This window comes from Telopea speciosissima, chromosome 3, assembly GCF_018873765.1.
Source record: "Telopea speciosissima isolate NSW1024214 ecotype Mountain lineage chromosome 3, Tspe_v1, whole genome shotgun sequence".
Lineage (NCBI taxonomy): Eukaryota > Viridiplantae > Streptophyta > Magnoliopsida > Proteales > Proteaceae > Telopea > Telopea speciosissima.
Genome location: NC_057918.1, coordinates 65256052 through 65328140, shown reverse-complemented (window position 1 = coordinate 65328140; position 72089 = coordinate 65256052). Strand labels below are relative to the sequence as shown.

General features: G+C 43.1%; 2 protein-coding genes, 1 long non-coding RNA gene and 1 other non-coding gene across 4 annotated transcripts; 1 reads left to right on the top strand and 3 right to left on the bottom strand.

Annotated features, from left to right (window-relative positions):
- Positions 1-7027: 7027 nt before the first annotated feature.
- Positions 7028-8350, bottom strand: LOC122654005 (glycine-rich cell wall structural protein-like). Its single transcript, XM_043847979.1, has 4 exons — positions 8036-8350; positions 7938-7963; positions 7688-7907; positions 7028-7321 (listed from the first exon to the last, which is right to left on the bottom strand). Exons 1-4 carry the CDS (start codon positions 8337-8339, stop codon positions 7071-7073), a joined length of 801 nt encoding a protein of 266 aa, XP_043703914.1. The 5' UTR covers positions 8340-8350; the 3' UTR covers positions 7028-7070.
- A 35412-nt stretch (positions 8351-43762) lies between these two features.
- Positions 43763-44141, bottom strand: LOC122656960. The gene is made up of 2 exons (XR_006332195.1): positions 44092-44141; positions 43763-44013 (listed from the first exon to the last, which is right to left on the bottom strand). It is a non-coding gene; the product is annotated as an uncharacterized LOC122656960 (long non-coding RNA).
- A 2435-nt stretch (positions 44142-46576) lies between these two features.
- Positions 46577-46649, bottom strand: TRNAK-CUU. The gene has a single exon. It is a non-coding gene; the product is annotated as a tRNA-Lys (tRNA).
- Positions 46650-67413: 20764 nt separating this feature from the next.
- On the top strand, positions 67414-68299 carry LOC122656313. The gene has a single exon (XM_043850796.1). The coding sequence runs from the start codon at positions 67691-67693 to the stop codon at positions 68186-68188; it is 498 nt and encodes a 165-aa protein (XP_043706731.1). The 5' UTR covers positions 67414-67690; the 3' UTR covers positions 68189-68299.
- The last annotated feature ends 3790 nt before the right edge of the window (positions 68300-72089 follow it).

The following is a 72089-nucleotide window of genomic DNA, read 5'->3' as shown; positions in this document are numbered from 1 at the left end:
GTAACCTTTGGTGTTAATCGTGCATGTCAGTACATGTACGCCCTACCAAAAATCACTGGCTACTTGTGAAGCAGATTCTCTGCTACCTCAAATGTTAAATCCGTGCCCAAAACCCAGTTTGAAACCTGATCTGACCACCGATTTGGTTTGAACCTTTTGTGTAGACCCGGGAGCGAAGTACACTCGTGAACTGTGGGTCATAATACTCAAGCCATCACACAAGATTGTCAACCACGAAATGGGAGAAGTTGTCGAGGAAAGATTCACCGTCAGAGACAAGGGGGAAAATCGTCCACAAAAGCATATTCTTGGAATTCCCTTATGATGGGGATTTATGGGGCCCACACCTGAATCGCCCTTATCCACTTAGCGATGACTGGGAGTAAGTCACTATCTGAGTAACTCATGCCTATGCATGACCATTAATAAGCATAAGAACTAGAATGGGCTTAGGCTTAGGACCTTAGCCTCTTTCTATTTGTAACTAGAACTTAGGCCATGGGCCATGGGCCCAAGTGGATCCAATGGCCCAATGACTTAAACTAGACCTTAGGCTTTCACCTAACCAAATAAGCCCCTAAGCAAATGGTCCTAAAGACTTAAGACTAACCAAACATGACCGAAGACTAAAGTGAGGTAAATAGGGGTCAAACTACTATTCACCTCACAATAGAAAACCTAAATTGTGGAGAAGAAATGAGAGAAGGAAAGAAAGAAGAAGAAGAAAGGAGAGAGGTGGAACTCAAGCTCGCTCTCCTACCTTGGTGAGCATTCTCTCTCTCTCTCTCTCTCTCTCACATTTCGTAATTTTTAGACCTAGGGTTTGGAATTATGAGCCATGAATGCTTCATCTACCCTAATGGAAAGGCCATTAATGGCTAATCTTTGAAGCTTAATTATAAAGACACGTAATCCTACCTTGAACCCCCTTTCACCCTTTCTCCATTTATGAACCCTAAGTTGGGGATTCACCTCCATTTATGGGTTTCACCAACCCTCATGGAAGACCATAGAGGTGTGGTTTGTGGGTTGTTAAATAACATTGATTAAAGACCCTTTCAAAACCCCAATACCCAAACCCATGAGTTTCCTTTCCATATGTATTTTAATGGAGGAAAACCTAATCGATCATGGGGTTTACAAACCCATGTTGGGTGTGTGCTATGGCACCTTGGTTGGAGTTGTTCTCATGGCCAAAGAGACCCCTAAAAACCCCTAAGAATACCCCATTTTAGCCCAAGACTTTGGGGCTGCAAAAGCATTTTCGAAATGGCATGAACAACAAGACCGGCACATGGACAGGCACATGCAAGTGCTAGTCCCTGAGAAACTAGATCTACCGGTGGGAAGTTCGAGAGGGACAGACACATGGACAGACACATGCAAGTGCCAGTCCCTGAGAAACTAAATCTGCCAGTCCTGAGAGGGACAGACACATGGACAAACACATGCAAGTGTCAGTCCCTAAAAACCTAGATCTGCCGGTGGGAAGTGCGAGAGGGACAGACACATGGACAGGCACATAGATAGGCACATGATATAGCCTTGTTGTATGTGCCGGTCCCCTATTTTAGCCTTGTTCGATAACTTATGGGGCCCAACTCTTCTAGCCCTAAGGCACTAATCTCTCCCCACGTGGTACACCCTCTTTAGGTTGACTGACCGGGCTCGGGGGCGTATTAGTACGTGGGACAGTGTACTTGGCATCGAACGCCGATTTGAAGAACTCCGTACTGACAATTGACTGAGAATCAAGGTGAGTGAGTTAAGCAAATGTCTTAATTTATCGAATATTTATGTATCGTGTCTTGCGAATGCTATTCATGCATGTGTGCTATAATATATAATTATTGGTAAGATATAGGATGATAAGATATAAGACGATATAAATATTTAGATGTTGATAGGACTTTACATTCTTGTCATGCGATATTATTTATTTTATTGCACTATGGTACGAATGGTATTGGATTTAGTTATGGGACTCGGGTGCCGATTGGTGCTGGACCTGGGGATTCCATAATATGGACTCACTCATGGCATGTAGATCTAGGGCTTCGGAAGCGGGATCCAAGTGCCGGTGGGTGCTGGGCTTGAGATTGTCGTACTTGAAATTGCATTAGAGTTGTCCATTGCATTAGGTGAAAACGGGATGATGACCGATCGACTACCTTCGGTATTCACATCTCGTACTTGTATATGTACGTATGGACTCGAGGGGCGAGAGGATAGCCGACCGATCGTATTTTAGTATCTATGGACTAGGCCTCTGGCCTATGCACATGCGTACCTCACTCATACAATAGGTGAATGCTGGCTAGGATAAATGTTTACCTAGTACTATGACCCTTACTGACAGGGGGTTAGGTGTCGGTCAAATCCGTGGGTTTCGACCGTTATTCGGGTATACCCACCCGGGATGTTCGGGCACTGACCATATTTTGGGCCGAATGCCAAGATGGGATTTGACTTGGGGGTTTGCGTATATCTCTTGGTGGAGACCGGTACGACAGGCTTTCAGTGCAACTCGGGTTTGTCATTGCCGGTATACCATCTGTTTATGGTATCGATGTCGAGGATGCTACCTAAGGTGTTGCTATAGTACTATACCTGACTTAGTTGTGTGTTAGGTGGATAACAGTAAAACTATACATCATCATTCATTCATATAGCATGATTGTAAATTATATGTGATGTACGGTCTACCTTGGTGGTATGGGACACCTTGGTATCCGTCCATCATATATGGTCTGCAGTCAACCCCATTCATTACTATTATTGTGTATGCTTGTGTGGCTTAGCCACTCATTGGGCTCAGTTGGAGCTCACTCCTCGAGGAAACATATTTTTAGTTGATGCAGGTACATTTGAGCAGAATGGCGCAGAGTTCAAGACTCCTGAAGAAGGTCATGAAGAGTGGTGGACTCCGGAGTATGAGGATCATGGACTGGAGTGCTACTGTGAGATGTGTTCCACGAGGGAATAGTGATTCTTGGCTGGTGGCCATCTTTTGTTACACTTTGATAAACTATCTTTTGATTCAAAGGTGTATTCTTTTTATTCCTTTCTTGATAGGTGTATTTATTATATAGTGATGATACATAGATCCTGATTAGAACGAATTGTACTTGAAGGGGTAAACTTGAATAGACAATATTTTATATGCTATCACCTAGCTTCTGCTAACTCTGATGTTATTAATATTAATCATTTCCTTTTACATATTATTTGTCGTTGTGAATGAATTAATCTTGGTTACTGCATCAGTGATTCTGGTGGTTGGAGAGCGTAGTTGTATGCTCCGGTTGCATTTCCCGTGGTTCAGGGATGGGGGTGTGACATCAAAAGTACTCATAGTCATGGCCTTCTCTTAGAGCATTCTTCTTCTCGCCGCTTACAGGCTTTTTCAGATGCCGATTGGGCTGGTGATGGTGATGATCGCAAATCTACAGGTGGTTATGCAATTTTCCTTGGGCCGAACTTGATTTCCTAGACCCCGCGGAAACAACGTACTGTTGCTAACTCTTGCACAGAGGCCGAGTACAAAGCCTTGGTCGATGCCTCTGCGGAATTGCTTTAGCTCGAATCTTTATTTTTAGAACTCGACTTTCCTCTTAATGGCCCTCCTGTGTTATGGTGCAACAATATTGGCGCAACATATTTGTCAGCCGACCCGGTGTTTCATGCTCGTACCAAACACGTTAGGATTGCTTTTCATTTTGTTCGTGATCCTGTGGTCAAGAAGCAACTTCAGATGCAATTTATCTCCATCCATGATTAGTTGGCCGACATGTTTACAAATCCATTTGCTACGGCTCGTTTTGAATTCTTGAGATACAAGTTGAAGATTCGGTTGCCCGATTCTCCACCTTAAGGGAGTGTATTGAGGATATGATTCTCTCCTCCATGTACAACTCAATCTTCTATTTGAGGCAACCTATATCAACATGTAAAAAATATGATCACACATGATATCGATTCTGTCTTTGAATAGAAGTCTCTCTGTAATCTTACCCTAAATGTAAATCTAATATTCTGTGAATCTTTATTTCCTTGTACAGTTTAATTTCTTGTATTCTGTATTTATATTCCACTATTGAGGAATCACAGTCAAAGAATGATACCACATTAGGTTCGGATTTGAATCACACTATCACTTAATGGAACCAAACCAAATAACCGAAACCGAACCGATTGACACCCTTATGTCAAACCCATCAGTCTTTGTCATGTATCCTATAAAATTATAACCAAAATCTTGGCTAATAGACTCAAAAGCCTTCTTCCACATTTCTTCTCTCCTACCCAATCTGCCTTTATTAAAGGCCGTCAAATCTCGGACAATATTATCATTGCCCATGAGATTTTCCATTTCTTAAAGAGGAAAAAAAAGGGAAAGATGGGTTATCTGGCTCTGAAATTGGATATGTCGAAGGCATTTGACAGAGTTGAGTGGAGCTTTCTGCTCACCCTTTTTCGCTATCTTAGGTTTCCACCATAGTGGCTCCTTCTCATTTCTACATTACTCAAGTGTTCCTTTTCCATCAAACTACAGGGTAGCTCCTTTGATTACTTCCAACCCACTTGCGGTCTCCGTCAAGGATGTCCACTCAGCCCTTATCTCTTTCTACTTACCATGGACTGTCTATCCTGCTTGCTTCACACCTATAGAGACCTAAATCTATTTAAAGGCATTAAGATCTCCAGGACGGCGCCTGAAATCACCCACCTCTTTTTTGCGGATGACACCCTCCTGTTCTGCTGTGCTACACTGGAGGATGTACACACACTCAAAGCCATCCTTAGCCTTTTTGAATCCCTCTCCGGTCAACAGCTTAACCCCTCCAAGAGTGGAATTTGTTTCAGTCCAAATACCCCTACCCACCTACAACAGGATATTTGCAAGCTTCTTGAAATGGGTGATATGAGCCTTGACTCCAAGTACTTAGGCACCCCGCTGTTCTCTTATCGCTCCAAAGTGAAAAGTCTTACACCAGTCCTACATCGTGTAAAGGCGAAATTGTCTGGATGGAAATGCAATCTCCTTTCTCAGGCCGACAGATTAACACTGATTAAATCAGTTCTTCATTCTATTCCCACCTATCAAATGTCATGTTTCCTTTTCCCTAAGTCTCTTTGCTCTAGACTTGACTCCATTAGTTCGGCCTTCTGGAATGGCACTACAGGAAACCATAAGGCACTCTCTCTTATCTCCTGGAGTTCCATTTGTAAACATAAAAGACTTGGAGGCCTTGGAGTGCGATCACATTGGGATCATAATAGGGCTCTGATTCTAAAATTAACTTGGTGTCTGGTAACTCAACCCATCTCTCTGTGGGCCAAAATTCTTAAGGCAAAATTTTTTCCCCATTCTTCAATTATTAACCCACAAGGTAAGTTGAAAACTGGGTCTTGGTCTTGGAATAGTATACGCTATGTACTGCCCCACTTTAGGAATATGGTACATTGGCATGTTGGGGATGGTTCACGTATCCACATTTAGAACGACCCATGGATCCCCTCAAACTCTTTCACATCCCTCAATCAGGTTGTCCAAGCCAATCCTTTATATAATTTTGTATCGGATCTCATAGTCGGCAGATCATGGAATATACCACTCATTACATCTCTTTCTCACAGGATGTTAGTAAAAACATCCTAGCCATCCCCCTTTCAATCCACTCCCATAATGATCACATCTTCTCCCCATTGTCTAAATCAGATCAACTCTCTACAAAAAAAATTGCTTCCCTCCTTACCTCCCCCACTTACCCGTCCAATTCCCCACAACCATCTCTTTGGAGAATCCTTTGGAAACTAAAGCTCCCACCCAGGTTTAAGATCTTCCTTTGGAGGCTTTTTAGTGATGGTATACCAACTAAAACAAAATTGTTCTGGAAAAAGTTGGACTCGTTTTGTTGTCCGTTCTGTTATGAAGCACCTGAGACCCCTTGGCACCTTTTCCTATCTTGCAATCTCTCAAAAAGAATTTGGGCAGCGGGTCCACTAGGCATTCGCACTGAATATCTTTCAAGCACCTCTCTTTCAGGTTGCTTTCACAATCTGTTAACATCTGCTAACTGTAGTCAAAAGGATCAAGAACGTTTTCTGAGCATGATATGTATCACTCGGTATTTCCTCTGGATGCACCGTAATCAGGTTACCTTCGAACACCAACAGTTTAATCCGAATACTAATTTGTTCAACATCAATAGATGGGTGTTACCCTCATGGAGTTGAACGACCCATCACCACCCCAACTCCCACAACCAACTTCTTCTATACCCTCTATACATTCGGATATGTTACCATTATCCTTTTATTTGGAACTCGGATCAAGGGACACATGTGTCATTGTGTCGGATGGTAGCTACTCCAACTCCTCCTCCTCATTTGGTGGGTGAGGCTATTTGATTATTCATAACCATGAACTATTTGTTTCGGCTATGGGCTGTGGCTTTGTAGGGTCAGCACAAGAAGCGGAACTTCGAGGACTCCAAGCAGGACTCGAAAGGTCACTTTCACTGGACTGTAAAGAGGTAATTATTTGGACAGACTCTCAGCAACTTCGTGATTGGTTATCTGACTCCAATGCGTTCCCCTGGCCATGGGAACTTTTTGCTACTTTGTTTGATGTTTCCCGCTCCCCTTTTTTCCTTTGGTCTGTAATAATTATAAAACAACCTAGAACTTACATACAACCGGTGGATAAGCTTGCTAGATTGGCTAGGACACATAAGTATTCTACAACTTGCATGAACACTGTTGTAAATATTATGTTTAATTAGAAGTTTTATTTTTCACCAAAAAAAAAAAAAAAACAATATAATATGTTTTCAACAGCTTTGTCCCAGCAATGGCAATAGTAGTTTCCTTTCCACACAAAAACAAAAATTTAATAATTTCATTTGCAATACAAAATCAATGGAAAAAGGACAATACAAACTCATGATATTAATTACCATGCAATCCTATGAATAATAAATAATGAATACATGCAAAGTGGTTTTTTTTTTTATGAAGTACATGCAACGTGGTTTCATTAACCATGCAACGGACATCGGTCCAAGCTAGTTACGTCCTCCAATACCACCGCCACCGCCACCACCAAATCCGCCGCCGCCACCAGCACCACCTCCAAACCCACCACCAATTCCTCCACCCTTTCCGAACCCACCACCTATTCCACCACCAGACCCTCCTCCTATTCCACCACCAATTCCCCCACCACCACCATAGCCTCCCCCAACACCACCTCCAAATCCTCCACCCTTACTGATTCCACCTCCAACCCCACCACCTTTACCAATACCTCCACCGAAACCACCACCACCTCCTTTTCCAATGCCACCTCCAAGTCCGCCACCCTTCCCGAATCCACCACCAGCACCACCACCAATTCCGCCACCCTTCCCAAATCCACCACCAGCACCGCCGCCAACCCCACCACCTTTGCCTATTCCACCACCAATTCCGCCACCCTTCCCAAATCCACCACCAGTACCGCCGCCAATCCCACCACCTTTGCCGATTCCACCACCAATTCCGCCACCCTTCCCAAATCCACCACCACCACCGCCGCCAACCCCACCACCTTTGCCGATTCCACCACCACCGCCGCCAACCCCACCACCTTTGCCGATTCCACCACCACCACCGCCGCCAACCCCACCACCTTTGCCGATTCCACCACCACCCTTCCCAAATCCACCCCCAGCTCCGCCACCCTTTCCAATTCCACCACCTACTCCATGACCGTGACCGTGACCATGATCGTGACCCTTCTTGCCAAATCCACCCCCAGCTCCGCCACCCTTTCCGATTCCACCACCAATTCCGTGACCGTGACCCTTGCCGATCCCTCCACCGACTCCTCCTCCCTTACCGAATCCTCCACCTGCACCACCGCCAACTCCTCCTCCCTTGCCGATTCCTCCACCTGCACCACCACCGATTCCACCTCCTTTACCTATTCCACCACCGAGTCCACCACCGTTTCCAAACCCTCCACCAGCACCACCACCGAAACCACCACCTTTGCCAAATCCTCCTCCAGCACCACCACCAAAACCGCCACCTTTGCCGATGCCAGCACCAGGTCCACCACCTTTGCCAAATCCTCCACCAGCTCCACCACCAATGCCATGACCGCCACCGCCACCGAACCCACCACCACCACCACCACCAAAACCGCCACCAAACCCACCTCCTTTTCCGAAGGACAGAAACTTCTTGTCATCGTCTTTCACAGTGGCAACATCTCTAGCAAGAACACCCACAACAAGAACGTTGAAGCAAAGCAGTGACAGAAGAGCAAGAGCCGGAGCTAAGCGTGTCATCTTTCTTGTGTCAGCTCTATCAGTGACTTCACGGTGTTTGTTTGTTTGTTTGATTGAGTGTTTAGAAGACAGAGGACCTCTTTATATAGGGAAGGCTGGGTGGAGACTAGTTAACAGTTGTGTTCCAGTTGGTGGTGGGACACGCACTGCATTAAATGGGCTCAACCACTAACACTGCTGTTGAATCACTGTGTACCTACGCGTGGTTGCAGTTGGAAATCATAATCGATCTGACAATCTTCTTCAATGGCCATGGCGCCATGTCCAGTCCATGATTCTTTGTGTTCTTATTGCTACTTACTATTTATATATATATCAAAATGGGGTTCACACCATAATGATCGAGCTTCTTCCCTCACATGCTCACATGCTCACATGCTCACTTGGTTGGGTGGGAGGTGATCGATCATATGGGTTGTAATTGAGTTTCAAAACACACTCTAAACATTAAGGCTGTGTTTGGTATGCATTCTTGGAATGCATTCTAGGCATCGATTTTGCATTCTCGGACAAAGAAAACAACTATTTTTAACATCCGAGAATGCGAAATCAACCTAGAATGCATACCAAGCACTAGGATCTTTATCCCCTCCAGTTCCCTCCTTGCCCAGCCTAGTTCCCCAGTTCTTCTAACCACCCGGGGGGGCTGGCTGGAATGACCACCCTACCCCTACCCAAACGTTCTGCCTGAGTGGGGTCCACCACCATCCTATTAGACAAACTGGGAACTGGGCTGGGTAGGGAATTGGAGGAGATAATTTTCCCCAAACACTGCCTAAGTCAACTCTAATCACACACTTGTGAGGGCAGGCCTTGGTGCAATGGTAAAAGGTTGCTCCATTGTGACCAAGTGGTCACAGGTTCAAGTCTGGAAACAGTCTCTCTGCGAAAGCAGGGGTGAGGTTGCATACATTATGAGTCTCCCCGGACCTTATTGCAGTGGCGGGAGCCTTGTGCTGGGTATGCCCTTTTGTGACACACTTGTGACTTCTAAAAAATTTCTATTGCTCTTGCCTCTTTGGTAGTTTCCAAGACCCAGTTCCAAAATCAAGTTTAGGGTTGACTAGGTATCATCGTTTAAGAAAATTTTAAGCAAAGCTTATGGTAATCACTCCAGTGTCATGCAGGGATTTAAAAACCGAAATCGATCTAGATCGGCCTGTATCGGACGGATATGCCCCTGGTTTCTTTTAAAAACCAGTCTTCTTTTTTTATCATTACCCTTGGTCCATAGGATCCATCGATATGAGATCGACTGGTGTTTTGTGCCTAATGGGGCCCATTCTAGTTATGGACGCTAGATTGGGCTAGTCTAGTATGAGATAGGTTAAAGGGCTTAATTTAACGCGTTCCATCAACTCTAAAACTTTTGACGTATCTATCAAGTATCTAACATTTGCCCCCTTTCAATACCGATCACTAAAACCATGCTATCATCAATCAAGATTGATAAATAACTCTAAGAATAAGAAGGAGAAAAGGATGGTGGTGGTGGTGACTGGTGAGGAATAAAAGTGGGGTTTGATATTGATGGGAACATTAAAAAGAGTTGGTGTCTTTTGTTACTTAGCATGTGAATGGTAGATGAAGAATTTATTGAAGCTCAAAGCCTTTCTTCTTCTTCCTTCAATTCGTTTTAGACTTACATATATTCAATGTTCATCCTTTCAACAGCTTTAATTTTGAGGTGCACGTAATGACCATGTAGAGGTGGTGATATATAATAAGCAAAGCCCATTTAGTGATTCGATTAATGGTGGTGGTCGTCGAGTCACTTCACTAGTGAGGTCTAGTGGGTTTCACTTATTAGTGTCGATCACCACTTGTTCTTGTGCTCTTCTTCCCTTTATTACATCACCAAATCAGTAGTAGTACTACTATCAACACAGATCTTCTATGGCGCGCTGTCTTGTCCTGCCTGTGCTGTGCAGACACGGGACCACACATAATGACCGTCTTACTCCCGCTCGGGCAAGGCATTCGAGTAGGGGTGCACAAAATTAGCAATGTTTGAATGTATCCTTTTCTCCCTGTCATGATCTCATCTCTGCAGGGAAATGAAATTAAGGTGTTCAGTAAACTATAGATAGGGTCGACCATGTGGCTTACATAACATCGAAACTACTTTTCTGTTGCTCTCTACATTTGTTAAACTGCATAATCTTGTAGACACCACATTTTGACACCTTCTAAGTGTGTCTAGGCAATGATGGTCAAGGACGTAACTCGTGTGGTGACTAAATGGCAAGAATTACCAAATTACCCCTACCCCACTTTTTGTAACCAAACTATCCCAAATAAAGCCTAAACCCCTAACATAGCCGTATTTAACCATTTTAAGTTCACATTTGAAGTTTCACCCAAATCCAACACCTTTCATGAAAATGACCGTTTTGCCCCTGGCACGGTTCTCGGTATCTGGACCACCCGATTTAGTCCGAAATACTTTGGATGACCTCATTTGGTCATATTAAGTTTTCACGTAAAGTTTCGGCCAAATCGGGTAACTTTTGTGAAAATGACCGTTTTGCCCTTGGTATGGTTCTTGGTACCCGAGCCACCCGATGTGACCTAAAATCATTTGGATAACTTTATCTGGTCATATTGTGCTTACACGTAAAATTTCATGTAATTTTGATATCATTTGGACCTTGATCGGTGTGAAACACCATTTATGTGCTTTCCTCGATATCCATGTCATTTTTAGTCAAAATCCGACCATATCTATCACACGGATGAAAAGTACGGGTTGAGACCTTCGCGGAAATATGTGGCGCGTCAAAATCGGCCATTTGGTTTTGGAGATATTAGCATTTGAACGTGGACCTTCAAAATGGAATCTTTGAGAAAGAGAGAAAAAAACAATTGACCGATCCGAGCCAGACCGGATTGACCCGACCGGATCAATCCGGCCTGACCCGACCTAGCTGGACTGTCGGCAGGGGACAAGCCCCCACCATTTAGGCTGAGCCACACATGGCCCCATGCCCACTTGCCTGAGCCACACAAGGCCCATCACCCATGTCCACCTGCCCAGCAGGCCTAGGCACACGCAAGCCCAGGCTGCACAGCAAGCCTAGGCACACGCAAGCCCAGGCTGTGCAGCAAGCCTGGCCACACGCAAGCCAGCCCATCACTCCTTATCCTAGCCATTAATGCACCAGGGGTCTTTGAGACCTTTCCTCGAACACTTTTTTCTTATAAATAGGAGGTGTTTTAGAGAGGTTAAGGAGGGAGGAAAATTAGTGAAAAATTACCGTCACGTAGTCCTTGATCCCCTCTTTCCATCCATGGTTTCTTATCCATAGTTTATGCTCCATTACTTATATAAAATTCCGTAAATACCCCTTCTTCACCACTCTTGCCATTCGGAGCAACCACACTTGGAGCGGCTTTTGGAGGTTTCCGACGATACTTACGGTCCAAAAAAGGTTACTCAAGCTGAGCCCAGGCACTTCCACGCTTCAAGGGTATTTTTCCATATTTTTTACTTATTTCTAAGTATTTGTTTTGATTTTCTTTACAACAAAGGTTGTTTTTCAGTTATAAAAATGTTAAAAATAATTCAAGAGTGATAAAAATATGAAATTCTCAGGGATGATGTTTGTCACTATGCTTGACATTCATTAATTTTTTCAAGCTCCAAATCATTTTTTTTTGTGACATTTTTGCCCCTGTAAAGGATTTTGGATTATGTAAAATCTGAACATGTGGGTGGGTATTTGGACAAAAGTGTTATGACCATGTTAAAGATCATGTTTTGATTAGTGGGAATAGGCTCTGGTTTGATCCAACTCGGATCTGTGATGGGGAATTTGTATTTTTCTTTGTTTTCCCTTCTTTGTTAGCATTTCAGAAAATATTAAAAATGATATAAATGCATAAAAATTCACAAAAAAATTACGGAATGCATATTTCATCATGCTTGATTTTATGGAATCATTATCCACTGACATGCATGTTTGATAGTTTTTATACGTTTCCCATCTCATTTAGGGGTATAAATGTCATTTTTCTAATTATAATGAAAAATTCTGGAAAAATAGGAAGAAATATTTTTATGCATGACATGCTGTTTTAGAATGGTTTAGGATGTTTTCATATGCATACGTGACCATCATGCTTGATAGATATGCATACAAAGTCATTTGCGCCATCTAGGGGCAAATTGGTAATTTACCAAACAGGGGCCTAGGCTATCATTATGGAAATATCATTTGGTGTGTTCAGTCACTTTAGGATGTTTAACATCACTTTCGATGCCTACAATGATTCTAAGTGTCTTTTGACACTTTTACCATTTTGCCCTTAGGGGCATTTTGATCATTTTGTGATCAAACCTGGCTTAGGACCCCGGAAAGGCTCCTGTTAGTTTTGCCGCATGTTTTAACATTTAATAAACATGTTTTAAGCATAAGTCAGCATTTTCATGAATTATCATGCATTTTCTACATGTTTGCCATAACAAGGGCATTTTGGTAAATTTTACCACCCCACATTTCCTTGCCATTTCATGTGCTCTTGATGATCCAAATGCATGATGTTAATGTTATTTAATCATGTTTTGTTTATTTACAGCATTTAAATATGATTTCATGCCTTTATACATATTTTGGCCCTTTAGTGGCATTTTCATAATTTTGGCTATTTTGGCCTATAAGCTGTTTTGCTTATCAATATAATTGTCCCTTTCCATAATATAATTAAACTTGATTTTCTTTTTTATAGTCAATCATGTTTTTGACCATAGAGTTAGGCTTTCTAATTTAGGTAAAATCCATTAATTAGCTTAATTAGGATGCATAATGTACATAATCACCAAACTTAGGAGTAGTAATTAGGATTAAAATATTAATCTTAATTAGCCTAATTAGGTTCATAAATTTCAATCAAGTTAATAAAAAAATCTTCAAAAAAAAAAAATTAGTTTAATTAGGTGCATAATATGTATAACACAACAGTAACACAACAGAGTTTGGTCTAGGAAGACCGGCCGTCGGTCGGGCGGTTGCTGGGTGCCTAACACCTTCCCAGCCCGTAACTTGACACTTACCAAGAGATCTGGGGCAGACCATCCATTGAGTCATTAGAGTTAATTTGGCGCAGAAGGGGCACCATTCATGGGTCCTAGACCCTAAATCTAGGTGGCGACTCCCATTTTCCCATTTTCCTTCTTTCCCCCAGGTGCACGCTCAGCAACCCTCCGTCCGCTGCACCTACAAATATGATGAAAGCAAGTAGAGTCTTTTAACACACAATGGTTGGCTAGCTGTTACAGGTTTCAGTTAGGGGTGTCAATTGGTCCAGTTCTGAGCTATCGGCCCGGTTCCTTAATGGTTTCAGTCCTACGGGGTCAGACCAGAACCGAACCAATAAGCTAATCGATTCCAAACTTGAGATCCAGAACCATTAACTAATAAGTAGGAACACCATCACTCTCAAAGGGTAGGATTATTTTAAGGTGTTTTCTTAAGTTAGCATTCCCAAATAAAGTTTTAAATTTGCAATCATATCTTTGGTAAAATAGTGTATGAGACAAGTGGTATCGGTCAAAATTGAAAGACTAAAAAAATAAAGGGTTTGACCTTAGCTCTCATGAACTTGAATCTTAAGAATAATATATTATATAGGGTTAGGATGTGAATTTGTTCCAACGGTTCCTAAATGGTAGATCCGAAACTGGACCAATAAACTATTGGGTGGATCGGGTCTGATTCCTAGCGGGTCGATTCGGTGCAGTTCCTGGTTTTGGTCCAAAATTGACACCCTTAGTTTCAGTTTTAGGATGAGAGTACTTTTGGTCCCTATATTGTCCAAACCTAAAAATTGGTGTACCCATAGTTATACACTCATTGCACTTCTTTCACTACATCTATCTATCCATTGAAAAGGATTAAAATCCCCTCCAATTTCCTAAAAGTGCAGTGTGGTGCAGTTCGACACGTGGAAGATGTTAAATCCAACGGTACCAAACTCGAGTAGAAAGGAAAAAAAACTGATTCAATTGAGCTCGACACTGTTGGATTTAGCATCTTCCACATTTCAAGCTCTTGAACTGCACTGCAATGCATCTTTAGGGAATTGGAGAGAATTTTAATATTTTTCAATGGATAAATGTAGTGAAAGAAGTACAATGAAAGTATAACTTATCTGTTGATGTGACAAACTATTGTAATATGATACTTGTGAAGCATTGATGTGTCTATCAGGATCTTTATCCTCTCAATTACATTGTCTGTACTTGACGTTAAGTACATCTAACAGAGAAGGCAGAAATGACTATCCTACCCCCTGCCCGAACACACTGCCCGAGGTGGGGTCCACCTCCCTCTATTAGATGTACTTGGCATCAAGTACGGGCAGTGTAATTGATAGGATACAAATTCGTGTCTATCGTGTCCTTTATTGTGACCACATAAACCAATATTAGGAAAAACACATGGGGCTGAGTTTGCTACCGGTCTTTCCTTAAGATCTTAGTTTTCTCTTAGTGGTGCAATTGGGTTGGTGTGAACTGGTTTCTCAAGATAAAATAACACATGTAAGCCCTTTAATCCACGTGCATTAGTTGACTAGACCCCGTCAGGATACTTTGGGGCTGTGCTTAAAATGAGATGAAACTAAACCAAAATGAAAGAACACGTATGGAAAACTTAGAGTTGTAGAGCCTAAGTAAAGTGAGATGGAGAGAGTGAAAAAAGAATTCAAGAATGAGTTTCTAATGCCTTCGATTTATAGACATGAGGTACCTATTCAAGGCATGCCCTATGAAAGGGTACATTTGTAAGGGCTTCAACAGTCCAAATTTAATCTTGCAGAAGATTCCGTATCTACGAATATTGATGTACCTATTCGTATGGTAATGTCTTTGTAAATACATGTCCATACGAATTTAAGATATGAATGGATACTTCCATTCAATTATTTTACCATTTAAATGGGTCCAAGCCCAAATAACAATTAAGTTATAATATGCCTAATTTGCCTAAATCTTGACAAAATAAAATGTCAAGCAAAAAGAAAGGGTTGACCCATATAGCTCAATTTGGATCCTCTACTGCCTAGCTGCCCGGCAGAATCGTGCTGCCTAGATACGGCGAGGCGTGCAATGACCGCCTCACCCCTGCCTGAGCACCTTGCACGATCCTGCCGGACAGCTCGACAGTAAAAGATTTGGATCCCATGTAGCCTCACCCTTACACACAGTTTGGCTCGACGTTTGTGTGAAAATGCAGCTCAGATGGGTAAATGAGTGTCTCTCTTTTAAGGACTTAAACCTTTATAGAACCGCATCCTATATGTCACGCCCTATTCCGGACAAGGAATATAATATCATATAAAGGGTGACTAGGGCGACGCGTGTCATCCTACTAAACCGCCGGATCACGACACGGTGTCCCAGCGCTGATCATATCAATATTAACACAATGTAACATTAGAATGCGAGAAAAGAGAATATTACATTCCAAGGATCGGTAGTATTGCGGAGCGTATAAATCGAATAGTTACAAGATGTTCAAAGCTAGATGATAAATACGATGAATTAGTTACATTTCCAATGATCATCTAATAACTATCAAAAATGGTATTACGATAAGTATTTCACCATAGGCCTTAGCCTCAAAAGTAATCAAAAGGGATCGAGTCCCGAATATCCTCACGGCCCGTAGGCACAATCATCGCAAGGACACCCGTCGCCATGTTCCTCAAACACGGCCTCCGGTTCCTCCTCACCGATCTCATCGTATCCCGAGGGCTGAACTCCAAGTCCTGCGAGATATCCGTCACCTGCACCATAATCTAAAAAAAAATGTGCGCACGAGGGGGTTAGCTCCACTGAGCCAGTGAGGGGATGGGAATGCACAAACACGCAATTCACATAGTCCAATGATGCATGCACATGTTAAGTCCATTTTTCCACCTAACAAACAACTAAGTCAATGGCATATGCTACTGTGACAACTCGGGAGACACTGTGGGTCACTTAACTTATCGCCACAATGAAACCTCAATTGTCACGTGGGACCTACGCCGATCGAAGCCTCCAAGACCACTCGGTGGCGGACCCACGATAACCAATACTACCATGGCCTCTCCCACCTCCACGAGAATCCGGTGTGCGATTACCCAACACCTAAACCCCTGTTGGTAAGGGTCGTAGCATAAGGGTGTGAAATCCTAGCCACAAATATACTACATGCAAGTCCTATCGTCCAGAGGTAATCCGGCGCATCAACTTTTCATCGGTTTAGTGCCGGTTACCGGCCACGGCACGGCGCATCTGATTCAACATGACATTCAACATAATTTCTTCATAAATGTTTATAGAGTTCGGGGTTCCGGCACCGGTACCCACCGGCACCGAGACCCATCAAGATACAACATTATCAATCAACATTATAACACATAGATATAAAATTATGCAATATGCGCACACATGCTTATTAATTATAATGAGTACATAATATATAGTGCAATAGTAATAACAAGCCCAAACAACCAAACCCACTCACAACGTATCGCCAAGCACCCGGTTTATCGGTTGTCGCCTCGATCAAGCAATAAGCCACAAAAGTGAATATTTTAACCTATACAAAGAGTGGAATAAGGTTAAGCGAGCGAAAGAACGGATCCCCAAAAGATCTCCCATAAACACTTAAGTATAAGGTTTCGAGAGGCGAAGTGGTTGCGGGAGTGGTTTCATGCCCAAATTACGCAACCACATGTAAATCCTAGGAAACCGGGACAGTTTTAGTCAAGGTCGGATGCGGATGTGGTTTGGAAAAACTGAATCCAAGTGTAAATCCGAGCTTCACAGGGGCTCAGGACAATTTTTGCCAAGGTCGGATGCAGATGTGGTTTCAGAAAAACTGAATCCGAGTGTAAATCCGACCTTCACAGAATCCTTCTCGGGAAGGTAGTTTCAGGGGGGTTTCTTGCAGGTCTGAAATCACATGTAACCCTCACACCTTCAGGTCCAAAATCCGAAGGATTCCCCTCCAAGGACCCCATTTCAAGTGGTTTTTAAGGCACAAGGACTTCTAGAAAACTCTATCCTAAGCTCCTTAGGGTCCAACCTTAAATCCCCCAAATGGCAATGAGAACCCTCACATTAGAGCTCATAATGGAGTGAACTAACTCCACCATAGCTTGGCTTTAAAGCTCCATCTACTCCCTAGGTTCCAAGAGAGATCTAGGTCAATCTCTCCCATTACCCAACCCCTTTTTTTGAAATCCAAAATAGAAGAAGGAAGAAGCTTACCTACCCCCAAGATGAGAGCTCCACAATTTCTGCCCAAGAGATGGGGTCTCCACCTTCCTCCAAGCCTCTCTCTCCTTCCTCCTTCTCTTTCTCTCCTCTTTCTCTCCTCTTTCTCTCCTCCACGATTTAGGGTAGAAGAGGATGTTGAAGAAGAAGTAATGTTCTCTCCCCCTCCTCCTCTCTTTATAATAAATGGGTCTATGGGTACCCTTAGTCAAATGGGTCATGAGGCCTAATGGGTCAACCCATTAGTCCTATGTGGGTAAGTGGATGGAATAACCCATCATTGGGCCAATAGGTTAAATGGGCCTGCCCACAACCTTAATTAAGGAAAAGCCCATTCTTAGATGGGCTCATATGAGATGGGTATAAGTCCCCAATGTACTTCCTAAAGGTACGCGGGACCCGAACTTAAATTATTCCCTTCTCTCATGAAATAGCTCGAGCGGTTCAAGCCCGGACCCGCACTTCGAGGTTACCAAGGGAAGAATAATTAATAAGACTTGAGGCTAGAACTTACTTTTCCCCTGTCATGGTTTATTACCCATGACCCGACAACTGCCACGCGCAACGCTAAGCTCATCACCGAGCGAAATATCCGGTGAGGTGACGGTCCGGGATGCTCTCTCTGAACTCCTCGCTTCCGGGCTGGTACTTGGAGGGTAGTCGGCGAGTCGCCGTCCACGAACTTTCCCCAGGCGGTTGAGAATCTTTCCTCCACGAGGCAAACCGTGCTGTGGTCAACGATTTTGTAGCTAGGTTTGACCATCATGGAGAACAGGTCACCAGCATACATGGCAGCGGTATCTACACGTCACGAGAAGAAATGATATTTAATTATATCCCGGGGTACGGGTATAACATCCCCCCCACCTTATAAGAAATTTCGTCCTCGAAATTTGACGTACCTTGTAAATAGGCAAGAAAAGGGTATTTTGCCCGCATTTCTACCTCTGCCTCCCAAGAAGCTTCCTCTTAGGATGGTTGCACCATTTTATCTTCACATAATGAATGGGCGGTTGCGAAGATGAACAACCTTCTTGTCCAAAATCTTTTCGAGCGACTCTTTATAGGACATGTCGGCGCAAGTTACGGTGGTTCATGCGTCAATACATGGCTTGGATCATGGACATACTTCCTCAACATAGACACGTGGAAGGCGTCGTGCACACCTTCTAAAGATGGAGGGAGTGCTAACCGATATGCCACGGTCCAATCCGTGCAAGGATCTCAAAGGTCCTATAAATCTCGGACTCGGCTTGCCCTTCTTGCTTGAACGCATCACCCCTTTGGAGGGTGATACCTTAAGGAACACTTTATCGCCAACAGTGAACTCAAGGTCCTTCCGTCTCAAGTCTGCATAACCCTTCTGCCTGGACTGAGCCGCCTTGATCCGCTCACGAATCAAGTCCACCTTCTCGCATGTTGCCTGAATCAACTCGGGTCCAAGAATACGCCGTTCACCTACTTCGTCCCAATATAACGGTGTCAGACACTTCTTCCCATCTTGAGCCTCAAGCGGTGCCATGCCTATAGTAGCACAGTAAGCTGTTATTGTAAGCAAACTCAATAAGTGAGAGATGCTCGTCCAGTGCCTTGCATATCAATGGCACAAGCTCGGAGCATATCTTCTAATGTCTGAATAGTCCTCTCCGACTGTCAGTCGGTTTGAGGGTGGAAGGCTGTACTAAAACTCAACAGTGTACCCATTGCCTTCTGAAACCCTCCCCAGAACTTAGATGTAAATCTGGGATCCCGATCGGAGATGATGCTGACAGGAACTCCGTGTAGACGAACTACATTATCAATGTACAAGCGAGCCAGCTTGTCCATCGAATAGGTAATCTTCATGGGGATGAAGTGAGCCGTCTTTGTCAATCTGTCAACGACAACCCATATGGTATCGACACCTCTAGGCGTGCGGGGCAACCCGGTGACAAAATCCATGGTAACATGCTCCCACTTCCACTCTGGAACAGGCAATGACTGTAAGAGGCCATGAGGTCGCTGTCTGTCCGCCTTCACCTGCTGACAAGTAAGACATTTTGCCACATACTCAGCCACATCCCTCTTCATTCCACTCCACCAGTAATATTCCTTCAGATCTCTATACATCTTCGTACTACCTGGATGAATAGAATAGGGAGAGTCATGGGCCTCAGCTAACACTTCCTTCCTCAACTGAGGGTTACTAGGAACACATAGCCGTTGTCTGAACATGAGAACACCACTCTCTGTTAAAGTAAAATCCAGTTCCCGCTGCGTGTCCCCCTTGATAGCCTCAATAACCTTTTGAATCTCCTCATCAGAAGCCTGGGCTGATTGAATTCGCCCTACCAGTGTGGATTGTATTGATAAAGCTGATAGAGATAAGGTAACACCATCAACCAGTAATTCCAGGTCCATCCTTCTAGCTTCCTCGATGAGTTTCTCACTGGCTGCTAGTGATGCCAGTGACAAGGACTGAGATTTCCGGCTCAGCGCATCCGCTACTACATTTGCCTTGCCTGGGTGGTAATGGATAGTACAATCATAATCTTTCAACAACTCCAACCACCGTCGCTGCCTCATATTGAGCTCCTTTTGTGTAAAGAAGTATTTGAGGCTCTTGTGATCACTGTATATTTCGCTCTTCTCACCATATAAATAATGTCTCCAGATCTTCAGAGCGAAAACCACAGCGGCAAGCTCCAAATCATGGGTCGGGTAGTTCTTCTCATAGTCCTTCAATTGCCGAGAAGCATAGGCCACTACCTTCCCATCTTGCATTAGAACACAACCCAAGCCCATTTTAGATGCATCACTTGTAGACTACCATCCCTCCGATTACCATTAGGAATGGTAAATCTTGGAGCGGAAACCAACCTCTGCTTGAGCTCTTGGAAGCTCTTTTCACAGCTATCAGACCACTCGAACTTCACTCCCTTTCGGGTCAGTCGTGTCATAGGAGCGGAGAGCCTTGAGAAGTTCTCAATAAATCTCCTGTAATAGCCAGCTAGTCCCAGGAAACTACGAATGTCTGCCACATTCTTGGGTATCGCCCAGTCAACTACTGACTTCACCTTGCCAGGGTCAACCTCTATACCCTTACCAGAAACAAGGTGTCCCAGAAATGCCACCTGTTGTAGCCAAAACTCACACTTACTGAATTTGGCGTACAACTGTTTCTCCCTTAGGCGTTGCAATACTAGGCGAAGATGGTCTGCGTGCTCCTCCTCGCTCTTGGAATAGACCAAGATGTCATCAATGAAGACAATGACATACTTGTCTAGAACATCGTGGAACACCCGGTTCATCAACTCCATAAAGGCGGCCGGGGCATTGGTCAGCCCGAAGGACATGACCAAGAACTCATAATGACCATAGCGAGATCTGAATCTTTGTCTTCTTGATATCACTATTTCGATCTTCAAGCGATGGTACCCTGACCAGGAGATCAATTTTCGAGAACACCTTCGCACCCTGTAGTTGATCGAATAGGTCATCGATCCTAGGCAAAGGATACCGGTTCTTGATTGTCAATTTGTTGAGCTCACGGTAGTCAATGCACAGACGCATACTACCGTCCTTCTTTTTCACAAACAACACAGGTGCTCCCCAAGGAGATACACTGGGTCTAATGAAACCCTTCTTCAACAGGTCCTTCAACTGCTCTTGTAGCTCCTTTAACTCAGTTGGGGCCATCCTGTAAGGTGCCTTGGATACTGGGGCTGCACCAGGAATCAGATCTATCATGAACTCTGTCTCGCGATCTGGTGGCAACCGCGTTAGATCCTCAGGAAAGACATCTGGAAAGTCTTTCACCACGTACAACTCTTCCAAAGGCCTGCCTTTGGCTTGATGTCTATCACGGATGCTAGATAACACGACATCCCTCTGCCAACAACTACGTACTTGGAGGCGAGAGATGATAACTTTCTTGGGTCTCTCCGCTTAGTACCCATAAACACAAACTCTTCACCTTGTGGTTTGAATAGAACCTTCCTCTCGAGCAGTTAGGCGGCTTTGTGAGTTGATAGCCAATCCATTCCCAAAATCACATCAAAGTCTTTCATATCCAGCGAGACTAAGCTTGCTTCGAGTCCGTGACCACCCACACATACCGGGCAAGGATCATAAACCGAGTTAAGTTCAACCTTGCTACCCGTTGGTGTACTGACTATCAGTTTCTGGGCCATTAGCTTTGGTTCAATGGACATCTTCTTAGCAAAACTAGGGGACACAAAAGAGTGTGATGCCCCCCGAATCAAATAAAGCATAAGCAGGCTGAGAGCAAACAAGAACGACACCTGACAAGCAACAGACAACCAATCATAGAAACAAAAGCTATTATATGCACATCTTAAGAGTAGAGTGCATTACCTGTAATAACACTGGGATCGGCACAGGCCTCTTCATTTGTCACAGAATACACCCGACCTTGAGATCTATGGGCGGAGCGGGGAAGAAGAAACGCCAGCTGCCTTGGCTTGGGTGCCTTCGTGTAGCTGCACGGAGGACCTATCATCCGCGGATGAGGGCAGTCTCGAACCATATGCCGGACTCCTTGCAATTGTAACATATAAGAGTCGGGAACCATAGTGAGGAGTTGATGTAGGCACAGGTGCTTGCACCGCATCGACCTCGGGCTGGACCGGAAAAGTAGTAGTGTAAGATCCTCTCCTTTGGAATTTTGTGGATCCCCTAGGTTCGTGAGAGGTCATGGGCCTTTTACCAGCCTGAATGGCCCTGTAATTCTCTCTCTGCTGGTCCTCAATCACCTTAGCGGCCTGGACCGTCTCAGCGTAAGTAGGGTACTTGTGTAGCACCACAGAAGTACTAATGCTAGGTCTAAGCCCCTTCTCAAACTTCCTAGCCTTCACATTCTCGGCCTTCATGTGTACCGGGGCGAAGTAAAACAGCTCCTCAAAAGCTTCTTGGTACTCAAGGACCGATTTGGATCCTTGAAAGAAGCTCATAAACTCGGACTCCTTCCTATCACGGAAGTTTTGAGGAAGAAATTTTTGAAGAAGACTTCCTTGAATTGAGCCCAAGTTGCCTCTGGGTGAGTTGCCCAAAAATGGTCTTTAGAGGAGAGCCACCACGCATCGAGAATCACCCGGAGCTGGTAGGTAGCACACGGATCTTGTCAGTGTCATTGCCTTGTATATCACTTCAAAGATTCTCTCAAGATCCCTTATAAATGTTGCCGGGAAAAAGGAATCATGGGCCATCTTGTAGAAGGTTGGAGGACGATGTTTCTGAAATCTCTCCGATAACCTAGCAGCATCCACCCAAGCCGGAGTCACCGCTTGGACCGAAGGAGCCACAGAAGTGGAAGGTAGAATAGGTCTTGGCACCTCTTGTGTCAAAGGAATTCCGCGGTGGCTTGAGCCGGAGGAACACTAGGTGCAGCGAGAACCCACGGGCGGTGGGGGAGGATTGACTTGCACGGGAGGAGGCCTTGGCTGCCTTTCCCTAACAAAGGCTTGGAACATAGCCGTCATGTTTTGCATAAATTGGCGCTGCTCTTGTTGCGCCTCCCTATGCTCTCGTTCCATGGATTGCAACCTATTGCTCAACAACGCGGCGACATCCGCATTATTACTAATTGGCGGTGCTACCGGTAGAACCGTATTCGAAGCCTCACCGGCCTCTTCCCTAGCAGGAGAGCGGTTGGCATTTGGCCGTGTATTAACCATGGTTCACACAGTTCTGATCAACACCAGATTATAGGCACAATTGCAATATTAAGCAAACCAATCAAAAAAATCGATTTGCAAAGGTAAACATAGGTTACACGAGGGGTAAGGGAAGCAATTATGAGGGTAATAAACATTAGAAACAAGTTGGTTAAGCAAAACAGGGCCAAAAAACCTTTTCTGGCAGGGTCGGATTTACATGCGGTTTCACTAGGCTGCATCAGTGTAAATCCGACCTTCACGAGGACCAAAGGATGGTCTCGGGAATCCAGCGGATTCACGATCGGATTCAAAATCTTGCATCAGTGTAAAACCGCATGGCCAAAAGCAAATTTCTCACTCGAACTCTCTTTCAAAACCCAAATTTCTTTTTCCAAACACCCCCTACGCTCTGGAGAACCCAAAACCGCACTCGTTCCTTGCTCCCTCTCCCTTCTAGGTGGATTTTTGGCACTCAATCCACGCACAACAGCTCCGATCGAGTTCAGGTATGCCCTCTTCCCTCTCTATCGATCTATCTCTTTCTCCTTTCGACTTCTATTATGGAGAAACCCCAAAATCCATTTCGGGTTTACAAGATTTGGGTTTTTTTGTTTTCTCCTAGCTATTTAGATGGATTTTTGTCCATCCTACCTTCGTTTCCCTTCATATGCAACCTAGTTGGGGCATTTCCCCCAATCTTGCACCATCACCAAGGGTTTGGGTTGGATTTTGGAGAAATCCCCAAAACCCTAACCGAAATTCTATGTCTTTTTGCCCAATTCAAGTTCGGTTTTGCTAGGTAGGCTTGGTGTATATCATTTGGGGTTGTCTCAAGCCATTACTTATTTATTTCTTGCAAATTGGAACTTCAAGAATCACATCTGAATTTTCTTTTAGAGATTCAAGCATTATTTACCACAATTTAGCTCCATATATTGCTTGAACTAGGTATTTAGTATAAACTTCATGTGTTAGGTGTACTATGGCCATGTATATATATTGTGTACTATATCATTCAACTTCCAACCAAATTCTGAAAATTTCCTCTTTGGGTTCATAGTATAATTTTGTTTTCAATTCAGTCCAATTTTGTTTGAACTAATTGCTTGTATGATATAATGCTTCTCCAAGCATAATGTGGCCATGTACCTTTATCCTCTATGATTGCATCTACATAGTGGCCATGCATCAAGGTCTAGGTTCTACTGCCTTGTTTCTTTTCATTGTATATTTGCTTAGACCTTAATATCCAAGCATGGACTTAATGTGTTTCTGTATTCTTGGCCTTCCTTGGTTGCAGGTTAGGGAATCTAAATGGCTCCTAGAACAAGGCGTGCACGGGCCGAACAAGCTGCCCCAGTTGCTTTGGATACGCAATGGTTCCAAGACCTAGAGAAACAGGAGATGTACCAAGACCACTTTCGCTGTAAGAATATCTTGGAGGGAAGAGATGTGGTGCTTTGGAAGACCTCAAGGCCTACAAGGTAGGGCCGAGATTTGAAGCACTGGGGTGGTCCAACCTCCTCAACCTTCCAGAGCCATTCTATCCCAAGCTCGTTCGTCACTTCTACGCCAACCTGCACACCGAGAACCTAGGCACGCGAGATTACCGGATCCTCTCTTATGTCAAGGGAGTCACCATATCCTTCACAGGGGCACAGTTGGCAGGCATCCTCAATGTAGCTATCTGGGGAGAGAAGACCTACTGCGCACCATGGAAGAATCCCTACTCCTTTCTCAGGAGAGAGGCATACAGGGAGTTATACAGGGAGCTTACACGTGGGGCATTCGAGAAGAAAGTGCCTGAGACTTCTTTTGCCAATTCTCCCAGGGTACTGAGCCGGATTGTGCAGCACAACATCGTGCCTATAGCCGGTCACCGCACCATGCCTTCCATCTTCGTAGGCTATGTGGCCTATCACCTCTACAAAGGTATCCCCATCTGCCTGCCCTACATTATCATGCGGACCATGGATCATGCGGGGCGAAATCCCAGGAGGAACTTAGATTTACCCTATGGGAGGTTGCTCACCACTATTTTCCAGCATTTTGGAGTTGACTTGAGTGAGGAGGATCAAGACTTAGCAGAAGATCCACCTCTAGATCGTACTGCGATGGCGAGGATGCAGTGCGATGGATGCATATAGTGATGGGGAGCCATTGGTCCCAGCAGAGGGTCACGGGCACGAGCCTCGGTGCAGGAGCCTCCTCCTCGGCGGTGTGCATGCGGCCTCTTCATCAAACCTTTGCTCCTAGTGGGTCGACATCGAAGGATTCTTGCAACTCGGGCCGATGAGCACCCATGGCTCGGGGTTTGAAGGAGTGAACACTAGGCTCGATGCATCGACAGGACGCATGGAGAGCCTCGGCGGCGAGATGGAGGACTTGCACTCCTACCTCCATGATGAGGGCACGAGAGGACGAGCCAGTAGTGATGATGAGATGGAGCGGTAGACCTCTGTCCATTCCCACCATGCTCTCAATGGACCCCTAGCTTTTGTCTTACCATGTAGCAAATTTATTTATTTTTTTTTTTTTTTTTGGTTGTAAGAACTGAAGTCTCGATTCAGTGAATTTTTTGTAATCACTCATTTGGCTTATGGAAATGTATTAACGGTGAAATTAAGGAATATATCTATAATTATATACACATGTCTTTCATTTCCTTTTGTCTATTATTTGCTATTGTCTTGACTTTCTCCTAGCATTCACACACATTCCAATTATGCATTGTTAGAAGCTTTTACTTTAGCAACCTATTGTGTAGAGTAAATCACAATTCCGTAGGCGTGGGTGGTGCGAGCATCTCGCTCGATACCCGTATCACGCCCTATTCAGGACAAGGAATATAATATCATATAAAGGGTGACTAGGGCGCGCGTGTCATCCTACTAAACCGCCGGATCAGCGACACGGTGTCCCAGCGCTGATCATATCAATATTAACACAATGTAACATTAGAATGCGAGAAAAGAGGAATATTACATTCCAAGGATCGATAGTATTGCGGAGCGTATAAATCGAATAGTTACAAGATGTTCAAAGCTAGATGATAAATACGATAATTAGTTACATTTCCAATGATCATCTAATAACTATCAAAAATGGTATTACGATAAGTATTTCACCATAGGCCTTAGCCTCAAAAGTAATCAAAAGGGATCGAGTCCGAATATCCTCCACGACCGTAGGCACAATCATCGCAAGGACACCGTCGCCATGTTCCTCAAACACGGCCTCGGTTCCTCCTCACCGATCTCATCGTATCCGAGGCTGAACTCCAAGTCCGAGATATCCGTCACTGCACCATAATCTAAAAAATGTGCGCACGAGGGGTTAGCTCCAGAGCCGGTGAGGGGATGGGAATGCACAAACACGCAATTCACATAGTCGATGATGCATGCACATGTTAAGTCCATTTTCCACCTAACAAACAACTAAGTCAATGGCATATGCTCTTGTGACAACTCGGGAGACACTGTGGGTCACTTAACTTATCGCCACAATGAAACCTCAATTGTCACGTGGGACCTACGCCGATCGAAGCCTCCAAGACCACTCGGTGGCGGACCCACGATAACCAATACTACCATGGTGGCCTCTCCCACCTCCACGAGAATCCGGTGTGCGATTACCCAACACCTAAACCCCTGTTGGTAAGGGTCGTAGCATAAGGGTGTGAAATCCTAGCCACAAATATACTACATGCAAGTCCTATCGTCCGAGGTAATCCGGGCGCATCAACTTTTCATCGGTTTAGTGCCGGTTACCGGCACGGCACGGCGCATCTGATTCAACATGACATTCAACATAATTTCTTCATAAATGTTTATAGAGTTCGGGGTTAAACAAGTACACCCAACATGAGACCCATCAAGATACAACATTATCAATCAACATTATAACACATAGATATAAAATTATGCAATATGCGCACACATGCTTATTAATTATAATGAGTACATAATATATAGTGCAATAGTAATAACAAGCCCAAACAACCAAACCCACTCACAACGTATACGCCAAGCACCCAGTTTATCAGTTGTCGCCTCGATCAAGCAATAAGCCACAAAAGTGAATATTTTAACCTATACAAAGAGTGGAATAAGGTTAAACGAGCGAAAGGAACGGATCCCCAAAAGATCTCCCATAAACACTTAAGTATAAGGTTTCGAGAGGCGAAGTGGTTGCGGGAGTGGTTTCATGCCCAAATTCGCAACCACATGTAAATCCTAGGAAGCGGGACGTTTTTAGTCAAGGTCGGATGCGGATGTGGTTTGAAAACTGAATCAAGTGTAAATCCGAGGCTTCACGGGGGCTCGGGACAATTTTGCCAAGGTCGGATGCGAGATGTGGTTTGAAAAAGCGAATCAGGTGTAAATCCGACCTTCACGAGAATCCTTCTCGGGAAGGTAGTTTCGGGGGTTTCTTGCGGTGCGAAATCACATGTAACCCTCACACCTTCGGGTCCAAAATCCGAAGGATTCCCCTCAGGACCCCATTTCAAGTGGTTTTAAGGCACTGAGGACTTCTAGAAAACTCTATCCTAAGCTCCTTAGGGTCCAACCTTAAATCCCCCAAATGGCAATGAGAACCCTCACATTAGAGCTCATAATGGAGTGAACTAACTCCACCATAGCTTGGCTTTAAAGCTCCATCTACTCCCTAGGTTCCAAGAGAGATCTAGGTCAATCTCTCCCATTACCCAACCCCTTTTTTTGAAATCCAAAATAGAAGAAGGAAGAAGCTTACCTACCCCCAAGATGAGAGCTCCACAATTTCTGCCCAAGAGATGGGGTCTCCACCTTCCTCCAAGCCTCTCTCTCCTTCCTCCTTCTCTTTCTCTCCTCTTTCTCTCCTCTTTCTCTCCTCCACGATTTAGGGTAGAAGAGGATGTTGAAGAAAGAAGTAATGTTCTCTCCCCCTCCTCCTCTCTTTATAATAAATGGGTCTATGGGTACCCTTAGTCAAATGGGTCATGAGGCCTAATGGGTCAACCCATTAGTCCTATGTGGGTAAGTGGATGGAATAACCCATCATTGGGCCAATAGGTTAAATGGGCCTGCCCACAACCTTAATTAAGGAAAAGCCCATTCTTAGATGGGCTCATATGAGATGGGTATAAGTCCCCAATGTTTCCCTAAAGGTGCGCGGGACCCGAACTTAAATTATTCCCTTCTCTCATGAAATAGCTCGGCGGTTCAAGCCGGACCCGCGCCGAGGGTTACCAAGGGAAGAATAATTAATAAGACTTGAGGCTAGAACTTACTTTTCCCCTGTCATGGTTTATTACCCATGACCCGAGCAACTTCACGCGCACGCTAAGCTCATCACGAGCGAAATATCCGGTGAGGTGACGGTCGGGGATGCTCTCTCTGAACTCCTCGCTTCCGGGCTGGTACTTGGAGGGTAGTCGACGAAGTCGCCGTCAACGAACTTTCCCCACTGGCGGTTGAGGAATCTTTCCTCCACAGGCAAACCCGTGCTGTGGTCAACGATTTTGTAGCTAGGTTTGACCATCATGGAGAACAGGTCACCAGCATACATGGCAGCGGTATCTACACGTCACGAGAAGAAATGATATTTAATTATATCCCGGGGTACGGGTATAACACTATATATATCACTCCTCATTCCCTTCCACACGCAATGTGAGACTGAACTCCCAAAGCAAAAGAATGTATTTGGGGGACAAAAGCAGTGCATAAAAAACACAAGTAATAATGCACATTATGAAACTTTCCAACAATATACTACTTTCAACTTGACTCTATTTGGTTCCATGTAAAATAGGTGGAAGTAAGAGGGAAAAAAGACTTAGTTTCTTTTCACCTATGGTTCCTGATGAGGCATAAAACACCCCATCTATCAGAGGCTGCCACGTGGCCGACCCGACCTCAGTCCGAGAACCGAGTTGGGCCGAGCAGGAAATTGGGCCGACCCGATATCCGATAAGTCACCAGACAAAGCCGGGTTTGATCTAGCTGGCCGGTGACTGAGGCCGAGATTGTACGGGTCAGCCAGGGACTCCTAGCCGACCTCATGGCCGAGACCAACCTCCTCTCGGGCCGACCTGCATTGCCGACCCCACGGGCCGACCTCGTAGGCCGAGCCCTCCTCCATTGAGGCTCCCATAGCATCCCACCGGGGATCTCCGGGCCACGTCAGCACATCCCGAGAATCACGGGATAAGGACCGAGCCACGATCCCAGCGCAACACAGAATCACACTCTACATGGACTCTTACCTTAATAAGAGTCCGACCCCAAAAATAACTCTCCACTCCGCTCTACGCGAGAGAACCTTCCGAAAGAAGGACTCCTACCATACTAGGACTCTCCCAACCGTCTCATCTCCTCCTTACTCTATAAATACCCAGGTATGGAGCTCTATTCGGATCTAGCTTTTTAGTGCGCGATTCTGTTGTCGCGTTGAAGACTGACTTGAGCATCGGAGAGTCTAGGCCGGAGCCACACCGGCCCTCTTGCGCTCATTGCTTGGTTTTGCGAGGTTCATTCACGGGCGAACCAAGTGCGGGGGTTTTCACCTATGATTTGGCGCCGTCTGTGGGAGCGACATCGGCAAGCATCGTCGTTTACGCCAATTCTTAGAACAATAATAATGGTGCATACGAGGTCGGGGCAACACGGCTCTACTTCCGTGCGGAGGAGCCGCAACCCGTTGTGCCGGCGAGACGATCACCGCCCCGAAGCCTCTCGGCGAGGGATAAGCAGAAAGACCCCTAGGGTAGGTGATGCGCAGCCCATCACGGGCACCATTCCACCTCCGAGAGGCGGGAATGGGGGAGGTGCACTAACCACGGCCGCGGCTGGCGAGTGCACGAGCCGAACCAAGTTTGGACGGGGAATGTCCTACCTGCACCGCCACCCTTGCGGAGAGTTTAGACCCGAAGCCCGGCAAATAATCGGCGAGGTTATGGATTTGCAGGTGCGGATGCTCCACACCAACGAGATCTTTGCGCGCCTTCATGAACCGAGATGGCCCGAGGCGGGCTGATGGGTCATTGCCGGCGCTCTCCCTCTGCTCTCGGCCAGCGCCGAAAGAAACTTCGCACCAGGATGGTGGTCGGCGTAGGGCCGAGCCGAGTCGGGCTGTGTCCTCGCATCCATCTCGTCGAGAAGACTCCACCTCCGCCCGATGGCGCTCGGCGAGGTGAACAAGAACATCGCCAAAGCCCGCGAGCAGGGGCATGAAATTGAACCAGCCGGCTCTGTGGCAAGGAGATCGGTATTTTACGGACGGATCGGAGAGGACGAACCGCCGAGGATATTCGAGAACAAAGGAAAGACCCGGTTGAAAGGCGCGCCACCGAGACACGGAGAAGGATCGCGTCATACTCTCCGTCCGAGCTCACCTCCCAGGAAGAACAACGGGGAGTCCCAGGGTCCAACTTCCAAGAAGACAAAAGAACAAGGAAGGACGGTGAGGACCGAGCCGACCATAATGGCCGACTACAGACTAGGCGACCGATCCTATCAACCCCGGGCCGAGGCGGTTGTGCCAAGCACGAACAGCTGGAGAAGCGGCTACGAGACTTGGCCGGCGGTGGAGGGGTTGAAGAAGCAGGCGACCCGGATGCCTACTCTTTGGTCGGGTGTCACCCTTATCCTCCGAGATCATGACCAGCGCCGCTACCACACGGTTTCAAACCTCCCCGTTCGACCGGTATGAGCGGGACGGCCACCCGGCAGATCACATCAACTACTTTAATGCGATGATGACCATGTATGCGGGGAACGGAGATCGTTTCTTGCCGAGCCTTCCTGCATCCCTCAAAGGCGCGGCGACCTCATGGTTTTTCTGGTTGCCGCCGAATTCCATAAGAAGCTTCGCTCAACTCGTCGAGCCTTTGTCACGCTTCGAGTAGTATGAAACATAAGAAGACCATGGTCAACCTCCTCGGCGTGAAACAAAGGCCCGACGAGTCGTCCGAGCATTCGTCTCCCGCTTCAACAAGGAATCCTTAGATATCAAGGATTTGGATGAGGCCACGGCCCATACGGCTATGAGCAACGGATTGGCCGACATGGACCTTATCAAGGACTTGGCCCGGAAGCCGACAAGAAACCTGGCCGAGCTCTTGGAGAGGTGCAACGAGTTCGCAAATATGGCGAGGTCCTCCAGGCCGGAAGAACGAAGGTCGTGCGACAAGAAAAGGCCGACAATGGACGAGAAGAGAGGACAAAAGGCCAGGGACGGATCGCCGAGCGGACGGTCGGATCGAGCTCGGAGCCCGACTACACGCCATTGAATGCATCTCGCAAGGAGATCACGATGCAAATACAAGATGGGGGTACATCCGCCGACCCCGACCGATGCAAGCGGGGTCATCTCGGAACCCCAACAAATATTGCCAATTCCACAAGGACATCGGTCACGACACCGAAGATTGTTATCGGTGAAAAGAGAAATCGAAGAGGCGATAAAAGCGCCCTTGAAGCGATATGTCAAAGGAGGCCGAGAAGATCGGGAGGAGGTCGGCGCACGATGACCGAGATCAAAGAAGAGCCGAGCCTAGGGCCGAAAATAGGCGAGTTGAAAGAGATGATGACAAGATCCGAGCTGAGAAGAAGGAGGACGGATCCGGGCCAAGCAATGACAAGGGAGCCCCCATATACACTATCCTCGGGGGCCGGGCAAGAGAGTACTCGAAGGCTAAGGCAAGCGCTCGCCGTCGGAGTAGCGAGATGCCCGCCAAGAAACTCAAGCCGGCAATGACGATCTCCTTCACGGAAGCCGACCTCGAAGGTATAAGTTTACCTCATGACGATGCTTTAGTGGTGCGGTAGAAATTGCGAGCAGACCGTACACGTGTATTGGTCGATACGGTGCGTCCGTGGACCTTATGTCATTGGAAGCGTCACGACAATTTGGCTTCGGCGACGAAGCGCTTAAGCCGAAGGAACCTCGCTTCACGGGTTCTCGGGTGCGGCGCGACTATCAAGGGCTCGTCGATCTACTTGTCACAATTGGGCAAGCTCCTGCCAGGCAACGATCCGATCAAATTCATGGTGAGTACGGTCGGTAGTGGCTTTCAACGCCATACTCGGCCGTCCGTCATTGACCGCCCTCAAGCCATCATCTCCCGACTCACTTGAAGATGAAGTTCCCCACGAGAACGGTGTCGGCGAGGTCCGGCGACCAAAAGAAGGCACCGAGTGCTACGCCACCTTCGTCAAGCAAAACAAGGGTAATGTTCGAGGAATGGCCATGTGCGTCGAACATCTCCCGAAGATCAGCGGGGATGAGCTTATCGAGAGAAGAGGGCGACCCGTGGAAGACCTGACCCCACTTCATCTCGGCGAAGATGACCCGGAAGGTGGTCGGCTCGGATCACTACTAAATAAAGATCAAAGAAGGCGGCTCGGAGTTTTCTTAAGCGAACGCCGATGTCTTCGCTGATCGGCGGCCGACATGTCGAGCATACCCAGCATATAGCTGAGCACCGACTCCATGTGGATCCGGGTGGAAACCAATCCGGCATAAGAGAAGGAACTACGCCCTTGATCGGCAAACGCAATCAAAGAAGAGGTGGAGAAGCTTCGCGATTAGGATTCATCCGAGAAGAGAATTCCCGACCTGGTTGGCTAACGTCGTCATGGTCCCTAAACCGAGCGGGAAGTGGAGAATGTGTGTCGACTACACCGGCCTCAACAAGGCTGCCCAAAAGATGAGTACCCATTACCTCGAATCGACCTCTTGATCGGCGCCATGGCGAGTCACGAGATGCTTGAGTTTCATGGATGCGTGCTTGGCTACAACCAAATCATGATGCATGAGGAGGGCCAGTCGTACCACGGCCTTCGAGCCGACCAAGAAGAATTTACGCTACAAGGTCATGCCGTTCGGATTGAAGAATGCGGGCGACATACCACACCTCGTGAACTATATATTCCGCGAGCGGATCGGAAAGAACATGGAAGTCTCGTGGACGACATGTTGGTGAAAAGTTTGAAGGCAGTACCACTTGGCCGACTGGAAGAAGCCTTCGGCGTATTGAGGAAGAACCGGATGAAGCTGAATCCCGCCAAGTGTGCATTTGGAGTAACCTCGGGAAAGTTCCTCGGCTTCATGGTCTCTGTCGAGAGGCATCGAAGCCAATCAGGCAAAAATCGAGCAATCCAAGAGATGAGTCCTCCAAGGACGATCAGAGAAGTACAAAGGCTAAACGGACGTGTGGCGGCGTTGGCCCGATTCATGTCAAGATCGGGCGACAAGTGCCTACCGTTTTTAAGGCCCTAAAGAATATCCAGAACCCAAAAGATTTTATCCGGTCATCCGAATGCCAAGAAGCTTTTGAAGAGCTGAATAAATATTTGGAGAACCCACCTCTTCTCAGCCGACCCGAACCAAAAGAGGAACTTCAAGTCTACTTAGCCGTCACTCCGTAGCGATCGGTGCGGTGTTGATCGAGGAAGAGAGTCGAACTCAAAGGCCGATATACTATGTCGTACGTTCTTGTTGATGCTGAGACAAGGTATTCGGGTTCGAGAAAGTAGCATTCGCCTAATCATGGCTGCAAGGAAACTAAGGCCGTACTTTCAAGCTCATCCGATCGTGGTCTTGACCGACCAGCCACTCAAAAAGATATTACACAAACCCGACGTTTCGGGACGGCTGATTTCTGGGCGGTTGAGCTAAGTGAATATGATATAAGCTATCGGCCAGGGACGGCGATAAAAGGACAAGCCCTGGCGACTTCATTCGCGAATGCAGGGCTGAACATGAGGTTGGAGAAGAAAAGACAGTCAAGAGGTCGGGGCTACGGCCGACCCGATTTGGACAATGAATGTTGACGGCTCAAGCAATTCCGGAGGAAGCGGGGCTGCCTAATTCTTGTAAGCCCCGAAGGCTTTACGGTCCAATATGCCCTAAGGTTCAAGTTTCCGCCTCAAACAATGAGGCTGAGTATGAAGCCCTTCTAGCGGGACTTGAGTCGGCAAAGCTATGGGCATAAAGCGGTTGAAGGTGCGAGGAGACTCCCAACTCGTGGTCAACCAGGTCAACGGAGACTACGAGGCAAAAGCGAAAGGATGATAGCATACTTGGGTGGAGCCGAGATCGATCTCAGAGCTCAAACACTTGAGATGACTCGAATACCGAGAGAAGAGAATGCGCGGCGGACTCCTTATCTAGGTTGGCGGAGGCCGACCTCAATATCTACGAGCCGATCGGTATACATAGAAATATTGGAGAAGCCATCCTTACAAGGCGAAAGCATAAAGCACATTGAAGAGGATGGGCCGACCTGGTTGGACCCCATTGTCAACTACTTGGAAAATGACCTGCTCCCGGGGAATCGAGACGAAGCAAGGAAGGTCAAGATCCGATCTTCCAAGTACTCGATGATCGACGGAGTACTCTACAAAAGGGCAATCTCGGCCCCTCTTCTCCGATGTCTGGGACCGAAGGGGGCCGAGTATGCATTAGCCGAGGTGCATGAGGGAATATGCGGGAGTCACATGGGCGGCCGAGCTCTTGCATACAAGATACTTGGCAAGGATTTTATTGGCCAAGAATGCGGGAAGAGGCCATGAAATACGTGAAGACGTGTGAGAAGTGCCAAGCTGATTCGCGCCAATCCCAAGCCGACCAGCAACAAAATTAACCTCAATGCTTGAGCCCAATCCCATTCGCTATGTGGGAATGGACATTCTCAAGAGATTTCACCCCGACATCGGGAAGCGAGAAAATACGTAGTAGTGGCGATCGATTACTTCACCAAGTGGGTCGAGGCCGAGACCCTTGCCACCATCAGAGAAGAACATGGAAAAATTTTTTGAGATAAGGTCATCTACCGGTTCGGGCTACCGAAAGTTCTCATCACGATAATGGCGCGCAATTCAACAACCCGGCCTTAGAATTGCGATCAATTCCACATTGACTTCGACCCATCTCGGTCGCTCACCCACAAGCAAACGGACAAGTAGAAGTGTCCAACCGAACATTACTCGCCGGCATTAAGAGGAGGTTGGATGAGGCCAAGGGAGATGGGTGGAAGAACTCCCAAGCGTCCTATGGGCATATCGGACGTGTAAGAACTCCAACCAGGGGAGAGTCCATTTCGCCTCGCGTATGGGACCGAAGCCCTCTCACCGGTTGAAGTTATGGCTTCATCATACAGTGCTCAACTTCGATGAGAAGACCTATGAAGATGGGCTGCGAGCCAATTTGGACTTCCTCGATGAAGTCCGAGAAAATGCCCTACTACTCAAACGCGGCGTACCAACGAGAAGATGCAAGCTACTATGATTCAAGAGTCAAAGAGCGGCATTTTCGTCAAGGGACCTTGTTCTCAGAAAACTCAGCGCATCTCAGCCGGAGCCAACAAGGAAAATTAGCACCAAGCGGAAGGCCCGTACATAGTCTCCAAGCAAATTCGCCCTGGCACATATCGCTTGCAAACTCAGGGGCAAGAAGGTACGAGACCTTGGAACTCGGAAAATTTGAAAAAGTTTTTAATAATGGAACATGCTTGTATTCGGTTTCATTCGACATTTGATTCAATAAAGTCTTTTCTCCAACACTCAACGTATTTCTCCAACACTCAACGTATTGGCAAGCTCCCAAGTCGAAGTCATAAGACCGGTCCTCATAGACCAGGCCGACATCAAAGACCGACCCTCATAGGTCGGCAGCCAAGTCATAAGACCGGTCCTCATAGACCAGGCCGACATCAAAGACCGACCCTCATAGGTCGGCAGCCAAGTCATAAGACCGGTCCTCATAGACCAGGCCGACATCAAAGACCGACCCTCATAGGTCGGCAGCCAAGTCATAAGACCGGTCCTCATAGACGAGGCCGACATCAAAGACCGACCCTCATAGGTCGGCAGCCAAGTCATAAGACCGGTCCTCATAGACCAGGCCGACATCAAAGACCGACCCTCATAGGTCGGCAGCCGGGTCGTAAGACCTGTCCAAATAGACATGGCCGACATCTCAAGGGCCGACATTCCTATTTGGCCGAGCCTAACGAAGTACTAAACCACGCTAAGGCATTATGCTCGGCCAAGAAGGATATTCGGCCACGCGTCCGCTTATATGATAGCCTCTCCAATCGGACTGAAAGGAAAGGCGGATTAACAACCAAAGCGAAGATCGCATTGACCGCCGACAACGCTGGGCATGGATAAAAAAGAGACGAATTCCTAAGCTTGGTTAGTGAAACGACTCGGCAGCTTGGCCACAAACGAAACAAAATACGCAAGGAAAAGAATACTGAGGGCACCGAGTTCAAACACTTAGACAAATTTTAACAAAAATAAGTTGTTTTATTCATTGAAAGCCGACTGATCGGCACGGTTACAAAAGGGGCAGCTCGGCCCAACTGATACAAAAAAAAAAATATATAATAAAATAAAATTTTTACATCTCCGCCTCCTCGGCGTGGGACTTGGAGGCACCCTCGGAGCGTCCACGGTGTTGGGCTCGCGGCGGGGTCTTGAGGTCGGCTCCCGGAGGGACGGCGTCGGTGAAGCAGTGCCTCCGGGCCGAGCTTGGGTGACCTCGGCCCCTCCTCATCTCCCATCTCCCCTGCAAAGTAGTTGCATCATCGTCAAGCGGGAGAGATTGAGATCGAGATACTGTTGCCTTGATCTCGGCCAAAAGCTCGGCTCGGCCTGCTTCAAAACCTTCGGCGAAGGGAGGCTTCGATCTCGTGGCGGATATCGGCGTACTCCTTCGATTGGAGATAGTCGCTAATCGCGCGCTCCGAGCCGTGGCGAGATCTTCCTTGGCCTTCTCCACGCACCTCGGTGAGCCGAGCTGCAGAGCCCGGACCTTCTCTCTCTGCCTGGCCACCTCGGCTGAGAGCTCTCCACTTCGGCCTCGCAGCGGTGAGCTTCTCTTGGAGTCTCCGACGCCTCGAGCGGCATCTGGCGTCCTGATAAGCCTTCTTGCACTGGACGTCCAAGGAATAGTTCTCGGTCAGGAGCCGCTCGAAGCGGAGCATGGTCTCCACTGCTTTGGCGAACCCCTACAAAAAAACAAAAAAAAAAAAAAAAAAAGGCATGAGAACAAAAAGTCAAGATAAACTACACATATCAGATCATAGGCAAGAGCCGACAAGGAAACTTACCATGTTGAAGTCTTGAAAAAGGGTGGAGAGGAGCTCGAGGTCGGACGGCGCCTCCGACTTCTCCTTGTCGCCCGGGAGCCGACCGGCATCCAGCCACTCCTTGGCGTGAGCGGCCGGCGTCAAGGCCGAGTCCCCGGGAAGAGGCGCCAGGTCGGCCTCACGGGACGTTGTTGGCGAAGCCCTCCCGGACATATCGGGAGATGTTGGTGGGGAGGCCACGGGCGGAAGGCCGCCACTTGTCAAAGTTAACCGAGAGCTTTTGCCGTTTAATGTCTCTCGGCGGGCTCCTCTCGCCTTTTCGGCCTTTCCCCTTCCTCGGAGACCCGGCCGACCGTGTTCTTCTCGGCCTCGGACCGACCACCGCGTCCGATGGTCCCGCATCACCCCTTTCCCTTGGAAGCCTTGGAGGACTCGCCAGGGGTCTCTTCTCGGCATTCTTCTTCTTCCTATCCGCGATAATCTCGACCCTCGGTAGAAGCTGTGTCCATTGGAGGGATGTGGCCGACCACTGCAAGAGAAACCGAAAACATGGGAAACAAGTCGGAAAAGGAAAAGAAAACTAAGTTAAGGGGTCGGCTCGGATAACTCGAGATAAGCTCGGCAAGGGTTCCTACCGAGGTCATATGCCAACTGCAAGAAACCCCTCGTCCTGGGCCGGGAGAACATCGAAGGGGCGGACGTGGGATCGGAGTCGAGCGAGGTCATCTCGTTCTCGGTCGGGGGTAGTACCCTATTTACATAGTTCAGGTTCATCTCCTTCCACTCGGTTCGGAGAGGGCTGTTGGGAATGGAAGCGAAGAAAAAGCGGGGTTTCCAGTACTTGTTGAAGGTCGGCGTGCCGACCAGAAACTTGTGACCACCGAGAGCCGCGCTCTTCCCCGATCGGCGGCAGAAATAATACCACCCCTTCTCGGGAGACTTCTTCGGGAAGAAGAGCCGAGAAAAAGCGCCACGCTGGCACCTCAGCCCATCTCACGAGCAGGGCGTAGAAACCATAGACGGCCAGCCGGAGTTCGGCACTAGGCGGCCGGGAGACAGTGGAAGTGGTCGGGATCTCGGTCCACCAGGGTGAAGCAGGAGCGAACGCGCGTGCTTGAAGGGCGTCTCGTGCAGAGCCACCTCGCCAGGGCCTGATGAAGCGAGGCCATCTCCTGGATTAGGAACTCGGGTGAATGTCCTCGGGGATGGCGTAGGTCGTCCTCGGATAGTCGAGGTCGGCCTCGTGATTGTGCTCGAGCAGTGCGCCGCTTTGCCTTCCTCGGGCTCGGGCGTCGGTAGACGAGCTTAGCGAGCCAACCGCCATCTCGGACGAATCTCCCTCACTTGATTCCTCATCGGATGAGGACGACCCGGAGTTCTCAGCCCGGTCTGCGGCTATGGATTGGGCGGCGTGGTCGAACTCCATGGGTAATGGGGGCTCGGCCACCTCGGCCTGACGAAGCTCCACTACATCGGGCTCGTCTAAGGTCGAGCCCAACAGGTCTATGGTGGGAGAGCGGACGGGGAGTTCTCGGCTCGGACTCGCGCCCTCTGCCGCCCTGGCGAGCAGTTCGCCCATAGGACTACTACCAATTGACATGCGGGCGGAGAAGACTTACTGGTTGAAGAAGAGTTGAGCTGGAGCGAAGCGACGGCGAGTCGATCACGAACGAAGCTTCACGAGTCGATCACGAGCGGGCAAGCGGCGAGATCTGCCGAGTTGATGGTTCCAAACTTGCCGAGAAGTCAATAACTTAGAGCAGTGAAGAATGAATAGTTAGGAGTCACCTATTTATAATCCTGGGGTTTCAGCATCCAACGGCCGACTGCGAGCCGGCAAGATCCAACGGCCCGGATCGAAGGGCGTTTGAATTCCCGAGCCCGCCATAATGGAGTGCTGACGTGGCACCGACACCCAACCGTCGAGATCGTGCAACGTCAAATCCCATGACAATAAATAATCTCGCCCAACCGCAAGAATCTTCCCAGACAAGCGCCGGAAATTTCACTCATCGGTAGCCGACACCGATGAGTGGGGGGCTGTGATGAGGCATAAAACACCCCATCTATCAAAGGCTGCCACGTGGCCGACCCGACCTCAGTCCGAGAACCGAGTTGGACCGAGCAGGAAATTGGGCCGACCCCATATCCGATAAGTCACCAGACAAAGCCGGGTTTGATCTAGCTGGCCGGTGACTGAGGCCGAGATTGTACGGGTCAGCCAGGGACTCCTAGCCGACCTCATGGCCGAGACCAACCTCCTCTCGGGCCGACCTGCATTGCCGACCCCACGGGCCGACCTCGTAGGCCGAGCCCTCCTCCATTGAGGCTCCCATAGCATCCCAGGGATCTCGGGCCACGTCGGCACATCCCGAGAATCACGGGATAAGGACGAAACCACGATCCCAGCGCAAACACGAATCACACTCTACATGGACTCTTACCTTAATAAGAGTCCGACCAAAAATAACTCTCCACTCCGGCTCTACGCGAGAGAACCTTCCGAAAGAAGGACTCCTACCATACTAGGACTCTCCCAACCGTCTCATCTCCTCCTTACTCTATAAATACCCAGGTATGGAGCTCTATTCTGGATCTAGCTTTTTAGTACGCAGTTACGCTGTCGCGTTGAAGACCTGACTTGAGCATCGGAGAGTCCTAGGCCGGAGTCACACCGGCCCTCTTGCGCTCATTGCTTGGTTTTTGCAGGTTCATTCACGGGCGAACCAAGTACCGGAGGTTTTCACACGCAACAGTTCCATATAAACTAGGTGGAAGAGATTTGACCCTCTGATTGGAATGGGAAGGGTAGTTTCGACCGTATAGAATAGGGAGTGGGATTTAGAGGATAGAAGTTAATGATGACTTTCACTCATCCAAGAATCCAATCAGAACATCAAGTTACCAATAGTGGAAAAAGAATCTATTCACCATGAGTGAAGAAAAACTTTATCCAAAAAAAAAAAAAAATTTAAATAGTTTTTTGTTGAACTACTGAATAATGGAATTACATGAATTTAAATGGACACTAACGATCTGAACCTGGCCTTATTATTGATCTTATGCCAAAATTTGGACCAAGACCCTACTAATTTGGGTCGAGGCCATGTGTTTAACACTTTAACTAGGAACCTATGAGAAGTCTAATCTAAATATAGATCTGGGAAACAAGTAGGCCTATTAACTCCACAAAAGTTAGAAGATATTAATAAGGGAAAGAGAACGCTACTTGGTCGCGTGCGGTGCATGACCCCTGCGCCTAGACATAGGGCTACGTGAAATGACTGTCGTGCCTTCAAGGATTTTCGCCTTTCCATGGGGGTGTGGCAGCCATTTTGTCCTGTCCTGTGCCTGGGTGTAGGGGTTGCACACCATACGCGACCAGGTAGCATTCTTTCTCAATATTAATAATGACCCTAAATGGGTGGGTGAAACCTGGAGAGGAAAACTTTTGTCCCATACAAATGTTTGAATTACGCAACGTTTGTTCAAAAAGCTAAAGTCATTTAATGTAGTTCTTATTTGAAAACCATTTTCATTCCTACATTAAAATAATTTTCAAGTATAAGCTAAGGGGTCAAAAAGTAATTTACAATATTGTTGTAACCAATTGGTTACAACAAGATTTTCCCATATGAGGAGTGTCTAAAATGATAGAATTTAGCTCGTCTCCATGGAGCCCAGCACGCCCAGGGAGTCACCAACCATTGGGCTATGTCACATACATCCCTAGGCGTGCACCGAGATGTGTGCGACAGCTCAGCTGCTGGACGCCCCCTGGCAGGACCCTGGGTGTTGGGCTCCCTGGAGACGATCCTGATCCAAAATGACACCTCTAGCTCTATAAGTGTATTAGAACTTAACACCTTTCAAGCACCTCTTCTCTTATGCCCAAAAGTTCTTTAAAATAGGGCTATAAAAGAGTATTCTAAAATGAGTTGAAAGTAATATCATTATGTCATTATCAAATTTCAAGTACACATGAAATGACACCATTCCCTCATTGGAAAAAAAAATTGGTAGGAGGTCATACGAAAAGGTCAAAAAAATAAAGTTACAAATTCTTTGATACTTAAAAGGGTTTCAATAAGAAAATTTCCTTTTCTTAAGTGTTTTCATTATGTGACATTATAAGGTCATTTTTGGACATACATACTATATGTAATTTTTTTTAGGTACTGCTCTGTTTTACACCCCTTCCAAATTGTGATTTTAGAAACACTTTTGTGGGCTAAAATACATGCTAGTGTATGCCCAACACTCTTGAACTTAGACTGAACCAAATATATCTTACCCTCGTGTTTGCTTCTTCTTTTCTTCCTTTTTTGGATTGTATGTAAGGGTGTCAAAATTAAATCGAAATCAAACTAAGTTGTTTACACCGAAACCATGAATTGGTTTTTTACTCGGTCCTTTTATTTTTTTTTCCCCCCTACTATTTTTCTGAATAAAAGGAGGAAAAAATGACAAAGACATAAATATTTAAGTATGGGAAAAGGGTAGGTCTGTCTCTCTTTCTCCCATTTGCATGGGAAAAGACCACCTTACCCCTCTCACTGGGCAAGGCCACACGCTTACCTGTAGTGGGCGGCATGCCGCATGCCCAACCCTCTCCATCCAAGTATATTCATAGATAATATAAAAGAGGGGTTCAGAAATCGGACGAATCCACCTAACTGGAAAGGACCAATAATTTTATTTTATTTTTTCATTTTGGGGGTTAAAATTATTTCTTTTCCTTCGAAGACAAGAAAATTAGTATTGTATATGGTTCCTCTGCAACAGGGCAAATGGTCAGCAAGCTGTTGGTGGTGATTATACAGTGGTCATTTACACAATTACATTAAGCTTGGGGAGAAGCCCAAGGTTGGAAACACAATAACCATGACTCTAAATCTTGGTACTGAGATATCTCGGTTTCACAAGAAATCGGCAAAAAACCCTTGAGTCAATACTAACTAGTATCAAGTTTCGACCATATTTCGCATATTTCGATAGCTTCGATCAATTTCAACTGAAAAATACCAAGTTTTGACAGCACATAACATGTCGAGTTTTGCCCAGAAAATACCAGGTTTCGATCTCGATTTCGGTCAGGGTTGAAACCGGTCTTGGAATCGAGATTTCGAACCTTGAAAATAACATACACAAGTCTTCCTAACAAAATCAATGGTTTCTCTCTTTATATCATGCTGGTAAGATTTCCCAAGACAAAAAAACATCTCTTCGTAACAAAATCAGTGTTCTATATCTTTATAACAACCTGGTAAAATTTCCCAAGACAGAGAAAGCAGGAGGCTCATAAGAAGGAAGCAATGCCCTTCTCCCTCGCAGAATCCTATAATTATAACAATTAAAAATTAGAATGTAATCATTAGGAGAGAGATCAAGCACAGGAATGAACTATATCCTATGGGAAAAAAAAGAATTACAGAAGTCACAGATCAACCTAAAACATTCAGAAAGAAAAAAAAATTCAATGCTGGGAAATCCTCTGCTCACTTCCATTCTCTTCCAAACATCAACATACATGCACCCTGGCTCAGAGAAACAATTACTTTTGGCTACCATATAGGTACTGTGTTATCGAGCGGCATGTGTCGAGATTCATATGGACAGCATATACTCAGTTTCTCAGGCTACCTTCCATTATGGAACAGCCCTGAAAGCTGAAGCTTGGGCAACATGACAATTCCTACTTTTTGCCACTACTAATAGCCTTCACCAATTCTAAAATGGAAGTAGAGTTCAGCTTATAAGCAATTTACTTATGGATCATACAAAACAACCATCTTCAGCACTTGAGGCTTGGTCTGGAATTGCAGTGAACTATTGACTGCAGTTGACAATATTACTGTTTTTTCATGCATTATAAGCAGTTAATCGCATTAATGCAGCAAGGAACTTGTTTTGTGTCAGTATATGGCATTCTTTTGATGTATATAATTTGAAAATTTTTATATGGCATTAAACAGAGCTGAATGGTGAAACAAGAATTGTGTAACTGATCCCATTAGTTAGGCCAAGGTTGAATAATTCATATGTCAGGTATACTAGTCTCGCTCTAAAACTATCACGACAGCCTACAGACACAGTCATTGCTGCAGTTATGGACATAGGCATGCAAATGTGTTCATCAATCTCGACCATCTAAATCTCAACCCCTGCCCCCACCCTGGTGAAGAACAATGTAGATTATCTAAAAGTAAGAACTGGTTTCAGTAGAAGGGAGATAGGAATGTGATTTTTGAGATCCAAGTTCATATTTATGGACTATGCATGACCAATATCAAAGTCAGCAGCATGAATGAATTACTTAAGGGTGCACCCAGTGCACAAGGCTCCTGCCACTGCAGGGTCTGGGGAAGGTCATAATGTACGCAACCTTACCCCCACTTCGCAGAGAGGCTGTTTCCAGAAGAATAAATGAATTACTATGTGGCCTAATTACCGAGTAGAAGAGAATCCTATGAATGTTGGAAGACAGCACAAAGTGAAGGGACCAAAAACAAAAAAAATGGCAACACCAACAAAAGTAAAGAAGACTCACATTTTCCTTCCTCTCATCGGGGCTGGTTTTTGTGGCTAGCATTTGCTCTTCCTCTCCATCCCCTCATTGAGCAATGAGGAGTCTGCCAATACCACTTACTGATGCTCATGAAGAATCTTCACAAAATTAGCAATGGGATTTTTTGCACAAATTAAATAATAAAACTACTGAAATATTCAAGCTTTGTTCATTACCTAGACAAAGTGAGAGCTGCTAGATGGAGTCTTGATATAAGCTAGGAGGTAAGGATATCACCTTTGACCAACACTTTTCACATAAAAATTATTGAAATATCTGAAGAAATTAACCTAGGAACGCGAGGGAAACCTGATTGAACATAGCCGATGAAGGAGCTCGAATTGGATGGTATGCTTGGGGAGAACATGAATTATTGGGAATGTTACTAGGTACAGGAGGCAAATTCGGAGATTGTTTACTCCTGGAGCCTCCTTCAGTGCCACTAGTCCCACGTCTGCCATGCTCGCCTTCCCCCTTTCTTTTATTTCCCTTCACTTTTGTAGATTTTGCACCATCAGAAATCCTCCATCTGTTGCTGCCATCATGACTTACAAAGCTAGCATCGTCTACCCCGCTGCTATCTTTCTAACACCTAATCTGGTTGAGTAAACTTTCTACATGTTCAGAAGAAGAATCTATACTTTCAACCCATAAGTTTTCTGTATATTCCCTTTCACAAAATTTTGCAATGTTGCTGTATATTTTTCTCAGAATTCCTTCAACGCCTTGCAACATCTTATTTATATAGAATGCAGCAAATGCAAATGCTTCTTCAGTTTCAGCTGCCCTTGCAGCTATAGTAGCAATGTTATGACAAAGTTCTTTATAACGCCTCAATTAATCAAACTTAGGGTCAAGTTGTATTTCAGAGGTACTAACATCTTTTACAGTTCCAAACTTAGTATCTTTTGTCCATCTCTTTAAGATGTATCGAGGTGGAACCACTTTCACATTTCTATGATCAAGTACCTTGAGGGCTTGACTACACAAGATCCCTACAAACTCAAATTTCCTACAACTGCAAAAAATTGTAGCATCTGAAGAATTATAAGTAACAAAATATTCACGAGGTTTTCCATCTACAGTAATTTATACTTGGTTACCGGCCCAACCTCACTAAACAAGTTAACAACATAATCTAAGCATTTTACAAACTCTGCTTTGAACATTTCAAATATGGCTGGTGTGTAAACATCCTCTGCCTGCTTTAACATCTTCACTGGTATCAACAACCTTGCTGTACTTTGGCTCATCCCATAACTAGATTTTAGTTCTGCACAATGTTGCTCCACCAGTAACCTTTCAAAATGCTGGAAAAATCGCAAGATATCAGACTCACGATTCAGGCGATTCCTTAGTCTACTATCCATACTTTCACCCAACTGTGTATTTTTCATGTCTGCACAAAATGCAAGTCTTCCATAAGCCAAAGCCCATTTCTCCTTTTCTTCAAACAACTTTTGTAACCATGTGTTTCCCCTAAGACCTTATTTGTCCAGCATGCTCTCCCATGCTTGGATAAAATCTTCCTCCTTTTCATGCTCAAATATACAATTGCTGAAATCTTTGTCCAAAGATTTAGAACCACCATACCCAGCGGTAAGGCAGTGAACGCGGGCATTCTGATAAATCTGCCATACACAAATATGATGATATGTCTCTCGCAACACCACTGCTATTGCCTCAGCCATAGCTTCACCTTGATCTGTCAAAATTGTCTTTAGCATTTTCTTAAACATCGCCTCAATGAAAGTCTCAAACAACCATTTGAAAGATTCAGTTGTTTCATCATAAAGTAGTGCAGCACCAAAGATCACAGTTTGTTTATGATGATTGACTCCAGTAAATAATGCAAATGACCAATTGAAGGTATTAGTACTATCAGTCGTATTAAAGCAGACCATGTCACCAAAGCAATCATAATCAACAACCATCTTTGCATCTGTTCGAAAAATGTTGGTTATCTGATCAAACATATCAAGCTGTATCGCGTAAAAGAAGAAAAGATTTTCTAACTGCATCCTTTAGAAATCATATGCTTGCTCTTCTGATTCAAATTCCATGCCAACTTCCAATACTCTGTCTTCCAAGCATTATTTGATTTCCAATATAGGAACATTTGACTCCATTAGTCCAACTTTCTTGGCTGTATTTTCCATGTGAACATTTGACTTTGTTAACCCAACTTTGTACTTGTATCTTCTAAGCAAACATTAGATTCTATTAGTTCATCTTTCTTGGTTGCATCTTTTAAGGAAAAATTTTTCTCTGTTAACTCCATGGCAGCATTAGACTCTGTTAGTCCATGTTTCTCAGATGTATCTTCCATGGGAGCATTATACTCTGATAGCTCCATGAAGCTATTTGACTCTGTTAGCCCAACTCTCTTAGCTTTATCTTCCATGGGAACATTAGGCACTATTGTCCCATCAACAACAACAATGGCTAGAAATTTTTGATTTTTAAGTTTTCATCAGATAGTGGTAACAGGAAGTAGAAATCAGTCCACCCATGAAGTCTTTGAGCTATTCTCAGAAAATACCAAGCAATGAAAAGCACTTAAAACTGTGAATTCTCTGTCATCCAATCCATTAATAAACTTCTCAAAATCATAAAAGGCAATTATGCGTGTTAATTCTCTTTCAATTGATAATTATATTTCGCCCACCGTGGGGCTCGAACCCACGACCACAAGGTTAAGAGCCTTGCGCTCTACCAACTGAGCTAGACGGGCAATTTGAATACTAGATTGCTAATAGGAACTACATTATTTTCGAATTTTAAGAAGGGAAAGTGAATTTTAGACAAGAAAAGCAAACTGACCTGAAAATGGTCCGACATCGAGAGTGGCGTTTCTGAAGAAACTACAAATTGTAAAACACCTCTGCAGAGGCTAAGGGAGTTGCAACTTGCAACATCGAACTCTTAGACTGCGCCGGCGTTCAACAGTACCGGCGGCAGAGGCCGACCACAGAGGAGGGTGGTCGGAGGAACTTAGGTTAGGGTTTGGTTGAGAGGAACTGAAAGGAAAGTGTAATTCTTCCCTTGAGATCAGAGGATACCACAGAGCACACAGTGATTATCACTACGAGGCCAATTACGGTAAGGATAAAATGCATCAAAGGGCATTTTGGGAATATAATCAATCTATCCTTGAAAGATGCTTTTTCTTCTCACTTGGATGGTCTGCATTCTGCAATGTTATCCCCGACCATTACGTCGCAGAGGATTTCCTCTTCTTTACCGGGTGGGTTTCCATTTTCCCGAAGCGGTTTTCTTTTGACCCTTTTCACTGAATCAAAACCAAACCCGAATCGTGTAATAAACCAAACCCAACCGTTCGAACCAAAATCAACAAATCTTATACGGCTTTAGTTTAAAAAATCAAACAGTTTAATAAATGGTTTGGTAACGCTTTCAATTATTTAAATTGACGATAAATCGTTTAAACCAATTATATAAGTGAATGTATATAATAAAAGGGGCGTTGTTCTATGTGCCGCAATGGAGGCTGCACCAAGGCACATGGGGGGTGGGCGCAATGATCACCATGCCCCCCTTAATGGCAGGCCCATGTACCTGGGCACAGCCTGCATTGTGGCACAAAGAACATTCTACCATAATAATATTAGAAATGAAAATTTGTATCACATTATAATGTATAAAATATGTAAAAGCAAGTAGGCGAGAGAGAGTATAGAATAGGCAAGAGATCACTGTTTGGTCTTGTAGCTCCTACACCAGTGAGGTGACCATTGAGAGCACATGGAGGGGCATGGTATTTTTTATTGGGACTACTTGGTAATTCGCGTGTTCTTGTGTCTGGATGCAAAAACCACATGACCAAGCAACATTTTTTTTCCTATATAATATATATTGCATTGGTTGAAAAAAGAGATTATATATAATGTAAACTATAGTTTATTCTTATAAAAACAATAATAAAACTACATAGTTTATAATATAAAATGTGGATGAGAGAGAGTGTATATATAACATAAGGGTGAGGGATAGGCACACCACTTGTGTGCGGTAAACTAGTGGGTCTCACCAATGTGGGTGCGGGATGGGATATCATATAGGAGGGGTAAGAGTCATTTTAAAGGGGGAAGAGAGAGATAGACACAGTGGACACTAACTTATGGTACACCGACGGTGTATCAAGCCTTTTCTCATAATATAAATTACATAGTTTATAATATACAAAACAAAATTAAAAAAAAAATGACATTTTGATTAAAACAATTAAAAATCATTTCAAATTGTGAAACCGAAACCGGTTTTCACAATTTTCACAATTTGAAATTGTTTAGTAAATGATTTGGTATCAATTTTGTCTATTTCACATTTTTACTCTGCACCAAACCTAACATGACGGTATACCCTTTGTAAACCGGTTAACACCCTTATGAAACCTCACTTTTTTTTTTATTTTTTGTTTTTCATTTCAAAATCTCAAATCTTCTAGACACACACACACTCTCTTCCTTGACATGTGGCCCATCTACTTCACAAACCAAGCAATGCTTCCCCCTATTCTCCCATTGGTTGAAGTGTAGAGATTCCATTATATGCTAGCGCCTTTCTTTTTAAATAAGGAATTATGATTATTCCAAGGCCTGATGCAATTAATTTAGTAGAAAATTTTCCTCCGCCATGGGAGAAGGAAAAATGCACGATTTTGATCACCATTATTATTTCCTTACTAGTTAAAAGTTGAAAATACCTTATACTTACTTATAATAGATACCCATAACCCATCCCATTAATCTCCACTAGGAATACCTTGTTTGTCGTGGATGAAGGAAAACTGTCCTCAAAAAGTACATGACATACCATATCAACATTCCAATTGCTAAGGTTGTCAATCGGTCAATCTCGATCAACTTTAGAATGACCTAATTAATCCCCACCAATTTAAGGTCTAGCACCATTATTGCATCGTTTAGTTAATCGAGTCTCATAGGTTAGGTATGAACACGTTTATATTTAATTGGTTTGTTATCGTTCCATAATTGGGGTCGAGTTAATTGGGCTAAAAATATGTTGTAAACAGGCCATAAACGAGTTGATCAAGCTATAAACCGGCTAATCAAGCGAAAAATGGGTTGTAAACATGTGGTAAACAAGCTAATCAAACTATAACCGGGTTGTAAACTGGCCATAAACAAGTTAATCAAGCTATAAATGGGCTAATCGAGCTATAAACATGCAATTTATAATCGATCTCGATCTGTCCTAGTTGAGCGCCCATCGGGTTACAACCAATTAAGCTTTGTGAACATCCAATCATAATCAATCTAGATCCGACACTAAACCATTGACTAACCGGTCGGTTCAGTTTTGGGTTACAACCAATTGGTTCTAGTCGAGCTTGTCAATGTAGGCCAGCTTTTAATACCGCTACTAACTGCAACCCATATCTTCTCTTCTCTTTACCTAGTAAAGTATCAAGGGTATATTATGAAAAATTATCCTCTCAGGTTCCTTGCCTGCTACAGCTCCCTAGTGCCTCTAATACGAGGGGTTAGACCTCACCCGAGCAGTGTGTTTGCAAAGAATAAGATAGTCATTTCCACCATCTATGAGAGAAACTGTATGAACTGTACCCGGTAGGGAATAACCCGAGAGGAGAATAGGAGGTTTGAAGGTGTGGGACCTGTTTGAGTACCACTGTTTGGAGACAGCTGCTCCACTGTTTTCTGTTGTTATCTCTGCTACAAGGAGGCCAGATCACGGCCACCAACATTAAAGCACACGCCATCAATGAGTGGTTGATGTAAACAATTTTGAATTTATTTATTGAGATAGAGAACGGTACTAGGATACGCTGTGCCTGCGCCTAAACACCAGTGTGGGCGAAACGATTGCGTGATCAGAAAAATTCTACCTTTTCATGGGGGTGTGGCATTTTTGTATACGCCCAAGTAACATGCTTTCTCCCTTAATTTATTTACATAATTTTTTTTTTATTTTCTTGATAATAAATTTTTTCTCATATGGTAAAGTTTTGGTAAAAATAGAAATAATTTTTTTACAAAGTTTGAGCATGGCTTCAAATAACATTATTGGATTGGTCATATGGGCCGATTTATCGATTGAATGGTTCTTAATAAGGGTAAATTTGACTAAAAATCGATATTTTTGTTAAAAGTGAAGGTAAAACAATCCGATATAGCCTGATACAGCCAATACATAATGGTATTGAGATATACCGACTAAGGCATATACAAATAGTGATATTTAAAACCATGAGAAGGGTTTGATTTGAGAATATGATGAACGAGAAGGGTTAACCTATTTTATAAATTTTTTTTTTTTGGAATTGGGAGCTTTTATATATATATATATATTTTAGGGGTGGGGAAGGTAACAACCAAGAGCTTTTTTATAATTGTTTTTGACTTAGTTTCCGTCCACCCATAGAGGACAGTTCACCCATCGTCCCAGGGTCACAAACCCCTCCTAGGGTTTTATTATGTTCCAAAATACCACCCGATACCCCTTCCCGCCCCTCGGTGAATGGGATTTCATTCATCATGAGTGGAGGGAAACCTGGTCTATTGTTTTTGTATTATCTAAAAAAATCAAAATAACTTATCATTACATCATTTTCAAGAGTTGTCAATATCCATGCGAAATGATAAAATTTATCCAAGTTGAAAAAGAAATGTGATATACTAAAAAGGTAAAAATTTATTATTGTTCAGTATTTTGGTTTAGGTACTTCAATGTATCGGGGTTGGAATTTAGGTCTTTTATTATCATTTTTTACTAAAGTTTGAATTTTAATATGTTCCATTTACCAAAAAAATTTAATATATTCAAAACCATAGTTGGAAAATCAGGTTTTTTTTACTTGACTCGTCTTTTAGAAAAACCTGGTGACTCAGCCTTGTCAAACTTAGTCAAGGCAAGTCACATTTTTTTTGATGCAATAAAAAAAAATTTATATATATGGATGGTCTTGTTACCATTGGAAAGATATCAAATTTCCAGAGAATTGGTACAGAGCCAGTGCTTGAAATAATAGGCTTGTGTTATGCGGCGCTGTCTCCTTTTTTAGAATACATTTGAACTCTGGGAGCGGATAGGGTTAGGATTCCTGCACAGGACCGTGTTGGAGGGCAGATGGGTGTAAGTCCTTGAAATTATCGGTCGATTACTGGAATTTCCTTCTATCTTCTATTACCCAGATAGAATGCAATTCTTTTAGGGGAGATAGAACTGGTAAACATGAGTATATTACGGAGGACAATGCCTTCGGCATCATTTGAAGAGTCTGATTCCAACAGTAGTGTTATCAGTTATGATGAACAAATAGAAACCAAGCTCCAGAATTGGAACCTCCCCAAGGTTCCTACCAAGAATGTTTACAAACAAACAAGACCTGCGTAGTCTCACTGAGACTATCAAAACTGTTGAACAGACTTTTGCCTCTTCACAAGTTGTTGAGGAAATAAGACTTTTAGACCCAAAAGCCCTGATCAAGCTCCAGAAAGATTTTAACTATATCCATATCGGATTAGTTCAAGTGGCCATTAAGACCCTACACAGAGAAGGACTTAACACGTCCATGCTCTTAGCCCTAAGAGACCAACGGTTCCTTAACTTCGATGATTCCTTATTAGGAGCCATTGAAACAAGTCTTTGTTATGGACCTGTATACTTTGATGTCTATCCTGACATGAGTATCTCTCTGCGTGACAAGAACCTTTTAGATGCACTTACCATAAACCTCAAGTCCCATGGATATAATATGAAACAAGGTTCGATTCCTATAGCTATTATGCATAGGATCCAGTACAAGGCCATGACTACTATCAAACCCAGAGCACTGAAAAGATCGCAAAAAGGGCATACAGTCTTTATACAGGCTGATTTTGCTCATGCAAGAACAATCTATCCCAGAACCACTCATTGGAAAGATATCAAATTTTTAGAGAGTTGGAAACTACAAACAAGAACTCCCTTTCCTCAAATCGATAACAGAGTTTTAGAATCAATAACTCAGGATATGGATGGTCTTGTTACCATTCGGTTCGACCGAAAAAATAAACAAGTCTCACAATCCAGTAGGGTTTCTACACCAAGTAGACCCTCTGAACTAAGTAAGCTCCTAGAACCAAGCAGAGCATCTTGCTTTAGTATCCCTTCTTCTTTAGGAGAATCCACGAGTTCCTTTCAACAAGGTTTATCTGGAGTTCGGACACATGAAAATGTGACCCATGGAGTCTATACCACTGAAGATCAAGATTCAGTTAATGAGTCTACCTCTTCTCCTGACTTCCCTACCAACACAGAAATGAGACCTCCTTTAAACCCAACTGTTTCTTTTCTTATGATAAGAGCTGAAGAAGAAGAAGAATACCAAATTAATAAGCCACTTCTTAGAGAAGATTTTATGCATCCTAGAAATCAAGAAAAAAGAGATTGGTTTTTTGCCAATATTTTTGCAGAAGAACGAACAAAAATCAAAGTTGAATGGTATGCTAAGATGACAGCCATGAAAAGCAGTATTCTTTTCTTCCCTTGGCTTGAAGTCTATACCTCAAAACATGACATTGATTACCCCTACCAAGGGAGTATCTTTGTTCAAAAAACCACACATAAGACCTGGATTAATGACACTAATCACACAACTGAAGCAATCCATCCACCTATGGAAAGCCTCAAGTTGCAGATTAAAGAAACCGACGTCATTGCTTCTTTGTTCAAATTAACGGAAGGAGTCTTTGATGGATCAAAAAGAATAATTGAACAAACAAACTTCACTAATTAGTATCTACAAATAATTGGCGAACAACTCTCTAGAATTGAATGCCTTGTCCAACCTAAACCACCTGAAGTTGCCCTTTCAAGCAAACCAGAGTCCAGTAAAACTAAACCACCACCAATCTTCAAACCATTTACCATAAAGCCTACACACTCAAGAGAATTAAACAAGTCAATGCTACAAGAAATTGAATCAAGACTCCAATCCTTAGTTATACTTGAGACACCACAGAAGTCTTCACAGGCTTCAGTGTCTAAACAAGTTGGTACAATCAAACATGATTATGATTTTGAGTCCTTATCGGACTCAAGTGATGATCTTCATCAAGATACCCATGAACAAATACAAGCTATCAACAACTACCAATAAGTAACAAGCTTTTACCCAAGACCTACCTTCCCCGACCTCCAAATTGAAGCTCGAGGGCAGTTTAGCCAAGCCTCCTACCAAATTGGTAACATCTATGAATAGAACATAGATGGTATATCTGAATACAACATTGTTAACAAACTCCAAGAAATGACAATGGTGAGTAATGCTTACTGCATCAAGACTGTTTCTGACTGTGCAGTTACCGAGTTAATTATCTCTGGCTTCATAGGTCAATTAAAAGGATGGTGGGACAATGTCCTCACCAATAACCAGAAAGATGATTTTCTCTCTTCAGTATAGACTACTGAGGATGGAATTCTTATCCTCGATCAAGACCAACAACCTGTTGAAGATGTTGTTTCTACACTTATCTTCAGCATTGCCCATTACTTCCTAGGAGACCCTTCAAGACTTAATGATAGAACCTCTGAACAACTCACTAACTTAAAGTACAGAAAACTGCAGGACTTTAAATGGTATAAGGACACATTTCTAACCAAAGTTCTGACCAGAGAAGATGCAAATCTTCCTTTTTGGAAGGAGAAGTTCTTAACTGGCCTTCCCATCCTCCTATTTGAAAAAATAAAACAAAGGCTTAGAAAAGAACACAACAATCAAATCCCGTATGACCAACTAACGTATGGTCAATTAATCAACATTGTGCATGAAAAAGGCTTAGCCATCTTCACTGATATTAGACTTAGCAAACAAATCAAGGAGGACAACAAGAAATTCAAACATGAATTAGGAAGTTTTTGTGAACAATTTGGATTTGGCATCCTTAAACCTCCTTCTTCAACACCTAAACATAAACATCGGAAAGTCCACAAATATAAAAAATACAACAAGTTCAAAAAAAAACCCACGAGACACACGTTCTATAACAAGCCTAATAAAAACAACTTCACTAAAAGACCTTTCAAGAAACCCTACCAATCAAACAAACAAAACCCTAAAAGTGGTTGTTTTAAATGTGGCAAACCAGGCCATATTGCCAAGTTTTGCCGCTTCGCTGACAAGGTCAACTCTCTCCAAATCAGTGAAGAACAAAAGACCCAAATATTCAACTTACTAGCTCAAACAGATTCTGAACAAACCTCGAGCGATGACCAAGTTAACCAAATCCAGAGGTCTTCCTCTTCGGCAGAATTTTCTGAAGCCAACTCTGACTTCACCCCTTGTCAATGCTTAAACTGCATTGTTGGTAAGTCTTGTGATGAAATCAAGAGTATAAACATGATCAGTACAAATCATACCAAACCTTCTCTTAATCCTATGTTAGGTTATATTGATAAGTTAGAAGACCCTGTTTTGCAAAAGGAATACTTTGAGCAAATGAAAGAAACTCTCAAAGCCCACTCTAGTCATACCCAAACCTATGACTTGAACAAAATATTTAAAAAGTTTGACAAGCCAAAATCAATTCCTCAGACTGGCACTTCCACAAAAGTCCGCAACCTTGAAATCACAACTGCTGATCTTAAACAAGAAATCAAAACCATCAAAACAGAATTAGCAATTTTAAAAAGAAAAATTCAAAAGCCTAGACAACCTGAACCTATCCCTACACATACTAATGAACAAACAAATGATTAGCATACCTATGTTGATTTAATCCAAGACATCAAATGCCAAAATTGGTTTTATCAATATCACCCTTGTAGTCCCATCCTCCTTCAAGATTACTACCATGGCTTTAATTGACTCAGGAGCCCAGCTAAATTGTATACATGAAGGATTGATTCTCACTCAATATTACGAAAAGACTAAACAAAGACTGTCCGCAGCCAATGGGTCAAGCCTCAAGGTCAATTACAAACTTTCGGATGCCCACATCTGCAAATAAGGAATCTGCCTTAAACAGGCCTTCATACTTGTACAAGACTTAGATCAAAATGTTATCGTAGGTCAACCTTTCCTAGAATTAATAAAACCTTTCAAAACCTCAGACTAAGGAATCTCTACAAAAGCCTTAGAAAAAAAAGATCCTCTTTGATTTTATTGAACCTGCCCATACCAAGCAAATCAATAAACTCAAATCCCTAGCAATTTTTGAGGACAAAACAATCCATAAGATTGCGCGCAAGGAACAACAAATAGAATTCTTAAAAAATGAAGTTTCTCATACAAGAATTGCTGAAATGTTAAAAGACAATCACATACAACATCAAATTAACTAGCTTCGCAAAAAATTCGAACAACACCTTTGTTCTGAATTCCCTGATGCATTTTGGCATCGCCATAAACATTCTGTCTGGCTCCCCTATGAACACGATTTTTCTGAAAAGAATATCCCAACCAAAGCCAGACCCATTCAGATGAATGCTGCACTGGTTGAAACTTGCAAACAAGAAATATCTGACCTCTTAAAGAAGAACCTAATCAGATACAACAAATCTCCTTGGAGTTGTGTTGCATTCTATGTAAAAAAAAATTCTGAAATTGAACGAGGCACCCCTCGCCTTGTTATCAATTACAAACATTTGAATGAGGTTCTACAATGGATCAGATACCCCATTCCAAACAAAAAAAGATCTCCTCCAGAAGATTTATAAGTCTACCATCTTCTCAAAATTCGATATGAAATCTGGATTTTGGCAGATCCAAATCGTCGAACAAGATAGGTACAAGACTGCTTTCACCACATCTTTCGGCCACTATGAATGGAATGTCATGCCATTCGGCCTGAAAAACGCATCAAGTGAATTCCAAAATATTATGAATGATATTTTGAACCCAGTAGACCACTTTGCTATCGTCTATATAGATGATGTTCTCATCTATTCCAGTTCCATTGAACTACACTTCAAGCATCTCAAACAATTTTTCCAAATTATCAAACATAACGGATTAGTCTTATCTCAGAAAAAGATGAACTTATTCCAGACCAAAATCCGCTTCTTAGGACATAATATTTATCAAGGCACTATCGTCCCCATCGATAGAGCCATTTCTTTTGCTGACAAGTTCCCTAATCAAATTTTGGAGAAAAAATAACTCTAAAGGTTCTTAGGAAGCCTAAACTATGTTCGTGACTTCCTACTTTCCATCAGCAAGATTTGTGAGCCTTTGTATCTAAGGCTTAAGAAGACTCCTCCTGTCTGGTCTGATTCCCAGACCCAAGCAGTCAAACAAATTAAAAGAGTTGTCACGGAAATCCCTTGCCTTAGCAGATCCTGATGCATCCAAAATTATTGAAACTGATGCCTTTGACTTAGGTTATAGCGGCATCCTTAAACAGGTTTTTGACCATAAGGAGCAAATAGTTCAATTTACCTCTGGAAATTGGAATCAAGCACAAAAGAACTACAGCACTATCAAAAAAGAAGTTTTATCCATTGTTTTGTGCATATCTAAATTTCAAGGTGATTTATTAATCCAAAGATTTTTAGTCCGAGTAGATTGTAGTGCAGCAAAATATGTCTTGAAAAATGATATTCAAAACATTGTCTCCAAACAGATTTTTGCACGCTGGCAAGCTCTTTTATCAAGTTTTGATTTTGACATTACCTATATCAAAGGAGAACTTAATTCTATTCCTGACTTCCTCACCCGTGAATTCTTACAGGGCCAAAGTCAGAAATCTATCAGTACCATAGGGATGACTCCCCCTAAGGAGTCCACCTCTTCTAACTCCCTGATAAAATCAAGTGTCAGCTATGCTAAAACCAAGATCACTCCTTTCCATCAAATTGCCCTGGCAAACGTTCCTAAGCAAGTCCAACCCAGTTCATCCTATGCTCATTCGGTAGTCTTAGGATCCTCTTCTACCAAGTCCATTACTAGAACCCAACCTACCAGCCAAACTGCCCAGACTAGTTATAAGAGCTAGTACATCCAAAAGAAATGCTACCAAGATATATTTGTGTTCGACCAACAGTCCCTCAATTATTGTAATTCTCCTCATGAGCTTGCAAAGAAAAATTTTTATTCCGGATGGCAATTTTACCAATCCCATCCCCTCAAAAGTCAAGAATTCTTTGAGTTCATTTTGGTCGATACTGGTTCGATCACAATCAAGCAGAATTTTGATAAACAAGATCCCAACCTAGTAACTCATACATCCGTTACAATCAACAAGGTTCTTTCATTGAAGGACTGGGGAACTCATCCTTTGGCCATTCGGCAATTTACCCAAACCTATCAACCTCAAGAATATCATTATTTTGATTATATGGAATGCATGGCGTCATGCTTTCTTATATCAAAATTAGCAAGAACCGCCATTCATGATTTTTCTATTTCAATTATAAGTTTGCAGGCCACTTCCCCTTTTGGTTCACCTAATGGTGGGCTACCTATGACCCAATTTAAGACATCTTACCACCACAAATTCAAGAAGCCTTTGATACTTTTTGCAAGCACTTCCCATCAGCCCTTGAACAACCAGACCTTTTAAGATTTTTTCTTCATTGCCATCTTGCCTGGATTCTGTATTGGGATTATGAGATTTTTTGGCAAACTGAAGAAGGTTGGAATATTCCAGTCTTATCAAGAATTTTCTTTGTTAAATGGTGGGACAACTGTGACATTAGCAAATGTAGCAAAGAGTCCTTAATCAAGAACCTAACTGACCTCCAACTAGTTCCCAATATTACTGACAGCAGCAAAGTTCCACTTCTATTAAGTTCGAATGCCAGGCTCTTAAGGCCCAGCTCGCAGCCCTTGGCCTTGACAGTGATTCAGAGCCTGAACGAGACATACCAGACCGCATTAGCATGAGTTCTTTGGCCCATCATCTTCACACATGCCAATTTGCTCAAGACCCAGAAGTTCCCAATTCCGAAGAAGAAGTCTCTGAAGGCGAAACCTGTCTTGTTGCGGTCTCCCCTCGCACCAGACATCAAGTCCTCTAGGCCCAGCAACGCCAAGCTACTCAGCAGTCTAGTCATACCAAAGGGAAAAACAAGAAGCATTCAAAATAAGGTTATTTTTCAGACCTTGATGTTGGAAAAACGTCAGCCATGACATCAACAAATAAATGGCATTGCAAGTGACACGTGGCAAAAAGTCGTATCCCTGTTACTATCCCAGGTTTGGATAGTCCATCCACTACCAGGCCTATTTAAATTTGGTATAACCAGTGTATGGTTCATATGGGGAAAACTGTATCCTCCTGGATGCTTGGAATGCCCTGATGACCATTCCTTCACTATTCTTTGTCAAAAATACTATTCATTAATAGTAAAATTGAGTTTTTGAATAGTTCCAAGTCTCTTCGACCTGCCGGATCTTGCCGACCCGTTTTCAGCAGCATCTCAAGACCACGACAAATTCACTTTCGGTGCCTTTTGCCTCGAAAGTCAAAAGTTTCCATCACCTCTCGGTGTGCAGGCCCCTTTTTGGCCCCATTTGTCATCAGTAGCCGACAACCCCATGTGATCCTTAGAATCCTTCCGGATAAGGTTCACTTTGAGCAAGCCTTCTATAAAAGAACCACTTCGTCTTCCAAAGAGGAAGAGGAAAAATTTGGGAGAAACAAAATAGTGCAGCACCTCTACAACTCATCTCTTCTAAGTTCTTCTACATCAACAGGATCTAAGTAGATCATCTGCAAGTTTTTCATTTTATTCTTCAAGTGTACTTTTATGTATTCAAGTTGTAATTATCTTCCGAAGGTGAACCTCCTATGGTAGATCTCCAAGTTTCATAAGCTTTTATCTTAAGCTTTCAAGTGTTCATCCCCATACTAGTAAGGTACCAGAAGTTAACCCTTCTGGTACCGTACTTGTATCCAAGTCCTTCAAAGTTCTTCACATATCCTTGTATGCTTCAAGTCCTATGCCTATAAATATATATATATATATATATATATATATATATGCATGCGAAAACTAGAGGAAAAAAAAGAAAGAGGAATCACATATCAATGTATTTTGAATTTATACCATTGAACAAGAGAAGGGAGTCAAGGAGTTGAGGGAACTCAATTTCTAAGTGAACAACTTTTTAGGTTTTAAAAAACGACTAAACTCATCAAGTTTGTGATGAGTTGGATAAAAATATAGTGTGTTATTTGACTCGGGCGATTTATGACCCAGTCTTGTCAATTTTTACTCTGACCTAGACTACAAGACTCTTGATCAGGTTTTCCAAAATTTTGGCTCGACTCAGGTGACTTGCCCCGATCAAAGCTCAATTTTCCAACTATGCTCAAAACAACTCATAGTACCTAAATTAATATGATCTAAACATGAAGTCATACCATATTGGCTGAATGTGTGGTTGTGATTGACACAAATATTATATATTAAGTATTACAAGAGATATTTTGACAGAGATTAAGAAAAAGGACAGGTTAGGGATGAAATGACTGGAAACTAACATGACATTACATAACACCAAACTCAATAACTATAAAATTGAGCTAAACAATGAAATTAATTTTCCTCATGGACCATCCCAACAGTGTCTACGTAATCCAATGGTTGGAATGGCTAGATCGATGTAGTGAGAAATTGACCAAATTAGCCCAAACTTGGTCACGAAACACTAGCAAAGATATTTTTCTTTCTTTTTTGGTCAATTCCTAACGAGGGCCCATAGGTCACTAGGTTGTCACAAGAGAGCGGCGTGATTGGGTGCAGCAGTTGCAATTCTAACTGCAACTATGGTGAAAAAGACTCGAAATTGAGAAGCAGCTTTCACGTGTCAAGCTCTCAGCCCGAACTTCTAAGGATTTTACTCCGTTGTCCCCTCCAAAGATACTTTAGTCATAATTAGGGGTAGCGACAGTAGGACCGAATCAGTGACACTCAACCGGCTCAAACCAAAGTCGATATGAGCTTATTGGATCAGGAGGGACTTGAACCCTCAACCTCAGCTTTGGCAAGGCAATGTTTTGAATTCGGGCGTTCCCACACCGAATCCAAATCGGATTGCTTCAAAACCGATAAGACACTAAACCGATCTTAGAAAACAGGATCGAAATTGAACCCAAACTGATATAACTCGATACCAATGCGAAATTCATAAAAAAAAATTACATTTTCCCCATACTTATGAATATATTTACATAGTAACCGAACCTGAACCAATATTGAACCGGTACAGAACTGAACCGATGCACCTTATAATGGATCATGTTTTTATTACCGAAGAAAAAAAACACTGATAAAATCACTCCAAATTGATTGACACCATAGTCATAATTGTATTTCGAGCAAAGTTGTATTCCACCTTATACTAGAAGAAGCAAGTAAAGAAAGGGAAAAAAAATTGTCTGAGAGTGTGGTGCCTACATCTAAACACAAGATGACGCAAAATAACTTCCCTCCTATATCCCCAATGAAAAGTAGAAATGTCACTCATATTGATGTTTCTGGGTGCTCCATTGATGCTAAGTTTTTTTGTTATCTTTTTTTCCCACCACTTTTTGATTGATTGGCATGGTTGATGCAATCATGGTTCTAAGTATAGTATCAGTATCAGATCACCTGTATCGGGCTATTCATACCGATTTTACATCTTTCTGATCTTGATATTGTGCCGACACCGTATCAGTGACACGATACAAATAAGGGGTAAAATAATAAAAAATTCTATTTTTAAAAAAGAATCAGAGATAAATTTATCTAATATGATCAATCTTTGCCATTCTGATCCAAAGCTGTATCAATTTTCGAGTTGACCAATACGATACGGTGCAGTAGAACCATGGATGCAATCACATGCCTGCGTTTGAAAATAGACTAATAATGGACGATGGGCATATTGCTTTATTCTCATCCATAAACGATAGAATCGTTTGCTGTACCTTTCTTTCCTTCCTTATGATATGGGACCCACGTCTATGAAGGATCTTTATCGCCCCCAGCAAATTTTCCGTCTACGAACGAGAGATAACATATAGATTTGTGGTGGGACCCATAGAGAATTACTCTTTTATTAAAGTCTTTCCAACACATCGTTCCGACATCCGAACAACTCAGCGGTACAGAGGTCTTCGTCTCCGGCTTCGTCTTTGGGGCAATACTTTGGAAATCTCAAGGCCAAGTTTGTTTAGAGGACTTAGATGGAATGGGAGAATTAGGGTGGAAAATACTGATGTGGCACCATAATTTTAGTGTACGGTATCGAAATGGGTATCGGCAACATGCAAAATCAATATGATATTGATATAGTATCGGCCTGGATAGGTTGTATCAAACAAAAGTATCTCTGAAATTCCTAAAAAAATAAGTTTTTTGATTATTTTATCCCTTGTTCATACTGTGCTATCGATACGGTATCAATATTGATGACTAGCAAAACCGATACGAACGATACGATACCAATTCTTAGAACCATGTGTGGCATTTCAAAATCTCACCCAGACTTTATTTGATGAACTTTGGTGATAAACTTACAAAAGTTAGGGAACATCATTAAATACTTTATTTGTTGATATGACACTTCAAAATCCCACCCTTATCCTATCTAATGTCAAAATCCTCATGTGAAAATAAACTTTGCCTCAATATTTTAACTCTCAATAAAACTCTACCGACATTTGGGTCCCATCATCTTCCTAACAATCCCACCTCACCTTCTCTTCTAAACAAACGGGACCTTAGAATCAGACCTTCAACTATGACCGATTAGCTCTTTCAATAACTTGCTTTAAGCGTTTGATTGAGTGGATCACAATTCACTAGGTTGACTCGACGATCCAGGCTGGGTCTCAAAACTCTGCTTGTAGTTGATGAATGGGTTTTACGATTTTTATCCTCGAAGGGATCGTGGACGAGTTAGACGAAGCCAGGGTTTTAAGAATCACTAATTAGATCAGAATCGGCTGACACCAATCCCAATTTCTTCTTAAGCGTTGTTGCCTATACTGGAATTGGATCCACGACGATCGATTTCTACTCATTTTTTTGTTTTTCTAATCCACCTTGAATCGAACTGATTCTTGATTCTTGAGCCGATTCTATTTTCACCACAAAATAGCTTAAAACCAATTGACGGAGGAACGATTTGAATCCAATTCGGATCGGAAATGGCTCTGAACAATTCCATCTCGTTTAAAAATTAGGACTTACGAGAGGGTTTCGGATTTCTTAAAAAATGAAATAAATAATTAATTTTAGTCAAAAATAGCAAATGGGCATTCTTCCCGCAATGTTCATTTGGTTAACTAATGCTGAATCAGTATTTTGTGAAACCCACAAGCCATGAGACACCGAGCCTCTCAAAGGAGTCAGGGTTTGGAACAAAGTTTTAAGAATCGGCCAATTTGGATCTCTGGGCTTCAGTTATGAGGGATCGATTCTAGGGTTTAGGGGAACATTTCCGGATTGGATTGGAATTTCCGGTTCCAAATTTTAAAAATGAACTACGAGAGGAGATGTAACAAGCTCACATACCTGTATTATCAGCTTGATTTGAATGATTAACCTTCTCCTAACAGTAAGGGACCCTTATCGCCCCAAGTACTGGGGGCGGTCCAGTGCCCATCGTGCGGTGCCGGCGATAATTTTCCAACAGTAAGACATCGTTCTTTGGCAGGGAGAAATCTTGCTGTAATCAAAATTGATAAAAAAGAAATATTATAACTTCACTTTTAGGCAAAAGTTTTTGTGCACACGGTTGTGCATGTGCAGGACTTGCATTAAATGTAGTTAGATTGGTATAAATGCTAATTTGAACTGACGTAAAAACTCTCACATCCCTCATTTGACGGAGTTGATGGGCGAATCTCCCACGTACGAATACTTTCCCCTTACTTTTATTATTTTTACTTTAGTAATGAGTTGCCCGGGATTCGAACCTAGAACTTGTCAAATGAAGTAGATAATTTCCTTGTTGAAAGAAGCTTAAAGGAAATCTTCTATAATTTCGCATGTGAGAGGGTTTAAGATTTCTTTAAAAATGAAATAAATAATTAATTATTGCAAATTGAATGAGAGAATTTATTAACTAGTGTTTGCCATATAAATGATACAAGGAATGAAATTTAAGTTGCAAAAAATTGTATCCCAATAAGAAAGAAGATAATGATGTGTATTTTTTTGATAAATACTTCAAGAAAGTTGGTCTTTGGTGTTAGAAACCATCATGGTGCATACGCTATAGCTGTCATGTAGTAGTTTGGTTAATTGCAAATCAAATAAACAATGTTTCACATCATCATCATTTGAATTTGTCATATATCAATATACTGCTTTGAAAATTACATGAAAAATCAATTTTGTTTGTAAAAACTTGAATCTTTAAAAAAGAAAGAGACAAACCATGTACACATTAGACAAAACAGTTGACAAGAAACACCTAATTTTGAAAAAATTTCTAAAATATCAAACATTTGAATGATTATATCATCATTGAAGATGGTAGAGTGCCTTGCTAGAAACTTCCTTCAAATTCATCATCTATGTATCGACATGTATTCTCTCCTAATGGCCTTCTTCAAAGCTTTATTTTGCCACCTGACTAACTCCATTTAAGTCAAAACTTGACATGTTGGCAACAATCTTGGAATCTGATAGAACTCACATTTCATTTATGTAGTAATTGAACAAGAAATCTTAAAAAAAAATAGTGGAAGATTAGAATGAATCGATCTGTGTATGGATGAAATATCCAATAACAAGAAGAAGGAAAAGAATTAAATAGAAGAACTCCAGAGTATTTTGTTATTCAACAATATAACATGACTTACATGCCAGTGTCTACCAACGTTACAACATATAGAGAGATTAGCTTTATAGCTATATCCAACATAATAGAATGATTCGTGATGTAAACAAATAAATTTGAGTTGAAAAATGGATTATTGAATAAGGATTGGATTTCTTTTTTAATAAAATTTGGCAAATGATAATGGGCTGCCCGGGATTCGAACCCAGAACTTGTTGGATGGAGTAGATAATTTTCTTTTTGAAATAAGCTTAAAGGAAATCTTCTATAATTTGGCACTCGAGAGATTATTTCTTGTTTTCATTCAGTCATTAATAACTTGATTATTTTTAGATAATAGTAGAAGGAAAGAATGCTCGTAAAGAGTACTATTGAAACCAAGAAATATAGACCTACTTGCACTATCTACACCAGAATAGATGAAAATTTCTGAACATTATTGGAAAAAAGGGGTATTGGATAGCGGTAAAAGCTCTTTTGTTAGTGAAATCTCTTGTTACCAGAATTTCAAAAAGTTTTTTTGTGCGATAAATGAGTAATCAAGCATTGGACTAATCTGAAATAACATGATTTGATAAATTGGATAGTTTAATTTTGGACCAGTCGACATTTTTCAGAAATTTTACGAACATAAACCCTTATTTTTATATTTGTCATTCCTTATCTTAATTTGAATTTACTCTTTGGAAGAAAATAAGTTTCTTGAATTTTTGGCATTTTCTACCCAAAAAAAGAAGAAATTTTGGCATTTTTAAATCACGAAACACTTGGTTTTCGTTGTAGGTGTTACCAATCCTATACTAAGGATATGACAAAAAGAAATAATAAAAGTTGGATTGTTTCTGAGCAGTTTTTGGATATCAAACGGACTTCCCCATAAAATAATTTTAATCTGATTGAGTTACCTTCTTTTGTAATCAGTTTATTTTTATATATTTTTTTAACATGAGATAGGAAATGAAAAATACGAAAGTAAATAAAACAGAATGAAAAACATCCATTGTCTTATGGATAGCCTAGAGGTGTTTATCCTAATTGTAGGTTTAGTTTATATATGGCAAAAGGGGGCATTGGAATGGCCCCTTTGAGACCTCGAAAAATGGACAAATTCCTTTTCATATTTTTAAGAACACATAGATGATTTGTCACTATAAAAAGGATAATGGTAACCATCTGAGGCCATCTAAGAACATATATTAGCGAAATGTAGATACAAGGGTTCAATGAGTAGCGGATGGGGATGGGTTATGTGTTTCTACCCACCTTAATTTGGTCGACATTACATTGATTCATGTCCCGCGACCTCTCCCAGACCTGAGCTGAAGAATAAATATTTAAACCATTTAAGAAACAATATTTGTAGGGGAAAAGAACACTATTTGGTTGTGTGCGGTACGTGGCCCTTGCACTTAGATCGCCACCCCCATGAAAAGACGAATAATAGTGGTACAACGATCAATTCGTCGGACATGTATTTTAGTGCAGGGGCCGTGTACTACATGCGACCAGATAGCATTCTCTTTCTCATTTGTATAATAACGAAATAGAATTGACTATAAGGACTTCCAGACTACCAGACAAAAATCCTAGACAACAAAGAGGATATTTTAGTAAGGGGCGCTATTTTCTATGTCGCAGTGTAGGCTGCGCTCAGACACATGGGGTGGGTACAATAACCACCCTCCCCCCTAAGTGGCAGACCCATGTGCCTGTGCATAGCCCATGCTGCGGCACCAAAAACATTCTCCCTTTCCTCGTGAAAATAAGAAACAACTGTAATTTTTGAGGCTGATGCTCTGAGCTGGAAATGGTAAAGTCATCCCATCCTCTTCTCGCGTTTGAATATAATTCGGAAGTATTTTGACACGTGGCAAAATCTCATTGAACTATGAGGAAATATGGAACACAGTGATCAGTGTGTCACTGGCTCACTGCCACCCATCCTGGATACCTCTTTTTTCCTCTTCCTATCCACACAAGTATACATCAATTCTCCACTCAGTAACCCCCAATTTTCAGAAATGACGACAACATCCTTGCCTTTCTTCCAAATTCCCAATTTTACCCTTTCCATTAAAAGCCCCAATATACCCTCCCTCTTAAATATACGTTGACAACGTCTCCCTGTCTTTTTCAAACCAAAATTTATTCGAGATAGATACATCCAACACATCCTAGACTCTCACCGTGAATCTCAAGATTTGCACCGTTGGGGGAGTAAGTTCTCTTGACCGTTCGACTGTTATATGTGGTGGGTTCCACCAGAACACCTTAGGTAGGTAGTAAGCGAGGTTCGAGTTCTTCTCCTGTGACCCAAGCACGGCAGCACCTAGGGAGGCATCCAACGGCATTGGGCAAGTGGGGATGTGTGGGGTTCTGGTGCACATCTCGATGCACCCAGCAGCCCAATGCCATTGGATACCTCCCTTACCTCCCTGGGTGTTGGGCTCGTAGTGAAGGAGTCGAATCAAGTAAGCAATCAAGTCATTTTTGGAAAAAGATCTTTAACTCTAACTCCAACTTCAACTTCTCTCCAACCAACAATCCAACGGCAAGGAGGATTTGAACACGTATCCCTAGGTATTGGTAGGTGTTGGGATACGTGTTCAAGTTCTCCCAATTGTTTGATGGATGGTAGGAGAGCATGGTTTTAGTGTACGGTATTGGAATGGATATTGGCAACCTGTAAAACTGATACGATATCAATACAGTATCGATTTGGATCATTTGTATTGGGCAAAATTACCCTCGAATTTCTTTAAAAAAATTAGTTTTCTGATCATTTTATCCCTTGTCCGTACCATGCTACTGATACGATATCGGTATCGATGACTTGCAAAACCAATATCTGACGATACGATACAGATACTTAGAACCATGTTGTAGAGGACCTGGATCCGTAGTTTCCCAAAGAGAGGGTTTTTTCAGCTGGCGGCATAGGTGAACAGTCCAATGAAGTGGGCAGTGAGGTCATTTCATATGAACTATTCCTTTTTCCGAATTTCCATTGAAGCTGATTCAGCGTTTCAACATATAAAGGTCATAATGGTAATTTGAAATCATTGATTAGTTCCTCAGTTTTAAAATCCGGAGATTTGAAGAAGCGATTCCATGAGGTCAATCTCATATGAGGTAGTAACTGAGAAACTGCTCGGAATTTCATGGTGGGGCTCACAGAGACATCGGATATCATTGGAGCAGACTGTCCAACCACTCAAACTGATAGCTCATCCGTTGGATCTTTGCTTTCCTTGTGATTTTCGAAAAAAAACATGAAAGGTAGATGATGATGCTCTTTGGAACGCGGTGTAGTGTTTTCAATCGCATGTGCGGTTGAGCGTTCAGAGATATTGGGGACCACAATAGCAAAAAAATATATCTGAGGGCTTTTTTGTCATTAAAGTGGCATTCTAGATATTTCGACAGAACATCAGGGTTACTCAATTAATGCTCAACCCTATAAATAAGCCGATCCCTCCTCTCCATTCTGTTCTCTTCTCTCTCGCCAAAATTTCAATCTCTCTCTCTCTCTCGCTTCTCTTCTTTCCCTTCCTCCACCCTCTTCTCTCCAACCCCTCCCTTCTTCTCAAGTAGTAATCTTAAACCCAAATCTCACCAACTCTTCTTCTTCTTCTACTACCGGCGGCGACCTTTCTGGTATCGCCGACAGTCGGCCGGCGAAATCATCAGATTCCCGACCACTTCCGTCATCTGGATCCGATCTCATCGCTTACCTGCTCCAAGTCTCCAACCCTTTATTCTCATCCTCTCTGTGTTAAATCGTCGTCGTCTTTTGAGTCTTGTCTCTTCCATCCATCTTCCCCTTTGTATTTTTTAAGGATATCTTTTTTCCATTAAAGCTTTATTTTTCTTTTTACAGTTTTAACCTCTAGGAGGGGTCCTTAATGACATTCACTTTTTACAGTAACCGAGAGGAGGGACCACATTTTGGGCAGTTTCCTCTGTTGGGTTAAAATTAGAGTAGATTGACGCTTTGCTGAGGTGTCATGATTTCGACAGAGCGCTCGATTCCAATGACGGACCAGCCCCGTCGGGTTTTGACGCCCGGGGCGTCACGGAAACGGAAGGATAGAGAAGGTCTTCTTCAAACAGACAAATCGTCAACTCCAACCACCTCCAAGATTAACCAGATTCAGGATCCAGATCCGAATCCGAATCCGACTCCGGCTCCGACTCCGGTTCCTTCATTGTCTAACCGGCTCTTAGCTGGCTACATGGCCCACGAGTTTCTGACCCAGGGAACTCTCTTCGGCCAGAAGTGGGACCCGGCGGCGGCCACCGCGGATAAAGCTGAGACGACGAAGAAGGTTACAAAAAATAAAGCTGTAGAAGAGAAGGGAGGGAGGGAGGCGACGGCAGCAGCAGCGACGGGGGCGGCGGCGCATCAGAGCTATGCTGCGGTGGCGAAGATGATGAAGGTGGATGGGACCCACATACCGGGTATTGTGAACCCGACCCAACTTGCGCGATGGATACAAAGGTAAAGAAAAGAGTGACGTTGTGGAAGCACGTGGAGGATTAGTATTGGAGGAATGGTTGATGCTGATGCTCCACGTAAGAACGCACGCTTCTCGATTGTTTCGCGCATGCACTTCTCTACTATGCTACTCTCAGAGAAAGAAGGTGATGAACGGTGAGTGACCAAAGACGAATGCACAAGAGAGAGAAAGAGAGAATCTGAGTGTTTCTCTCTCTCTCTCTCTCTCTCTCTTTCTGTTTTTTCTTTCTTTTTGATTTTGCAGTTAATGATAATTCTCTCTGGGCTGTTGTAGTTATTGTTGTGTAAAAATGTTGGTGGAGGAAATATTTGTAGGCGACAGAAGAGATCGTCTGATAAGATGGTAGAATAGATAGATAGATCCATGAGATATTCAAACCTTTTCTCTCCTGGGTTTGTCTGATATCTGTTCTTCAACATTTACATGACAAAAAACAAGCCTTGAATCGTCTTCTTCTTATTTTCTTATCAAACTGATAAAATCTGCACAAGGCTCCCGCGTTTAGCAGGGTTTGAGAGAAGGTCAAATGTAGGTAGTCTTACCCCTGTTTTCAAAGGGACTTGTTTTCAAGCACTTGACCAGCGAGCCAAGCACGACCTTCATGAAAAAGATATATGGATAATCCAACACGTGCATGGGCATGCATGTATTTGTGTCTGGTAGGTGTGTTGAGTTGATGATGAGGAATCAATATTCAGATGAGAATTAGTTAAAAATAGTTATCTTCTTCTTGCCTGTGTGCAACTTATTTTCAGATATTCCAAAAAACAGATTTCCTCCTCAAAACAATGTTATTTGCTTAACTCACTCAAAATCAATATCTTTAAAATCTATGACTCAGAGAGTTATGTAAGTCTAGATTCTCTCTGCTACTGCAAACTCAAAAGTCAAATTTTTTTTTTAAAAAAGGAAAATGATAATTTTAATCATTATAATGAGAATACTAGTAACGTACGTTATGAAAATGGAATCTCTTTTATTTAACAAAATTAAATGCTTTGATGAGGAAATCTTTCCATCAATCCAATCACCTCTTCTTATTGCCAATGGCGATCATGATCATGGAGTGTACGGTGTACCACCGCCGCTATGAAATGCAGCTCGGCAGCCGTCGGCCTCTGTTGAGACCTCTCTCGCTATAAACCTCATTTTAATGTAGGGAAAGAATATGTTTTGATTTGATTTTAAATTTTCTTTTTATTTTGGGAGAATGTTCTCTATGCCATAGCGCAGGCTGTATCCAGGCACATGGGCCTGTTAATCACTTTATCCTCTCAATTTGCCTGTCCGTACTTGACGTTAAGTACATCTAATAGAGGGGGTGGAAATGACTATCCTACCCCCTACCTGAACACACTACCCGAGATGGGGTCCACGTGGGTTCCACCTCCCTCTATTAGATGTACTTGACGTCAAGTATGGGCAGGCAAATTGAGAGGATAAAAATTTGGGGGCAGGGTGGTCAATGCACCCACCCCCATGTGCTTGGGCGCAGCTTACGTTGTGACACAGAGAACATCGTTCTTTTTTTTTGTTAATAAAATAAACATAGATAAATCAAAGATTTAATTTCATCACAATTTTTGTACATAATTTGTACATAATGCACGGTCATGAACAAAACAGAAAAATGTGAGCGTTTGAAAATATACCCAAAACTCCTCTCTCCCAATTTGACAAAGCTTTGATGAGATTCATGCAACCAAGCATGCATCCCTTGAATTCAATTTGTAAGATTTTTTAAATTAAAAACCTTTGAAAAATGTAATATATGTGGAAATGTTTCTTCTTTCTTTAGTATTCCATTTTCAAGAGTTTTGACCTTTTCTCTTTGATTTCTAATCATCTCAATTTTTAAAACTTTGCATACGAATGCTTCACGTACGTGTTTAGATAGAATTTATTCTATGGGAATGTTGTTCCATCTGAACAGTGAGTTATTCACGTATGCTCATGCATGTGAACATTCACCCCCTCGTCATTTTGTGTCTTTTTAAATAATCCCCCTTTCTATCACAATAAATAAATAAATAAATAAAATATTAGTAGTTTAATTCTCAAACCAGACCCAGTGCAACTCCAACGTGGCATATTTAATGAGAAAGCCCAAAAAACCAAGCATGTTCATCTCTGTCCTTCATTATTTGTCATATTTTTCTCTCTTTCCAAAATTTCCAACATTTCCTGTCGAAAATAAATGTGAATTAAAAATTTTATAGGTCCAGGAAATGGAGGAATTTGACATTCCAAATTCTGTTAGGAACCCCCTCAACTCAATTTCTAAAACTTTGCCATATGTGACAAATAGGGTTTTAAGAATCGGATCAGAATCGACGAGACCAATCCTGATTCTCCCTGATCCGTCTTGAGTCGATCTTGTACAAAAAAACAACAAAAACCCTAGAAGCCTGGAAAAGGCTGATGTTGAGGCCGATTGCAATCCAATCCAGATTGTAACGGCCAGACCGACCAATATCCTGATTGCAATCGAATGCGTGAAGGTTTCATTTCTACTTGTAATGCTTTAGCTACGATCATTAATAATATATCAGATATCAACTTTTCGTGCATGGTGTATTAAAATCCTCTGCAATATCTGCGAGGTGGCGATGCACATCGGGCGGCACAATAGAGGCCAGATGGCACACATATGATCATAAATACATAAGATATAATGAGAGACGTCTTCGATTTTTGGTTTATCCGGGACTCTTGTAATTAATGAGCTACGAAAATGGAGACGTAGGAAAAAGTTATATTGTACTGTTGGTGAAGGAAAAATACACCCATCTAAGGTCATAAATACTTCTCCTTATTATACGAAGTCAATATATAATATCTCTCTCCACGTTTTCAATAACCTTTGCACATCATCTGAATTGCGAAATTTTGTTGCTATTAGGTAGGATTACATGAACTTTTCAGTTGCTAAGGCTCGTAGCCAAAGAAATGGACCAAAGGGAAAGTGAATTATTCCATTTCTCAGGCTGCCAACCAGGGAACAAGAAAAGTTCCTGCAACCAGAGTTGCAGCAAAAATTTTTGTCCATATGAACTCCTCGATCAAGGGATTTTCCTTTCTCCGTCGATGAAGGAAAACTACCTCCTAAGGTGTACATGTATGTGTATGTATTTAGATTTTAAGGTCTCAATTTCTTGAAAAGTGAGGAGAACAAGGGAAACACCTTGACACACACTCCTAACACCTCTTCTCTTTTTTCACTTTTTATTCCCTTCAACATCTTATGGGTTTGATTTGATCCCGTAGAATTAATATACTTTCTCATTGAGTGAAGGCTATGAAATAAATCAGATTAATTTTTCGATTAAAAGTATTATGCGAAATCTTCGTTCTTTTTTCCTTTTTGTCCTTTTTCCTGTTTTCTTAACCTAAAGGTACAACGTTTGACTCAATAGAAAACCCTTTCTTCTGAATGGATCGAAGTATCTATAATATTTGAGGATTGTAAGCGAGATTACTCTCACTGTGACTTTGAGAGTTGAGAAAAGAAAGTAAAAGGTGAGCAAAGCATACTAGAAGCTGCCGAACGAAAAACCCAAAAAAGGCATTTCAGAATAGAACTCTAAAGCATCTTATGCTCTATAAGCTGCTGGATTCCATTTATGACAGAGAGAGAGAGAGACACGAGCCTTCTTTCGGTACAAGCAAAGAAGAAGTTTCGTTTTTCTGTAAAGTTTCTGCTTTATCTTTTTTTCTTTCTTTTTCTATTAGTAAGGTATCTTGATTCTTGAGCGCAGCCTGAAGGCCACCCTGGTCTGTGTTATCACAAAGGTATATATTCTAGAAAGAGACTCCCATGGATTAGACCAGACCATGGAATGAGGAGTTGGTATCGGATTGTATCGGTATAGAGGTTGATGCCATC

Coding starts and splice junctions, on each gene's coding strand:
- LOC122654005 (XM_043847979.1), bottom strand. CDS start 8,339: ATGACACGCTTAGCTCCGGCTCTTGCTCTTCTGTCACTGCTTTGCTTC. Junction 7,908..7,937: donor GAATCGGTGGTGGTGCAGGT/GGAGGAATCGGC, acceptor GGAGGAGTTGGC/GGTGGTGCAGGTGGAGGATT. Junction 7,322..7,687: donor ATTTGGGAAGGGTGGTGGTG/GAATCGGCAAAG, acceptor GTGGTGGTGGTT/TCGGTGGAGGTATTGGTAAA.
- LOC122656313 (XM_043850796.1), top strand. CDS start 67,691: ATGATTTCGACAGAGCGCTCGATTCCAATGACGGACCAGCCCCGTCGG.